The sequence below is a fragment of the Dermacentor variabilis genome, chromosome 1 (genome assembly GCF_050947875.1).
Source record: "Dermacentor variabilis isolate Ectoservices chromosome 1, ASM5094787v1, whole genome shotgun sequence".
NCBI classification, from domain to species: Eukaryota; Metazoa; Arthropoda; class Arachnida; order Ixodida; family Ixodidae; genus Dermacentor; species Dermacentor variabilis.
In genome coordinates, this window is record NC_134568.1 from 20,870,760 (window position 1) to 20,942,848 (window position 72,089).

A 72,089-nucleotide genomic window follows, 5' to 3' on the forward strand; every position below is an offset into this window, starting at 1 on the left:
CTTCACAGGGGTGATACCGCCTTTCTGGTTTTCTACTCGGGTTAAGTACTAACGTGTAGACTCATCGACATATCGGTCCTGCAGTCGCTGTTTTGTCAGCCGTCTGAGCATAATACAATGCTGCAACATCAATGCGTGCGTTGATAATTAGAATGTTTTCTGTTTACTAACTGACAGAAACACGGCGCCGGCCGGTGCTTTTGAAGTCGGCCCTGATATGGTAGCAACGCCTTTTGCGAATGGCCAATAGTTTCCTGCAGCGCAAGAGCTCCTTTATCATGAGATGGCCAGGGTCTCTTTAAAGGGCTGATACGTTCTTTTCGAGCCAAATACTAAATTAGCCTCGCTTTCGTTGATAGCGAGGGGAACTCGATGTGCATAAACACTGCGCACATTGTAACACTGCGTGTTACATTGTCCGCACCATTACTGTGCAATATATATGTTGCGCTATTGTTTGTTCATGGAAGGCGAGAAGGTGACACAGGTTTCCACAGACAATTATATTCAAGAGTGGATGACATTGCACAACAGAGTACAAAGGTAGAGACCGGTATAAATAGCACTTCCAGCCGCTTCGTGCAGGCATTCGTACCTTTGGCGAGCAGAAGTGGCAGAAGGACAGCACAATGCCCAGTGAGCACAACGAGAACACTGAAACACGCGCGGAATCTAGTAAGCGCGACCAGCACTTGTGTTTTCGTCAAATTAACGTACGAACGCTGCGAAATCGATGCCACCGCGACGATCAGGATTCATCACCCGAAGAGAAGAGCTGCCCCGTTCCCTCGTCTTTGCCTTCGTCTTCGCAATACCCAGAGACTGATGGTGCTCGCCACATCCCGTGCTCTGGCTCTGAGCCTTCTCAATCAAGTGTAGTCACCTCCTCGCCACCATGCGTGGGCTCTAGCCTGGAGCGCGAAGAGCACGCATGGCAAACGAACGTCGCCTCACTGTCCAAGGACGTTCAACAGCCGTTCAAAAGTCCCGAAGCTATGAGCGACTCAGTGGATGACTCCGCGCGGGACTGCGTCTCACCCGCTCAGCCAACTGGTTACCTACACGGGGCTGCGAACAGTGGACCCATGTGCCGGATCTGCTATGAAGGCGACCAGGAGTATCCACTTGTGTCCCCCTGCTGCTGCACTGGCACCATGGGCTTCGTGCATGTGTCTTGCCTGGAGCACTGGCTGAACGAGCAGAACGTCGACATCTGCGAGCTCTGCGGTGAGCATTTCCCCATGGCGGCCCAACCCGGAAGCGCGCGCCGGTTCTTCCACTATGTTTGGCAGAGCGAGGGGCGGCTGCGACAAGCGTTGCTGAGCGACCTGTTCTACTTCGCCTTGATGACATCAGCCGCCTTATTCTCCTTCGTGAACTATAGGAGAGCGTTGGAAGCGCTTGCTTGGAGTGGTCTTGTCTGGAAAATCATCGTGGTTTTCGTAACCGGTGCCTTCCACGGTTATTGCATGACTTGTTTGTCCAACAGGCTGCGCAGTCGGTATCATTCTTTCTTGACTTGGCAGTTGGAGAACCCGGTGCGCCGGATAGTGGCGGTGACGTCGGCCAGAGAAGTGACTGTTGGCGGGACATAACCCAGTGACGCACGGGCAGCCGGAGAACCATCGACGTCCTGTGGGCGTTGTACCCGCTAGAATCAATGGGACAGAGGATATGTCTACAACAGACCGTCAACATAGAGGCGGCTAATGAACGCCGTTGGAACAGCCGTCAACACCGCTTTGCCAGAAGACCTGTTATCTAGGCCTGCAGGAGACTAGCTACGTGTTTGAGGCTCCCGCAGACTGTGTAGTGGTAGTGTTGAATGCATGGAGGTGTTGCTCAGGTTTCTTGATCATTTTAATGCTCGAGTTTGTTGAAGACGAGCAATTCATTTTGCAAGTTTTTTTACCTATGCTTGAAAATGATAAGTGCCGTATGGCTATTTCGTTTTATCATTTTTAATAGTCCGGCTTCATGCAAATAAAATCATTCCTTTTATGTATAACACTTGCTGTAATCGCCGGTTCAACTTGCTTAGTTTGAAAATTATTAAGAGTTAATTCAAGTGTACGTCATTTTCAGGTATAGTGAACCGAAGAAAGAGCATTAGCTGGTAGAAATACATTTTCTACGCGCCCTTTTGGCCGATATTTTATTTACTTATTTATACATACTGCAGACCAGTTAACGTGGTCGAATCAGGATGGGCATCTTTTTAACAAATCACATTGCGTAAAAGGGTGAACATACATTGTGTTTTATATCCGGAGACAAATAAATGGCAAAAATGAACACAATGGGTAAATGTACACAATGCTACACGATGGCAAGACGATCGCGCTCTGGTATAGAATTCCATCGAGACACTGTGTGCAGGAAAAAGGAGAATTTAAAAGCATCTGTTTTTGCGAAATATGGCTTTAAAGTTCTTGGTTGTTGATGTCGTGTATGTCTTGTTAATAGGGGAGAATAAATACAATGAAGGGTCAATAGTTAATTTCAGGTTAAGGAGACAATTCAGGAAGCCCAAGGGAAACTGCCTTCTTTTGTGCTGAAGTGGGGGTATTTTATTGGCTGTCATTAGTTCCGACGGAGAGTCCACACGACGAAATGTAGAAAAGGTAAATCGAACAGCCTTTCTTTGGATTCTTTCGAGTTTATCAACGTTACGTTTTGTGTAAGGGTCCCATACTATGCTTGCATATTCTAGCTTTGCTCTGATGTATGATTGATAGCATAGAAGTTTTACATTTGGTGGTGAATTTCGAAGCTTGTGTCTGAAGAAACCGCTTTCTGAAAGCAGAAGCACAAATGTTATCAACGTGTGAATTACAAGAGAGGTTAGCAGTGAACGTTACACCTAAATATTTGTAGCTATCGACATGATTAATTTTAGATGAACCTAGGGAGTAAGCATACTGAAAAGGAGATTTTTTTTAGTTATAGGAAAGGAAACTTTTTTCTGCATTTTTGGCTAGGCCCCGCTGGTTGCACCATTGGTATATCTAATCTAGATTTTTTTTTAGTTCTAGTTGATCATGTATACTGCAAACTTCACGGAATTATATACAGTCGTCTGCGAACAGTCGAATTTGAACAGTTCGAACAATTATATCTACGATATCATTTATATAGCACAAAAATAGCAAGGGCCCTAGCACACTGCCTTGGGGCACACCCGACCTGACTGGTAGAAGGCGCGAATTTAGGTCCTCGACTGTGACAAACTGCACCCGATTTCTCAAATATTCAGCCACCCAAGCGACCAACACCTTTGGAAGACCAATGTTGTTTAGTTTATAGATTAGTTTGTCATGAGGAACTTTATCAAAGGCCTTACAGAAATCTAAAAAAAATTGTGTCTATCTGAATATTATTATGAAGACCTTTGGCAAACTCATGCGTAATGACGAGTTGCGTCACGGTCGAATACTTCTTTCTAAAACCGTGCTGAAAACTTGTTAATATGGAGTGTTTGTCAAGGAATTCTGTAATCTGAGTGGCTATAATATGTTCTATAAGTTTACAACATCAGGAAGTTAGACATATCGGTCTGTAATTAGATAGTAATAATCTGTCGTCGTTCTTGAAGATAGGGATTACTAAGGCCGTCTTCCAGGCACGCGGCAAGGTTGCTGTTCACAAGGAACTATTAAAAATAATAAAAAGGAACTTGTCAATGCATTCGCCATATCGTCGAAGAAACACATTTGGAAGATTGTCAGGACCGCAACATTTTTTCTTGTTTAAGTTTAAAAGCATAGAAACCAAACCAGGATATGAAATAAAATTGACTTCGCATGGTTGAAATGAGATTGCGGTAGGCGTACATGGTCCGGATACTGAAAACGCACTATGAAAATAGGCGTTAAAATGATTTGCTATATCGTCATAATTTGTAACCATGCTACCGCCAACTGATATCTTCGAAACTGCTTTCTTGCTTTCACTAAGATAATTGTGGGCGTAGCCAGTAGGGGGGAGGGGGGCTTATGAGGCTTCAGGCCCCCCCCCCCCCCCTCTCCGACATTTTTTTCGTGCTGTCATGCACCGCGGACCAAAACATGTGCTGTCATGCACCGCGGACCGTCAGAGGGAGCAGAGGGAGGGGGAGGGGGAGGGGCTTAGGATTTTGTGAACCTGCGATTGCGCAGCAGGGTTATTTGCCTTCTTTGACGCATTATACACAGCGACTTTTTCGTAGAAACGTAGATTTATTGGATATTTTTACGTTTATTTAAATATCTTGTTGCGAGGTTTTTTGTATACCTACTGTGAATTTTGTTTCCTTTTGCCCTTTATCAAGCTGAATATTAGCATCTCTAATGTACGACAATGAGTCAAATGAAAGTGAGCCTACCCATCCCGCGCAATAATGGTTCGGTTCATTATTGGCGAGGCATGCGCGTCGCACACACGCATCTCTCATTTGCAAAAGTGACGAACAGGTGTGAGGATAAATGTTCCCTAATGCTCTCATACACTACGTTGAACATGGTTGTGTGACATAATGGACGCTCCAAAAGTTGAACAGCGTGGTGTCGTGAGGTATTTAACAGCTGAAGGTGTTTCCCAAAAAGAAATTAGTCGCCGTTTGGCTTCCGTGTACGTTGAATATTGGATTTCATTGGGCACTGTGAAGCATTGGAGCAAATGGTTCAAAGAAGGACGCGAAAGTTGCAAATACGACCCAAGACTGGGCCAAAGCCCCGCTCAATCACCCCCAACACAATTGCAAAGAATGAGCTGATTAGACAAGAACGGAGGATAAGCATCGATGAACTGGCAGAGTGGGCAAACATCAGCCACTGTTCGGGTCATACCATAATTCATGGAAATCTCGTTTACCAGCTCTTGTGTACACAGTGGATGCCCAAGATTTTGGACCACTTCCAGAAGACGGAAAGGTTCGGCGCTGCCTTGACTCATCTGATTCAGTATCACAATGAGGGTGACGACTTTTTGTCTGCAATTGTGACTGCGGACGAATTATGGTGCCACTACTACGAGCCTGAAACATGGCGGCAAAGGTTACAGTGGAAACATTCGAATTCACCACTCTAAAAAAATCAAAGGCACTCATTTCCACCGGAAATGTGCTGTTGACTTTTTTTACGAGCGTCAAGGTTCACTACTGATCGAATTTGCTAAACCTAGAGAGACTATCAATCGTTTCCGACATTGTGAAACGCCGGATCAGCTGCGTGACCAAATCAAGAACAAACGACTTGGAAATTTGGCGGAGGTGGCCATCTTGCTCCATGGCAATGCCAGTCCCCATGTCACTGATGTGGTTAACACAAAACCGGCAAAGTTCAAGTGGCAAACGCTGCAACGTCCGCCATACAGCCCAGACCTGTCGCCTTGCGACTTCCAAATTTTGGGGCAATTGAAAAATACAGCTCAAGGAAACAAGGTAAGTGTCCGACGATGACGTGAAACAGTGAGTTATAGACTTTTTGAAGCAGCAACTCAAGGAGTTCTATGGGATATCAATCACGCTACTCGTTAGTCAATGGAGCAAATGCCTAAATAGTCATGCAGACTTCTTTTAAATAAAGTGCACCGTTTGTCCTATATTCGCATCGGCTCACTTTCATTTGACTCGCCCTCGTATATCTTGCAGAACTCCTGCTTTTTATATGTACTCTCTGTTCGAACTATAATTTCGGTGCAATTACTTAAAATACACGACCGGTGAAAGCTGCTCCTGTGCAATACATCGGAACGAAGAACAGCGTCGTTGATATGCTTCCCTGACCGTTGCATTTGTACAAAAATGTAAGCAAGGTTCTTGAATGACCAAGTTTCATTAAAATATTTGTGCTCAACTTGTCCATTTGATGGCCTTTACATTTTTCATATCAGTGGCACGCACTGATTTTCTGGTTTCGAACTGATATAGTTCTAAAGTTGGTGTGATATTTTCTTTACTTATTAAATAGACAAAAACGTGGAAGCAATAGTGTCAGTTATTTCGGGTACAATTTTTGGGACATACGATGTATATTCTTTCATGACAAAAGAGATATTTTACTTGTCTTCACAGTGTGTAGCGTTCAAACTCGTTTGCAGCATATTTGGCAATGTCAATGCAGTTCTTCGTGTATTTGACCCCTAGACAAATTACATAACGAGGAGGCCGAGCTGCAACGTTTGCGTTCCCGTAGGGTAAACAAAAAGTCTTGAAAGGACGCGCACCGTAACGTCCCGCATAGGTGATTACGTTTAACATACGTAGGGCGACAAACACTATTCTAAAACTGTCTAATGGATGTCAGTTTTACAGGTGAGTCTGCCCAATTTCTTTCTTTAATTGAAGCGAGTCTTTAGAGGTCGGCTGTGAAAAATAACGCAACGCTGTCTTTTCAGGTGGATTATTTATGAAGAAGCAGGCATTATTTGCAACTTGCACGACGAATTTAATTTGCCATGTAGCTCATGAGGCAAATGCACCAATGAAGCTTTTCAATTTTTGTCTTAGTCAGTTTGTGAAATTAATACTGATAGGCAGCGAAGTCATGTCTGTCTAGTAGAATTCGTGAGAGTAGAATCACTTTCGAGTTTTTTGTCCTCAAATTATGCTAAATTATTCATATCGGCGTTCCAGATATTATCGTTCCGAACTCTTCCACGGAGGCTCTCGTGAAAGTTAACCGCAGCGTGAATATTCTTTGTTACATATTTTGGTTACCCTTATATCGTAACTGCTGCAAATCTTAGTATTTCCGTTGAGCATGGACTGCACAATTTGAACATGTAACCAAAAGGGAAGAATGAAAAAATTAATTATGGAATATTTTCACATATGGCTGCTTGCACGTTGTGATTCACTGTGAGAGTGACGCTAGCGATCTCTGGTAATCAACCTGAGCAGGCCGAATTGCGTTTTGAAGGCCAGTTAAGTATTCTCATAAAGTAAAATAAATAAAATCGCGACATATGGCAAACACGCCGGAATTGAACCTAGGTATAGGATTTCACGCCCGAAAACCAAGGAGGAAAGTGGGGCAATGAAGAGCCTACAGATAAAGGCGGTGTATTGCCCGCTCTAGTCCAGTGGCTGCGCATTTTCTTATTTTCTTTCTTTTTTGAGTCGCGAACACGGCAAATCTATACGTTATGCGTCTATTTGCACGTGAGGCTTTGGGCATTACGTCGCAGCATATATTAGCACTTGACGGAACAAAAGCAAACATTGTCATATAATCGAGAATCGTCATAGAATTGTTACCATGCTCTTGTCACCACACCGTTGTCGTCACACTATCGCCGTCATTCAAGCGTCATCATCCCATTGTTGCTATGCCGTCGTCGCATTCCATCGTCGCCAATGCACGGTTGTCGTATATTGGGTGTCATGCCGTCGTGATCGTTTCATGATCGTCTTGCCGTCGTCGTCATGGCGACTTCATCATTGCTTCGTCGTTGTTGCATTCTTGCCATGCGTTGGATCTGCTTGTTCGAGCGTTAGCCCTGTATCCTTCTTCGGCGTAAGTATAAACATTTCATGATTTTAAAGCTGTAACCTTGGTGTAAACCTAACCTTGGTGTAACCTGTAACAAGCATTGCACGGGATTACACATTGCATAGGATGAAAGTAAACATAATGGTGAGCATATCTGGTGGTAGTATTGTCTTTAATTAACCGCCTACCAAAATGTTCGCTTCACATAGACTGCCACATCTGTTTTAGATGTGCACAACTATTACAGCGAAACTGTGTATAGCTGCAATCTGGCTGTGGTCGATGTCCCTCCGTCTACGCGTCGCGTCGAGAAGAAAAAATTTTCGTCTCCAGTTTCTCGCGTTCGTTCTCTAGCTGTCAATCTAATATAGCTATCTTGGGAAAAAAATCATACTTTAATTGGCCACTAAGACGACTCTATCATTACGCTGATTTTCATTTACTTGTCATAATTAGTCATTCCACCATAAAGTTGTAAACCTCACACAATTCCCATCTGCTGTCAATACATGGCCGTCTACGGGGGGAGTACCATTACAGAAAACGGCTGTAGCTCTTGTTTTATCGGAACTATCTCGAAACAAATTATATGTGAATTAGCGGTTAAATCGATTCAAACAATACGCTGGGTTCCACCTACTTTTCATATTTACATAGTTCACAGTCAAGTTGCAAACTTTGTAGAATTCCCGTTTGCCATGCAGCTGTAAATGCACACGCCACTACTTTATAAAAGAATAAGAATAAATAACTCCACAATCAAAGGATGTATTCAGTGTCTGTGTCCTTCAACAAAAACAACAACAACAACAATAATAATAATAATACCTACATGTACAAAGATGCGTCTAATGAAGCAAAACTGACCACAGCTTCGCTGCTCGTCCTTCACAGATTGGAAGGGCTGATGAATTTCTTATCGTGAAATCTATGGTTTGCCAAAAGCTCTTCTTGCCGGTAATGATCATGGCATAGCTGTCTAATAAACACGGACACCGGCCACGTAAATACTAAATGTTCAAGAGAGCAAAAGATGATCGTGAACAATGATTGCCTGTAGGAGTAGAAACATATTTTGTTGTTGTAATTTTTTAGCATTCTTGTGGTCGGTGTCCATGTTTTTACGCAAATGCCTTCACTCCCTTTTTGCAGCGCGAAGCAGTTGCATAGCCGGTTGTCTTCACTGCGCGTCACCGGAATCCCTGAGTTTCTGCGCCGGTGCTGGCTCTATGTGCTCTAACCGGGTAAGGCCACAGGTGTGACGTCATCTTGGAATGCCCCTTCTAGAAAAGCGCGCGCGTTTTTTTTTTTTTTTGAATTCCCAGGTCTTTTTGCGGCTTCGTCGGTGTAATATTGGTGCAACCGCACTTGCTCGTTCGCAATGCTCGAACCCGGTGTGGGGGCTTTCAGGCTTCACAGCGGTTCTAGCTTCTTGTTGTCTGGTCGGGTTGAATACTGATGCGGGGAACCTTCAGCATCCGCTCATGCAGTCGTGGTTTTTTCGATAGTCTGCACATAATACAACATCAAAACAGCCATGCGTGTGTTGCTGATTATAGTGTTTTATGTTTACCGACTGACAGAAAGATGACACCGGTTTGAAAAGATGGGAGCGCAAAAAAAAAAAACACACACACACACACACGGACGGCGACGAGACAACAAAAGTGAGCACCGGCACTTGCGAACGGGACACGCCATGAAAGCAACGCCATTTGTAAATGGTTTATACTTCCCTGTAGCGCAGCAGATCATATAGACCTGAATTTCCAGCGCCCGTAAGTGACCGCCATATCTTTGTTATGATGATGATGATGAAGGGGACTGCGGGAATAGCGCGGGCGGCAGCGGGCCACAGTGCGCTTGCGCTTGTCAGTCGCCTACGGTGGTTGGTTCCGAAAGCGCTGCAGCCGTCTTGCCGTCTCTGCATCCCGGTGACTGTCTTCTTTAATGAGATGGTCATTCAGATAAGAAAACATAACATGGAGATGATTTATTGATACCACCCTTCTGCATCGTCTTCTTCAACGGAGTTGCAAGCAGCGTTGTCTGCTTCGCTGCAGTTGCATGGTCGTGCAGTTGGCCAAGCTTCTTGCTGCGAGATTTGCCTAACTATACATACCTATACATACTTTTAGGCGCTTGAGGCAATCTATCAAAGATACTACACTACATCTAGTACGCCATACCTTGTTTTATTAAAGACGAGTATCATATCTGTGTCGTGCGCTACCGCCATATATTCTGTCGCATAAAATACTTCGTGATCTCGATCGCCATGTGGTTTTAGCATACCACACTCGATGTGACTAGAATGAAGTTATTTTCTATGTTTGGCAAGCTCCGCGCAGTCAAAGGGGAAAGCTTTACCTCCTAATATTTACGTCTGACCTTTCTTTCTTTTGCCCTTCTACCATCATTAGCGTAGCGTAGCCAACCGGACTCTTGTCTGGTAAACATCCCTGCCTTTATTATACCACCCACCGCTCTCTCTCGAAAAAAGGACGTATGAGTAGCACTTCACAATAACAACGACCTATTTAGACGCATGACCAATTAGTGTGCTAGTGCATTGTGCAATTTCATATTGTACAATTTTATATCACCTGTGCTGACAGTTACAGCGCTTTATTATTTTAACGGGAAAGCGTAAACGACATCACGTCGCAGAAAATCGGGTGTCAGCGTCGGCGTCGGTGTCCGGCGTCAAGGCTCAGACATCCACTCGTAAACAAAAAGATTTTCGAACCACCTTTACCCACCCTCCATGTTGCGCAAGGAAGTAACTGAACTAATTGTATTTCTCAAACTAAAATGCGTAGAAAAATTGCAAAGGACGACTTACACACAACCTATAAACATGATAGCTTCTGATTGTAGTTTTAACATACGAGGAAACATAATTATGTTGCGCGAACACTCTAACAAACCCCTTTCCCAGCGTTTATACCATTCAGAGACCGGAAACTGCGTCCGCCATATGCGCGCGCCGGCGCGTGAATATCTTGGGGTCCACGGAGTCCGCGCCCATTTCCTTGAAACACTTCCAGATGGCGTTTGCCTCCACCGCATCGCGGCCCACGCTAGAGGCCGCGTTTCTGCCGGAAATCTCGCTTTCGTGCATAGTGTTCGCCGCGAGCGTTTCCCGGCAAACATTACGGTTGCTTACGCTGCATTTGCCGGGAAGCATGAGAAGCCGTCTGGGATCTTTGAATGCTATCGCGTTCCACTCTTAAAGGCGAAGCTTAAGCGTACTCAAAATTTTTCTCCCTCACAGCCAACACAGAACGGAGAATAGATCAACTTAATGTTCCTGTACGTGATATCAGAAGGTGGCAGCAGTTCTGTTGGGAACGGCTGAAGATGTTTCTCGCTGGCCCGTAAGTGTGAGCATCGCATAATTCAATCAGTTCAAGCACCCACACATGGCGCATAAGAAAAAAAAGATAATCAATCAAATGAAGCATTCACCTGTGCGCAGCGCTGTTTCTGTGCACGCTAGTCATACGTTGCTTTCTCTTTTTCGTGCTTACCAGTATAAGAATTCGACTCATCGATGTGCATGACACACACAAGACGCGAGAACCGACAATTTACGTGCAGTCTTGTTTATTTGCCGTAACGCAATAATCAGCGCGCAAAATGACGAAGTCGACACGTGCACCCGAAAGCTGTCTGCTCACCTTTCTTTCGTATCCAAAACGCACTTTTGAGTACGGGCTTTCCGTATGGAAAGTCAACCGAGCAGGCCCAAAATAAAGAGGCCGAAAAGTATCACACGGCGCTGTAACGCTTTCTGTCGCAGGCCCGCAGCACGGGAAAGCAAGACGCCCAATGTCTCGTAGTTCACGACGACAAAACGAATACCCACCTGACAAAGCTCACCGAGAACGAAGACTTTTTCTATTCAAAGCGGCTATCCTAGCATATGGTTTTGCAGGCCCCTCAGGAACCTTGTGTGCACAGCGAAGGTACTATACACGAGCACAAAATTCTTGTGTCTCCATGAACGTCGATCAGAGTGCTCTTGCATGAGCAGCTTCCTCTTTCCCTTATGCCGCCAACGACGGCATACTCTCCCTCGGACAAATAAACTGTGCGCATACCGCTAAGAATACGTCTAAAGCAAACACTTCCGCAGATTCGGCAAGAAGACGTCTATAACCACAACAAAAGTTGACAGTTACATTAGCGTACCCTAAAGTGCATGAAAGCCAAATATATTCCTGGTTTTATGTATCATAAAAGGTGTAATGTGCGGACGGAAATTGTTTCAGTTGAAAATTTTCACTTGGTAATACTAATGTATTTCGTGTACATATATAGTGAGCCGAAGAAAGAAGCATTGGCGGGTAGGAATGTCCGTTTTCTACGCGCTCTTTTCGGCACTATCGTATTAGCTGGAGCAAGAGACGCTTAAAAATCATGGCTATGCAGAAACTCCAGTTCATCAACAAATAAATGGTATTCGAGCACTCAGCAAGAAAAACATTCGCTCTGTCGCTTGTTCCTTCGGCTTCTTAAAACACTATGGGGAACCAGCGCCCTGGCCTGGAGGCCCTACGATAGTTTTCATGTGCAACTAAAATATGCTGACAGCGTCGGGCAGGCAGGCTAGCAAGATGGCTCGACATATTTAACGATAAGAAACGCGTGCCTGTATCAAAATTTGCTTAGCCCGATGTGCCCGGCCAAGTTCTGTCAATGGCTATGCGCCTTCTGCTGAGCGCATGCGCTGCTACGTCCTAGCACGTAGGTTCCCCGTCTTGTTAGGAGCCGTGAAAAGTATGTCTCAAGACGATCGGTGACTTCGCTGACACGAAATCACTGCATGTGCTACTGGAAACTGTGTCTACCGCTCACTATGCTGTTTGCGATGGCATGTGTGCTATGCTGTGTGCTGATGGCACGTGAAGCTTTAGCGCTGGTTGCCCATCCGTATTGCAAAAACCAGTGCCACTGGGACCCAGTGCGCCGGATTATGGGCCCAGTGCAGCGCGCTGGACGCTGGGGCGCTGGGAAGGCGCGGCGTACTGGGAGGCACTGGCTACTCGTGCGAAAAACAGCTCTAGCGCGTTAAATATGCGGTGCCTGGACACCGTATATATATATTTTTTAATACAGAAAGCAAGAAAGAGCGCTTTAGTGCAATAAAAAAAAGAAAAAAAACGTTAAAAATAAAACTACTCCGACAAGCATTCGAACGTCCGACCTACAGAACACAGGCCCCTCACTTTACCACTACGCCACGCCACCAGACGGGAATTCGCAGATAATTTTCCATGTCAAAGCCGAGAAGCAGTTTGTTTCGCAGAGCTACGTCTCATGCAGATATGGTTGATGCGCTATCGCCCAGCAACTAAAACTGACGCCTGTACCAGCAAGAAAAATTGCTGTCCGTATTCAGCAGTATGCTTGGCAGTGTCACACCATCGATTTGCACTTGCGATTGCTGTTTTAACTTCGAAAAAAAGTCCTAAATGAACCGCCGACCCGGGATGGTGTATGGCCTGTTACTGCCGATTTCGATAGCCATTTCTTGTTTTTCACGTAAAGGATATGCACCGTTTCCTTAGTGCAGTGATGCCTTTCAGTCAAGACGCCTGGCTAGTCATGAATCTTCGTCAGAGAAGCGCGGGCTAGTGCTGGGAGCCTTCGGCGATAGCACACATACCTGTGTTTATGACGCGTCACATCTGCGGTCATCGCTTCTTATGCTGGCACTGTAGACATGAAAAAAATGTTTATTTAAGAACATCGATGCGAAAGTTGACATAGAGAGTGATTTATCCTTGTTAGATTTCTTGATTCCTGTGCCTAGACACGCCCAGAGGACGGACTCGGCGGATACGCTAGGCCTAAGCTTCGGTGGGGAGCGATCTCGGCGCGGGTAGTTAAAATAGCAATCGCAAGTGAAAATCGATGGTGTGGCACTTCCAAGCATACTGCTGAATACGGACAGCAACTTTTTATTTCTGGTACAGGCGTGAGTTTTAGTTGCTGGGCGATAGCGCATCAACCATATCTGCATGAGACGTAGCTCTGCGAAACAAACTGCTTCTCGGCTTTGACATGGCAAATTATCTGCGAATACCCGTTTGGTGGCGTGGCGTAGTGGTAAAGTGACGGGCTTGTGATCTGTAGGTCGGACGTTCGAATGCTTGTCGGAGCGGTTTTATTTTTACGTTTTTTTTTCTTTTTTTTTATTGCACTAAAGCGCTCTTCCTTGCTTTCTGTATTAAAAAATATATATATGGTGTCCAGGCACCGCATATTTAACGCGCTAGAGCTGTTTTTCGCACGAGTAGCCAGTGGCTCCCAGTACGCCGCGCCTTCCCAGCGCCTTCCCAGCGGCCCAGCGTCCAGCGCGCTGCACTGGGCCCATAATCCGGCGCACTGGGTCCCAGTGGCGCTGGTTTTTGCAATAGGGATGGGCAATCGAAAAGAGGTAAAGAGCGTCTATGGCCGCTACAGGGCGTCATCAGCTCGACATGCGTGGGCGTCTCATGCTGCCACGATTCGCATTGTGTGGCATCACGAATGGATGTCAATTCTACAGGTTAGTCTGTATATTTTGTTTTCTCATTGACACGTATTTCGGGATCGCCTGTGACAAAATAACGCAATTCTGTCTGTTCAGGTAGATTATATATGACGGCGAAGTTGCACACTTTCGTCTATATCATTTATTCCTGCGCTCGACCTTTTTTACGCGCATCTCTTCCTAACATACGCGAATATAAAGAGACAGTCATTCCTTGCAAGTTGCGTGACAAGTTTAACTCACCATGTAGCTGTCAAGCGAAATGCGCCAATAAAGTTCCACAGCGAAATTGTATATGACTAGCCGATTCGTCCGTCGGTCGGTCGCCTGGACGCCGAAAACTCCTCCGGCGCCACCCTGTGCGCATGCGCAACAAAAAAGAGAGAGGCACGTAATTAGCCAAGACCACCTAGGTAGAGCAAAGCCTATTTACTCCCATCCATGAAGTCACGGTACCTGGCCCGAAATTTCCATTGACAAGACTGGCGTGATAGAAGCGGTGACGTCAAAATCGCTGTTGCCTACTTGGGAGCATCCTCATCAGATTATATGGCAGCAAGGCCAGGTAACATGACATAATGGATCGGTGTGGAAAGGGCTTGTGCTATCTAGGTGGTGCTGGGTGCACCACCTAGATAGCTGCGCCAGTAGTGACGTCGTTGCTCTCCGTCGCAGCCGAGCGCGCGCGCGGCACTTTCTCTGCGGCTCCGAAATGGGTAGGCCACGCGTCATACCTCCTCCTTAGGAGCAGGCAGCTTTCAACCAACAACGCCGCGCGCAGAACAGGGAACGAGCTCGTCTACGCGGTACCCGGGCACTAGAAAAGGCTCGAGCACCCGAGCGCAAGCAACAACTGCATACCCAGGATCCCGCAGCCTGCCAAGCCGCCGTTTAAAGAACGTTCGGGACTAAAAAACCCAACCAGAACCGCCAGTATGTTCATTATCACGGACTTTTGCTAACATTGGTACCCTACTGCCTAAGCGCGACCTGGTTTGCTCTTTCCTTGAAGATACCTGTTCTGACTTACTTTTACTAACTGAGACGTGGCTGCGTCTCCATATTACAAACAACGTAATTTGCTGTTGTAAAACTCTGTATATTGTATACGCACATGGCCTCACCAAAAAAAAGAAGGGAGTGGCGTCTTAGTGGGTATCAAAAAGGCTGTTTGTTGTTCATGCCGATTGTGATCTGGAGATTCTCCGGGTCCCCTTCCGTTAAGGCATTACGCTGTATTTGCGACCGCTCATCAGTTCAGGACCACATTTTCTTTCAATAGCTGCGCAACAGTATTGAAAGTGGTATCGAGCAATTTTCCGCGAAAAACATTTGTATTTTCGTATCATAAGAAACCAACAAACACTGACACCAAGGACAACTTCTCCTTGGTGTCAGTGTTTGTTCGTTTGTCCTTGGTGTCTATGTTTGTTGGTTTCTTATGATATGACTAATAAAAATCAGGCCCCTCGGTTAACCCCCTTTCTTCTCACTTATATTTTCGGTGATTTTAGTCTGCCGGATATCGATTGCTCCCAGCTGTCTTCTAACAATCGAACTTCGACCGAGTTCGTTACCTTAGCTTTAGATTTTAATCTCCATCAGGTAGTGTCTCAGCCTACACAAAGCTCGAATGTTCTCCATGTCTTATTTACTAATGGTTCCCAAACAGTTAGCCCCATTTCTTGTCTGGTTACTGCACTCACAGGTTAATATTCTGTTACCGTTTGCAGGCGTAGCTGTCAAATAGATCCGTAATTATAATAAGACTAACTATCTGGATATGAACACTGATCTAACTCAGTTTTGTAGTGATGCATTCCTACTCTCTTTATCCTGTCGTTCAGGTAATGAAAACTGGGTGCTCTTTAAATAAAGTCGTTTATCGTTAGTTTATAAGTACGTTCCCTTCATTACAAGAACTAATAAGTCTAAACCCTCGCATCTTGAATTCGCCCCGTCAATCTGGTCACCTCATCAAGATTACCTAAATTCAACGTTACTTATCAGCAGTACAAAACAGAGCCGCCTGATTCATTTCGTTCAACTACGACCGCTACTCTAGTGTCACTCGAATTAAAGCAGACTTATCCATTTAAGCATTATCCACCCGTAGAACAATCGCACATATCCTATACACAAATACATTCACAACACAACACAACACAATTTGCCCCTTGTAACCCCACTACGTACTTCTAGGCATCTTCATAATCATCTCAGCATCAAGCGAATCTTTGGTACAACCAAAGCTTTTAATTCCTCAGCGTTGCCACAAGCCATTCCACTCTGGAGTGACCTTTCTGATATCCTTGCCTCATCATTAACCGTGAAACATTTCACGAGAATTTGTACACTCACTTGTTGTGAAGTTGTGTGTGAAGTATTGTATAGAATTTTTATAGTCATTAACAACGTTCACTTGTTCCTGTTTATGCTCTATGTATTTTTGTAGTACTTCCTCCCTTATCACTCAATGTTCCTATTGGAAGCTGTGGTATATTTACGAATGAATGAATGAATGAATGAATGAATGAATGAATGAATGAATGAATGAATGAATGAATGAATGAATGAATGAACCCAGTGATAAACACCAGGGCCGCACGTTTCAGCTTCGCTGGTTAACCATCTGTAGAGAATGCTTGGGCCGTGGTATTTTGAATTATTGTCTTAGTCAGTTTGTGAAATTAAAACTGATATGTAGCGAAGGCATGTCTATCTAGCAGAATTCGTGAGAGTAGCATCACTTTCGAGATATCTGTCCCCAATGTGTGCGAAATTATACATATTGGCGTTGCAGTCATTCTAGTTCCGAACTTCTCGAGGGAGGCTCTCGTGAAACTTAACAGCAGCGCTAATATATTTCTTTACACATTTTGTTACCCTTATAACGTAATAATTGCAAATGCTGGTATTTCAGTTGAGCATGGATGACTGCATAGTTTCAACGTGTAACCGAAAGGGAACTTTGAAAGAGTTAATTGCGGAATATTTTCACATGCAGTTGCTTGAACGTTGAGGTTCGCTGTGCAAGTTGCGTCAGCGATCTCTAGGAACCAACCTGAACAGGCCGAATTGCGGCTTGAAGCCAATTAAACATTTTCACGATCTAAACTAAATGAAATAACGGTAAAGTCTAAACACGCCGGAATTCCAGCTAGGTACAAGGTTTCACGCCGGAAAACCAAGCAGGAGTATGGGAGAATGAAGAGCCTACAGGTAAATATGGTGTATTGTACCCTCTTGCTCCGTTTTCCATGCAGTTTTGTTCTTCGCCAACAGGGTAAATCTTTGCGTCATGCTCGTATCTGCACGTAACGCTTTGGACTTTAGGTCGCAGCATATACTAGTATTTCTCAGGACAAAGGCAAACATCGTTGTGCTTCTGCAGACGTTCGGACATGTCTTCCCTATGCAGCTAGAGACTTCGTCGCCCATGGTAACATGCGATAGCCCTCCGCAACGATTGGGTATTTTCTTCTGAATTATTTTTGAAGTCTCATTCTTTATCGTAACTGAGCGGCGAACCACAGTGCGGCCAAGGCTTCCCTGGTGTTGCTAAAGCATTTCTTCTCAGCCCTCTCTCTTACCTCCGACGCGGCCGCCGCGGCACAGCTCCACCCACGTGATCTCCCAAGCCCCGTCACACGGACAGTATTGCGTTGCTCTTTCCAGTGGCGACGCTCGCCCCATCTGGTGTTAGTACGAATAGATTCTGTGACATTTAAAAATAATTGCTCGGAAATAAAATGAAGATTCCTTCGGAGAAATACCGTCAGCGGTGGCGATCGTGAGTATGCGCGGTTGGTTGATAAGAGTTGATCAGTCGCTAATTAACGAAAACATAACAATAAACTTTCAAACGTTATTTAAGTGGGTTCATCGTAATCGGAATATTGAAGCGAGCTCTCCACGAAAGCTGCATGAACTTGGATCTGGAAAAAGACGGCGTACTTCTTCGCCACTTTCCTTCCTTGCGCGTGCGAGATTGAGCCGCCGTCGTCGGCTACCCCTCGCGGGCTTTCACTCACACAAACAGCATACGGCGCGCGGCGACTATGTTATCGGCCTTGTAGATTATGCAGAACATGACGGTGTCGCCGACGGCGGAAATGCGCCTCGGATGTCCATGTCATTGTTATCGCAATGCTATTGCGGCTACCCACCGAACTGTGGCACACCGTCAGCAGTCAGAGTGCGCGAAACCGAAACTGGGAAGTCTCGGCGAGCGCGTAACCGCAACCCTCTAGCGCGCTACGACTCCGTGCTACACGCTGTCGCAGCGTTGTATTATTTCAAAGCGGCGATGTTTAAATATTACGAAGTCTTTGTAGAAACACTGCATAGACTGTCTAGAGTGGTGCCTGTCATTGGAGCTGTCAGTGGATGGCGCGCCGTTTTGGTCACTTGCGGCGACGTGCTTTTATTGTAAGCGTTCGTGTAAAACGAGGAAGCTTCGTGCACAGATGTTTGTTTTGCACTTCCTGACGAGAATACAAAATTTGTTTCTGCCTTGAAGACACAGTTCCCGAGTGCCTATCGGTGAGATTCGTCGTCGACTTCAACAAAATTTTTCTCGCCTACACACTATTTATCCAAATTAAAATTTCGTGATCACAATCTAAAAGGCTGGCACGTATAATAAGCTATCTCAAGTATATTTTAGGTGGAGGGCCTCAAAGCTTAAATTATGCCTGAACGTTGTCAAAAGATTACGTTTTGCCAAATCTGGAAGTAATTTTCTTTAAAAGTACTTGATTTCATAGTTAAACTTTCATTTTAGCATAAACTATGTGGCAATGGGGAAAATAGAAAAAATAAACGTTGTGGCTGAAACCCTAATCATCTCTGTGCAAAAAAAAAAAAAGAAACATCGTTAGAATGTGTTGTTTCTTGCATTTTAACTGAGCCAAATAAAAGCGGAAAATAATAAATAAGTTTACTTATGACGCCACATGAAAAAACCATGCCGGCAGAATATTTTCAAACAAGCGTTTTATTGTACCTAGCGTCACACTTCATTAAAAAAATTAACCTCAAACGAACCTTTACTTCTTCGCAGAAGTTTCAAAGAGTGCTTACGTCACCAAACCTTTTTTTTTTTTTACAAGAAAAATACTTTTGTGAAACCTCATTCACAAAATCACCAATAAACCTACCTTCTTCCACAAGAATCGGCTATGGTCACTTTCAGGGTCCAGGACGTTTCGCGTGGAATGACCCGAAGGCGTTGCGTAGGTAAGAACGCTGCGTTTTGCATAGCGCGCATCTGCATAATGCAACACGAACGGTATGCGGCCGCTGCGTACGCACATATCCGATTCATGCGCACGTAGGGGGGGGGGGGGAGGCTTTGCGCACTGCTCTCATAGTTACCGTTTCACCGGTACAAGGGGAAGGTTCTTCGTTTTCGCAAAATGAGGGCGTCAGAGGGGTCTTTTTCTGTGCGAAGTCAAGGCGAATAACTCATTTCAGGATACTGTGCGGTGGTGATGTTTGCCGGGTGCCGAATTCTACTGAGGCGTTTTAGCGAGCGCACGTTCACAACCTGGCTGCTGTGGCGTAATCTGGCTAAGACTCCGGCTAGCATGTTTCAATTGGCTTGGCTTGGCTGTAGACAACGAGCGAAACAAGCGCGCTGCTCTCATAGTTACCGTTTCATCGGGACAGGGGGAGATTCTTCGTTTTCGCAAAATGAGAGCGTCAGAGGGGACCTCGAGCAAGGCTATTTTTGCATGTCCTACGATTAGGCTTTTTCTGTGCGAAGTCAAGGCGAATAACTCAGTTCAGGATACTGCGCGGTGGCGATGTGTGCCGGGTTCTGAAATCCAGTGAGGCGTTTTAGCGAGCGCACATTCCCAACCCGGCTGCTGTGGCGTAATCTGGCTAGGACTCCGGCAAGCACGTTTTAATTGGCTTGGCTGGGCTGTAGACAGCAAGCGTAACAAGCGCGCTGCTCTCATAGTTACCGTTTCATCGGGACAGGGGGAGATTCTTCGTTTTCGCAAAATGAGGGCGTTAGAGGAGACATCGAGCAAGGCTATTTTTGGATGTCCTACGATTAGGCTTTTTCTGTACGAAGTGAATGCGCAGAAGTCATTGCACGATACTGCGTGGTGGCGATGTTTGCCGGGTGCCGAATTCCAGTGAGGCGTTTTAGCGAGCGCACGTTCACAAACCCGGCTACAGTGGCGTAATCTGATTAGAAGTGCGGCTAGCACGTTTGAATTGGCCTGTCTTGGTTGTAGACAGCAGGCGTTCTTATTTTTACCTTCCAAGTTGCGCAACATGTTTACGTACAATTAAGCACGTGGGCATTTCCCATGTGCTAAAATGTCTGTCGTGACACGCAGTGCCACGTTCCGTAAACTGCTTGTGTTCTGCTAACGTATCTTCATCGAGCAGTGCTAAAACTCTCTAATGTGAGTAATGTTCTACAGAAAACGTATTGAAGCTAAAGAAATTAATACTTATGTGTAATTATTGACAATGTCGTAAGAACGCGCAGCAGGTTGCAGCAGCTGCAGTACGACGTTTATTCGTTGCGTACTCTTCATGCAGTGGCTGGCCTGTTTTGCTCATCGCAACTTCTGGGCCGTCCCATAGACTGGGTTAGCTTCGCTTGACCTTGATCCGTCGTTTCTGGCCGGGCACATGAATCCCACCGAGTGCTTGCACTGGGAATACCCTATCACTGCAATACGTGACAGCTCTGACTTGTCCCTCTTCAATCTTATGGATATCGGTCATCCCGGCAACATGCCTTTTGATCAGCTCATTAACGACGACTGCCAGACTGATACGTCAGCCATCAGGAATATAAATTTCCTGCGCATCGATCCATTCTTCAGAGGGCCAGGTTGCAGCAGCACCAGTAGGATGTTTAACCGTTGCTTGCTCTTAATGCACTTACGCTACTATTCCAACGCTCTATGTATCCGATCAGACAATCGCTTTTTGCTGCTGCTTCCTTGCCCACATAGTCGTGTACCCTGTGTTTGGACGTTTTATATTGCAGAAAGCGGCTTATCAAGAGCGGTGATGTGGAACTCCCTCTGGGTCCCCAGTCCAAGCCAGTGAATGCTAGGAAAAGCAATCAGCCTGGCAATAAACCTAGAGCCCGGAATGCGATTGGTTCCAGCTCCGCTCTCGATGAGGCTCTTGATGCACATTCTCCTTCTGTATGCCATGACACTCATGATCTTCCTGTATCCGAAAGGTTCTCTCAAGTACTTACTGGGCAGAATAGGTTGGGGCAAGACATTGCTGACATAAAGTAATTTCAGCAGGCCATCGCCTGCCGTTTTGATGCTTAAGAGACGCGTGTTGGTGCATTAGAATCCACACCTAATGACTCCAATTCTATTTGTGAATTACGTGCAGAAATCAACTCCTTATCTTATCACATTACCAAGCTGGACTTAAGAAATGATGACCTAGAAAATCGTTCTCGAAGAAAAATGAGACGGTATTTTGAAAAACCCAAATGAAAACGCTGCCATACTATTGTCCCACGTTAGGTACGTATTTTGTGATACCTTGAAGATAAGCTGTCCTCATATTCAACACGTCCACAGGCTTGGTAGAGCGCGCACTGGCCGCACTCGTCCTATTAAGGCTAAACCCCATGAGCGCGATTTTGTGCGCGACAGCGACCAGCGACGGCTTCGAGCGACGGATCGGGCCGTCGCTTGAACAGATCGCTCGTTCTTGTCGCTCCATTGCTCGGTTCTGCAAATCTAGAATTTGTCGCTCGTCGCCCGCAAGCGCCATGAGCGACTAGCCAATATCGTGAAGCCGGAACTGGATGTACGTCACTCAAGTACTACCGATTGTCGCAGGGAACGTGCAAACGATTGAAGGATAAGAAGCTAATGCAAGACCTTCAGAAATATTTTATGCTGCTTTTTACAGGAAAGCACATCAAAACTTGTATTAATAAAGCATGCGTCAAGCCTGATGCGACACGTATTTGCTGCCCTCATACCGGCAACACCGAGGAGACGTCGCCGTCGCTCGAAGTCGTCGTTCGCATGGGGTACAACTTGTAGCCGACGAACGAACGCGACAACCATCTCCATTGGGTCGCTTGTCGCTGTTGCGCGCAGGATGGCTTTCATGGAGTTTATTCTATGGCTTTCTGACTTGAACGACAAAACCATGGCTCTAAAAAAGCAGTTATGAAGTTAAGGGCTCAAATCTCCTCATTACACAACATTTCTCTGCAAGGATTAGATCTATTAGGAAAGTAATGTGGGAAGCATCAATTCTTTTCCGTAACAATGGTTCTGTCGCAAAGTTAAGGTACGACCATGCGTTCATTGACGAGGTTCGTTATACGTGGAATGAAAGTTCAAACACATTAGTAGAGTTACCTAATCAACAATTATCTTGTGTGCCTGTGTCTTCGACTGCCGGCTCATGCACTGACATCGTTTTGGTCATCTCGATAACCTCGTCGCTGTGAACATTAACACTCGCAGTATTGTCAAAAAACTTCCAGACTTACTCCCTCTTACTTATATTTATTCCCCTTATGTTATAGGCATCACTGAGTCATGGCTACATAGTAATATTTATGACTCCGAGTTTACTGCGCCCAGTTTTATCGCCGTGCGCTTAGACAGGATCCCCTGCACTGGCGGCGTCGTCGTACTGCTTATCCGTTCGGATCTTCGTTTCTCAGTTTTGCCCTCGCCCGTGGATAAAAAATCCGTGTGGTGCGAAATTTTCCTGAATAATCAGTGTATTGTAATTAGCGCTATATACCGTCCACCCGGTTCTTCCCTCGATGTCCTTCATGCTATTGCAAATTTTATGTGCCTGGCTAATATTGCTTCATCACGATTTGCCTGATTGGGTGCCTTCAATGCTCCTGGCATCCACTGGCTATCACTAAATACAATAGGTCGTGACGTGAAAATATGTATTTAATGAGTAAATATTTCTTTGTCCTTTGGGCTCACTGAACTTGTTTCTAGTGCTACTGGGTTAAATTCCATCCTCGACTTAGTTTTCTTAACTGTTGATCTAGCGAAATATGGCTACTCTTGCGATGTAATCCAGGCACTCTCAGATCATAAAGGCGTTTTGTTATCACTCTCTTGACCAATCTCCAAATCACCCTATACGTTTACTAGTTTCCCTGACTTCACTTGTGCGGATGACAGTTCCATTAATGGCCTCTTAGCTGATAATTTCGATACCTTTTTCTCTCTGTCAGACAGTCAGAATGTAAATTGTCTTGTTAAATACTTTGAGGGTATTATCACGACATGTATCCAACGATTTGTGCCCTTTATAGCTAAGAAAAGTAAAGCGAGCCTTCCCTGGATAACCCTCGAGATCTTGCATTTATCTCGTCGTGTCCGTAAGCTTAGGCTTTCTAAAAAAAACCAACTACCCACATAACCCTGGACAGGCCTCACAAGGCAAGATATGAACTTAATGTAAAACTGCATAGGCCTTGTCAGGATTGGGGGCTCAATCCCATCGCTCGTGAGCTCGTGAAGATTGGAGTCGGGCATGAATTCGAAGGTAGCTGGCCCATGCCGTCGTCCAACTTATCCACGGTGAGGACGTTGATGAACGGAAGGACTGCTTCTCATCGAGAACGAGGAATATGGGTTTATTTATAGTATTTACATGCAGTTCATCAGTATAGCATGACTGCGAGAGAAAGTACGTCAGTCTAACACGACTGCTTGAGAGAGTGTCTCAGTCTAACATGACTGATTAGCAAAGTGTATCGAGCATCCACACAACAGCCGTTTATAAACACTCGGTCCTCCCCCGATTCGGAGGTGTCGGAAACGTTCGTCCATTCATCGCAAAGACTCCGCCTCTCAGCGGGACGGTTTACACAAACACACGAACACACACAGACACCGGTTCACGGTCCGAAACTGACATCACACGGATTTCGTAGAACTCGTAGCGGACCCTCGCAGTGCGCCTGGGTAGCCATTGTCTTGCGTCTTGGTCGGCGCGTGGGAAGAGGTCTCCACCGACGTTCCCGCGGACACTCCCCCTCTCATAGCAGATCAGGTCCGCGTTGGTGGGTTCGGTAACAATAGCTGGCCCGCCGAACTCATTCAGTTACAACGGCGACGAGGCTAGAGCGTAACAGTGGCGGTTTCAGTACAAAGCCTGCTTCTTCAAACGCATGCTAGCTGAAGCGACGGAGAGTGGAGGACGCGCGTATTGTTGCCGACACAAAGTCGACTTAGTCACGCCGTGGCTAGAGGTTGGCGGCGCTCCAGGAAAGTTGCGGCCACTGTCGCAACTGGCCGGCAAAACTTACACTGCAGCTCGCCGTTCTTAACAGCGCCTCTATGGCCCGATAAATCTCGACTGTCTAGCGCAGATAACCGCTGGGCAGGAAGAGAACGGCTGGTGACCAGGGAGTGATGCCTTGGCTCGCAGCGACCACTTGTGTAATGATGCCACCACCCCAAAACATCCAACAAGGACAAGCAACTGCAAAACGAACCCCACAACACGGCTCTGTACCGAGATGACGTACCTAGGCTCTCACTTTAGACCCGCTAGGCTTCAAAGAAAGAACATAAGTGCAGAAACCAAAAATGCTGCATTTCGCTATGCCTATTTTTGAAGCAATTTCGGGCTGACGAGTTGAGCAATCATGGAGGGAATCCTGCTAAATGAGAGGGGATCTTCATTAACAAAATTAACACTAGCAACCTTAAAATTTAGGCGGGACCCTCAAACGCAGAGTGCAAATTAGCCTGCTCAAACCATCCGCATTGCTATGCAAGTTTCCCTTCTTATATCTAACGGAGAAGTTGTACTCTTGGAGAGTGAGAGTCCATCGGAGCATACGGCCATTTTTGTGGGACATTTGATTGAACCACGTCTGAGGACAGTGGTCGGTCTCGAAGATGAACTTCGCTCCGTACAAGTAACACGACAACTTCTGGGTGGCCCAAACTAAACAAGCGCATTCCTTCTCTGAAGCGCTGTAGGCTTCCTCTCTTACATTTAGTTTACGGCTGGCATAGAAGATAGGACGCTCCTCGTTATCGTCGCCGACCTGACTAAGTACTACGCCCATACCTCTGCTGCTTGCGTCTCATTGAACTATGAATTCCTTTGTGTAGTCTGGCGCGCGAAGCACAGGACGAGAAACCAATAGCGTTTTCAAACTTTCGAAAGCGTTCTCTTTGTCTTTATCCCACTGTACGCTACTCGGTGCTCCCTTACGGAGGGACTTGCCACTGCCACTTTCGGAGGGACTTGCCATTTGCGAATAATTCGGAATGTACCGTTGATAGTACCCCACAAGTCCCAAAAATGAGCGAAGGTCCGTTTTCGTGCGCGGCTAAGAAAATTCTACAATCGTGGCTATTTTCAGTTCGGCCGGCCGTCTCGTGCCCTGGCCGACAACATGGCCCAGAGAAGTAGCATGTGAACAACCAAATCTACACTTTTCCACTTTCATCGTTAAGACGGCTTCCCTCAACCGTGAGAACACCTGTTTGAGGTGCGATACGTGTTGTTCCCAGCTGTCCGAAAAAATTGCTGCATCATCAAGATATGGCAAGGCGAACTCGTGCAAGTCATTTAGGAATATATTCATTACCTTGGAGAAGCTAAACGGCGCGTTCTTCAGCCCGAAGCTGAGTGCGTGATGGCGAAAATTGCCTACAGGTGAGATGAATGCGGCATAGCTGCTGGCACTTTCTGAAAGGGGAACTTGCCAATACCCCCGCACTAGATCTATAGTTGAAATGTATTTAGGAGCGCTAACCGTTTTAATTCGTTCCTCAATTTTGGGTATCAGGTACAGCTGATCCCTAGTGATGGCATTTAACTTCCTGTAGTCAACACACGGACGAGGGTCCTTGTTAGGAATTTCTACCAGTATTAGCGGTGACGTATAGTCACTCTCAGCGGGCTCAATAACTCCCAACTCTAGCATGCGCTGTATCTCTGCCTCCATAATTTCTCTCCGTCTTGGAGACACCCTGTAAGGCTTCGATCTTACGGGTTCAGTTGATGTCAGCTCCATTTCATGCGTTATTAGTTCGGTTCTGCCCAGCCGATCGCTGAATCTGTCGAGATATTCCCCTAGCACCTCTTTTAGCTAATCTAGCTTCTCGGGCCTTACAGCGTGCGAGCTTACCGAATGTTTTACTACTTCACCTAGGCCGATTTCAGAGTTGGAGGTCGCCCTGTACTCCTTTAACTTGGTACTTGTGCCATCCTGCTCTTTGATGGTATAGTTAATGAATCCGCTCCGCTCTACATACGGCTTCATCAAACTGCAGTGATATATCCTCACCTCCTTCCTGCGACTGGGCATTTTCAAAGCATAGTTAGTATCTGAAAGTCTGTGCAACACTTTAACGGGCCCGTCCCGTTACTTCAAGCTTGTTCTTTCTTGAAAGTTTGAGGATCATTACCTGGTCTCCGGCGTTAAACGTACGAAGCCTCGCATTCTTGTCGTAATAGAATTTGGCGTTCTTTTGAGCTACTCCCATGTTCTTTCCGACTAGTTCTTGGGTTGCGCTTAGCCGTTCCAGCAGATTTAGCACGTATTCAACCACTGTAGGACTGTCTCCCCTTTCCTCCCACATCTCTCTTAACATTCTCAGTCGAGAACGGAGTGTCCTCCCATACACTAGTTCTGCTGGCGAGAACCCTGTCGCTTCATGTGGAACCGTTCGCAAAGCAAACAAAGTTGCCGGCAGACAGTTCTCCCCGTCCTCCTTGTGCTCGTAACAGAGCGCACGCAAAACTCGCTTAAGCACCGAATGCCACCTCTCTACACTGTTTGACTGAGCGTAATAGACGGAACTGTGTATTAGCTTTACCCCGCTATTTTGCAAGAATGTGGAAGTCAGTGCGCTGGTGAATACTGACCCTTGATCCGCCTGAATTTCGGTTGGAAACCCAACTCGTACAAACACTGTCAAAAGCGCGTCTACTACTTCGGTGGAGCTGAGCTCTTTCAGAGCGATTGCTTCTGGAAACTTTGTAGCCGGACACAGCATGGTAAAAAAGTACCTGTAACCCGATTTTTTTTTTGGTAGAGGCCCTACCGCGTCTATTACAAGTCATCTGAAAGGCTCTGCTATTAAGGGCACTACCTTTAGTGAAGCTTTCCATGTCTCTCCTGGTTTACCCGAGCGCTGGCAGGCGTCGCATGATCTTAAAGTTTTCTACGTCTTTGAAACAGCCAGGTCAGTAGCATTCCATAAGCAATCTTTCCTTTGATTTGTTTATGCCTAGGTGGCCGGACCAGCCATTTCCATGACAGAGACTGAAAAGGTCCTCCCTGTACCTAGTAGGTACGACTAATTGATCTATAATCCTACCCTTTCGATCTCTGTAGTGCCGATACAACAATACTCTCTCATGTATCGTCACGTTGCGCCTAGTAATGCCATCTTTAGCTGTGTGATGTAATTTAGCTAAGCTGTCATTCTCCTTTTGCTCCGCTGCCAGTGACTCTCTGTCCACACGTAAGAGCTTATCAAAGTTCTTTGAGGCCGGTGATAACCATGACCCTTTCTCGCTTGCGAGTGCATCAGCTTGCTCTTCCTGTAGGCTTGAACTTTGACACTCTAGCGCTACGCTTTTATCGAGCTGGTCAGCTGGCAGGCTCTCCTGAACTGTTTTTTTTTTTTGTCCCTCGGGCCTAGCTCGGGTTCGGGTATTGAAGTTATCCGCTTTTCTGCTTCCGCTGGAGTAGCTTGTGGATTTTCAGCCGAAAGTGACGCGATTTTACGAGCTTGGCCTCGGGTCAATGCCTGTACTATGCCCTCTCCCAGTTTAAGCCCTTTGCCACGCAGTAACTGATTTGAACGATTCGAAAAGATGTAAGGGTACTGCAGTGACAAAAATTTGGAAACTGCAGCCTCAGTCTCTAGCTCCCCGAATGGTCCACTGATTTTGACTTTGGCCATCGGCAGACACACGCTGTGCTCTTCTACAACCTGTTTGATCCATGCTACTTCTCCGATGAAGTCATCTACCGTCACGTAAGACGGATGGACAATGTCCATCGTGGCGGCACTGTCTCTTAACACTCGGCATGGTTTGCCATTAACTTGCAGGTCGTGAAGATATGGGTTTAAATGTTCCATATTCTCGTCTTTTTCCTCTGCGTAGGAAAAAACTACACTAGGTATCCCGCAGTTTACAGCTATTTGTCCCAGTTTGTGGCATTTATAACAGCGGATTTGTCGAAAAGACTTGAATTTTCTTTTCTGTTCCGTTTTTGCGTTTTCACCGTAAAGTTTTTCCTCGCTCATTTCTGCGGGCTTTTCCTCCACTTCCACAGTGTTTACATTCCCTCTGTCTTGCACCCACAGTTTCACAGCTTGAGGGATGCTTTTGTAAAACTGCTCTAGACACATGCATTCAATGATCATGTCTCTGCTGTCGTACGCTTCCGCGCTTTTCAGCCACTCGACTAGGTTGGCCTTCATGCCGTATGCAAACTCCGGATACCCCTCGCTATCTTTCTTGTCTGTGTCGCCTCTCCGCGTGACGGTTTACACACACACACGCACACACACACACCGGTTCACGGTCCGAAACCGACATCACACGTATTTCGTAGAACTCAGAGCGTACCTTCGCAGTGCGCCCGGGTAGCCATTGTCTTGCGTCTTGGTCGGCGTGTGGGAAGAGGTCTCCGACGACGTTCCCGCGGCAACTCCGCTACTCATAGCAGATCAGGTCCGCGTTGGTGGGTTCGGTAACAATAGTTGGCCCGCCGAACTGATTCAGTCACAACGGTGACGAGGCTAGAGCGTAACGGCGATTTCAGCACAAAGCCTGCTTCGTCAAACGCATCCTAGCTGAAGTGACGGAGAGTGGAGGACGCGCGTATTGTTCCCGACGCAAAGTCGACTTAGTCACGTCGTAGCTAGAGGTTGGCGGCGGCGCTCCAGGAAAGTTGCGGCCACTGTCGGAACTGGCCGGCAAAACTTGCAATGCAGCTGGCCGTTCATAACAGCCTACATATGTCTTTTTTCACGTTCATCGGCCTGAGCTGCTGTGAATTAACCCTTGTAAATTTTGTTCTTCTATTTTACCTCACAATGCTTCACCTACTTCATTCAAAATTGATAATGACGTCATCAGTGATCCGTCAGCAATATGGGATGCTTTCAGCGAGTATATTCAGCCCGTATATCTACCCGATAACAACTTCATTCCTTATCTCACCAATATCGTTTTTTCTGAAGCGATGATTGACATTGAAATAAAGAATGAAGGCATTCTTAACATTATATTTAAATTGGGTACCAAGAAATGCACCGGACCGCACGAGATACACAATGCATTCTTGGTTCGTTAATCCTTGTGGTCATCAATGTATCTGACGGTCATATTCAACAAATCTTTATCATCTTCCACTGTTCTTTCCTCGAGGAAAATAGCTAAAGTGCTTTCTCTTTATAAATCCGGTGATAAACAGTATTTGCCGAACTATAAACAGACTTCAATACCATCACAGTCTTTTCAAATCTTGGAATATATCATTCATAAACACATTGCGCTTTTCCTGGCATCACATAATCTGCTAATATACATCATGGGTTTAGGCACGGGTTTAGTATGACAACCCAGTTAGTTCAGTCTACGCATGACATTTTTCTTAGGCTTGATATTGGTATCCAAGTTGATGCGATCTCTATAGACTTCCCTAAAGCATTTGACGCAGTATTGCATTCTAAACTCCTTGCTACACTTAACGCTGTACTAAATAATCATCAACTGGTTAACTGGATTTCAAGCTTTCTATTACTTCGCAAAAAGCTGGTGAGGCTTGCATTGCTGAATAACGGCGCTGTCCTCTGCTATTGATTTGTCCCAGATATAAAGCTATACGGGGTAGGATTTCTAATCCATGTGGCCATAGCGAGCAAGATTGACGAATTCTACAGTATTAATGAGAGTGTAGCAGTAGTGGTAATCAAACTTAGCAAGAGGTATATATTAAAAGTTGTACAAAGCTACGCTCCAACATCCAGTCACGATGATGATGAAGTAGGTCAGTTTTATGAAGATGTTGAATTAGCGATGAGAAAAGTGTAAACTCAGTATACTGTAGTAATGGGCGACTGTGGAAAAATCAGGCTGGTGAACAGGCAGTTGGCAACTACGGCATCGATTCTACGAACGCTAGAGAATAGATGCTGGTAGAATCCGCGGAAAGGAATAAGCTTCGAATAATGAAAACCTTTTTCGCGAAGCGTAGCAACAGAAAGTAAAAGCACTAATGGTGAAACAAGAAACGAAATTGATTTCATACTTTCTGTAGATCCCTGCATAGTACAGGATGTAGAAGTGGTATGTAAGCAAAAGTGCAGTGATCATAGGTTAGTGATGGCTAGGATTCGAATCAATTTGATGAGAGAAAGAGTAAAATTCGTCAAGAGGAAACAGGTCAACCTACTGGCAGTGAGGGTAAAAGCAGACAAATTGAGGCTGGTACTTCCAAAGAAATATACAGCCTTAGAACAGAGAGATGAAGATGACATAGAGGTAATGAATGAAACCGTAACTAGGCTGTCTTCAGAGGCAGCAATTTAAGTGGGAGGCAAGGCACCAAGGCAACCAATAGGCAAGCTCTCCCAGGTAACAAAGAACCTAATAAAGAAACGACAATGAATGAAAGTGTCCAACTCAAGATATAAGATTGAATTCGCAGAACAGTTAAAACTGATCAACAAGGCGAAACTATAACGTGAGAAAGACTGAAGAAGCCATAAAAAATGGACGCAGCCTGAAATCAATGAGAACGAAACTTGGAATAGGACAAACAAAGATGTATGCACTGAAAGATAAGCTGGGTAATATCATCATCAATCTCTAAGGTATAGTAAAAGCAGCATAAGAAATCTATACTGAACTGTACAGTACCCAGAGGAGTCAGGATACCTCCATTAGAAACATTAATGAACAGGATACAAAAACTCGTCGTATAACTAGTGATGAGGTCAGAAGGGCCTTGCAAGGCATGAACCGAGGAAGAGAGGCAGGAGAAGATTGAATAACGGTCTAGTTAATCAAAGATGGAGGAAACATGCTGCTTGAAAAACTGTTGGCTCTATATGCGAAGTGCCTATCGACTACAAGGGCTTCAGAAAACTGGAAGAATACAAACAATATACTAATATGTGAGACGTTAAAAAATTCGAAAATTATTGGCCCACTAGCTTACCTCCAGTATGAAATAAAATATTTGCCAAAATAACTCAAATAGAATAGGGGCAACACTGGACCTTAGACAACCAAGGGAACAAGCTGGCTTCAGAAAGGAATACTCCACAATGGATCACATCCATGTCATCAGTCAGGTAAACGAAAAATCCGCAGAGCACAATCAGCCTCTATATATGGCTTTTATAGATTGCGAAAAGGTATTTGAGTCAGTAGAGACAGCAGCACTCATAGAGACATTACTTAATCAAGGATTACAGGCCGCTTACGTTAATATCTTGCGCAACTACCTTAATTCTACCCAAAAAGGTAGGAAGATACCTGTAAAGAAAAGCGTCAGACGAGGAGACCTAATCTCTCCAGCGCTGTTCACTGCGTGCTTGGAAGAAGTATTCAAGGTAATAAATTGGAACGGCTTAGGAGTAAGGATCAACGGCGAATATCCTAGCAACCTTCGGTTTGCAGATGACATTGTCCTGTTCAGCAACAGTGCAGACGAGTTACAACAAATGATTGAGGACCCCAACAGAGAGAGTGTAACAGTGTGGTTGAAGATTGTTTAACAAGCAGAATACAAAGGTAATGATTAATAGATTGGCAAGGGAACAAGAGTTCAAGATCGCACTCAGCCTCTAGGGTCTGTGAAGGAGTACGTTTACCCCGGTCAACTAGTCACAGGGAACCCTGATCATGAAAAGGAAATTTATAGAAGAATAAAAATGGGTTGGATCGCATACGACAGACGTTGTCAGCTCCTCACTCGAAGCTTAAAATTATCATCAAAAGGAAGGTGTACAATCAGTGTATTTAGCCGGTGTTCACATATGGGGCAGAGACTTGGAGATTCACAAAGAAGCTTGAGACCAGGTTAAGGACCGCGCAAAGAACAATGGAACGAAGAATTCTAGGCTTAACGTTAAGAGACAGAAAGAGGGCGGTTTGTATCAAAGTGCAAACGGGTATAGCCGATATTCTATATGGCATTAAGAGAAAAAAATGGAGCTGGGCCGGTCATGTAATGCGCCGGTTAGATAACCGTTGGGCCATTAGGGTTACAGGATGGGTACCAAGACAAGGGAAATGCAGTCGAGGCCGGCAGAAAAATAGAGGAGCGATGAACTTAGGAAATTCGCGTGCGCTAGTTGGAATTGGTTGGCGCAGGACAGAGGTAATTGGAGATCGCAGGGAGAGGCCTTTCTCCTGCAGTGGACATAACTTAGGCTGATTATGATGACGAACTGCTTTAATGATCATTTGCGCCTCCACGTGTAATTTTCTAGCTTTTGCACTCGGTGCAACACCTGGCAAATGAGCATTGACTGTAACAAAGCCGTCCTTATGTCCTTCTGTAAAAAATTTTCTCGTTCTCTTTTTTATTATTTCTTTAATGACTGTGTGTAGGGTATCTGATGATGATGTATGGGGTTTTATGGCGCAAGGGCCAGGAATGGCCAAAGAGCGCCATGTCTGTGGTAGTGGGTGTGCAGTGTAACTAAGATTACTATGAAATTGGTGTGACGTGGCTGTAAAGGGGCCTTAAAATATACGCTCTACAGTGCGTAAAATCTGTGTAATAAAATTATGGCGATGACATATGACCTGTACTATGAACATTTCGATGCACTTAAAGAGAATGATACAATAGGTAAAATATATCAGATTATAATAAATGCTAGAGCACTACTGCCTCCTTAGAGCCCTTGAAACACAAGGGTCTGGAGGCATGTGCTATACCGTACAACTATCCCAGCGGCATCCTCTATAGAGAGGAAGCGCTAGGAATGCATGGGGCTAATAACATGTAGGACCACATCTCTCAGAAAACCTAGGACTGTGTCTGTGTTAAAAAGCGGTTCTGGGCCGAGGAACATTACTGGATGAAGAGGGATGTGCTGTCTGTAAGCTAAGGAAAAATGTTTCATTCTTTCAGATTCGGCTTCCCGACACTCCAGGAGGACGTGGAGTACGGTCAGCCTCTCCCCGCATCTACCACAAGTTGGAGGCTCACTTCCGGTGAGTAGAAAATTATGGGTGCCAAACGTGTGTCCTATTCTGAGACGACAGAATAGGACATCTGTTCGGCGCGATTTTGTAGTAGAGGGCCAGAATCCTAACTGCGGTTTTATCAGGTGCAGCTTATTATTTGTTTCCGCGTCCCATATGTGTTGCCAGTGGGCTCGCAGCTTCCTTCGCAAGAAAGGCCTCAGATCTGTGACAGGCACCTCAGCGGTAGGATTACCGGCTCGCGATGCGATGGACGTGGCCATCTCGTCCGCCAGAACGTTACCCTCAATGCTCTTGTGGCCAGGCACCCAGCATATAATGATACGCTGGTTAGATATGTACGCTTTACACAAGACGGTGTAGAGTTCACTAAGTACAGGATTTTTGTGTGTATAGACTGACATCAAGGCCTTCACGACGCTTAGAGAGTCTGTATAGATCGCTGCTTTTGGAAGTTTTGATTTTCTTATATGCTTCACAGCAGAAAGTAATGCGTAGGCCTCAGCCGTAAATATGCTTGTTTCCGGATGCAGTACGTCGGATTCCGAGAAGGATGGGCCGACGGCTGCATAGGATACCCCGGCATTTGACTTCGAAGCGTCTGTGTAGAACTCTGCACAGGAATGCTTGTGCTGGAGTTCTAGGAAATGCATTCTGATTTCGGCCTCAGGAGCGTGCTTTGTAACTTGAATGAAAGATGTGTCGCATTGTATCAGCTGCCACTCCCAAGGAGGTAGCAGCTTGGCTGGATGCATTAGGCGAAGCTCGGGGAGTGGGACATGTATCTCATCACTAAGCTCCCTCACTCGAAGCGAGAAAGGCTTTCTTACAGGAGGACGATTATGGAATAGTGTAGTGCAGGTCATATCGTTAACAGTGTTAAAACATGGATGTTGAGGATTTGAGTGGACTTTCAGAAAATATGTTTGGCTGATGTAAGTTCTCTGTAGATGGAGCGACCATTCATTTGATTCCGCGTATAAGCTTTCAATCGGGCTTGTTCTGAAAGCACCAGTGGCTAAGCGGATACCTAGATGGTGGATAGGATCTAGGATCTTTAGTGCGCTCGGAGCGGCAGAGTTATATACGACGGCACCATAGTCCAATCGTGATCGAATTAGGCTCTTATAAACATTCATCAGACACTTCCTGTCGCTACCCCATGTTGAGTGGGATAGAACTTTAAGCAAGTTCATTGTCCTTAGACATTTTTCTTTAAGATATTTAATGTGCTCTATAAAAGTGAGCTTGGAGTCAAGTGTAATACCTAAAAATTTGTGTTCTTTGTTGATAGGTATTTGATGTCCACTCAGTTGAACACAAGGATCTGGAACCAGGCCTCTCTTTCTAGTAAAAAGAACACAAGTGCTTTTGTGGGGGTTGATCTTAAATCCGTTTTCGTCAGCCCACTTGCAAACCTTGTTCAGGCCCTGCTGTACCTGTCTCTCGCATACTGCGAGGTTGCAGGAATTAAAGCCTATTTGTATATCATCGACGTATACGGAATAAAAAATGGCCGGTGGCAGTGAAGCACGTAGTGTGTTCATCTTAACAATGAAAAGAGTGCAGCTGAGCACACCTCCCTGGGGTATACCAGTTTCCTGCGTAAAAGGACGTGACAGTGCATTACCGACTTTTACTCGGAAGGTACGGTTGGACAAATAGCTTTCTATTAGGGCGAGCATATTGCCACGGATGCCCATTCCCGACAAGTCTCTCAAGATTCCGTAGCGCCACGCTGTGTCGTACGCCTTCTCCATATCGAGGAACACGGATAGGAAATATTGCTTATGTAGAAAGGCGTCGCGAATGTTTCCCTCAATGCGCACAAGGTGATCAATTGTAGCCCGCCCTTCCCTGAAGCCACACTGAAAGGGGTCAAGCATTTGGTTTAATTCCAGGAAATGTATCAGTCGCCGATTAACCATTTTCTCAAACAGCTTACAAATGCAACTTGTGAGGGCTATCGGGCGGTAACTTGACGCCAACGAAGGATCTTTACCTTGCTTCAGAATGGGAATCACAATCGCTTCTCTCCATGCAAGTGGAAGATATCCAGCAGCCCAAATAGTGTTAAAAAGTGCAAGTAAAGTCAATTGTGTATCAGTGTGTACGTTCTTAATTATGTCGTACATAATTCTGTCAGGTCCTGGTGCAGAGCTCTTGCATGTGATCAAGGCAGCTCTTAGCTCGGCAATGCTAAAGGGACGGTTGTAAGGCTCATTCTCTCGACCTTTTCTTGGTAATGGCTTACGTTCTTCTGTTTCTTTGTGTTTGAGAAAGGATTGTGTGTAATTTGTTGGACTTGACACGCTCTCAAAATATTCCCCAAGTGAGTCGGCCTGGTCTTGCAGTGTATCTCCCTGTGTGTTTACCAGGGGGAGTGAATGTGTTTGCCGCCCTCTAATCCTATTTACTCTGTTCCAGGCTTTGGCCTCATCCCTAAACGAGTTAATACTTGATAAAAACTTGTGCCAGCTTTCTCTTCTGGCCTGTCGGCGGGTTCGCCTGCCTTGGGACTTTATTTTTTTAAAGTTCATAAGATTCTCTGCAGTGGGAGAAGCGCGTAGCAACCCCCACGCCTTGTTCTGATTCTTACGGGCGATCCTACATTCGCTGTTCCACCACGGCACACGTCGTTTGCATGCCAGACCACTCACTTCGGATATGCATTTAGATGTGACATCTATTATTAATGCTGTAAAGAACTCGACTGCAGCATCAATTCCTAACGGAGACAAGTCAGCCCATGAGATACTAGACAGAGATCGAAATTTCTCCCAATAAGCTGTCTCAACCTTCCATCTAGGAGCGTGTGGTGGATATTCATTTTCTTTCGGTGATCTTAGCAGTATAGGGAAGTGGTCGCTGCCGTAAGGGTTGTCGGTAACTTCCCATTCAAGTTCAGGCAGTACAGACGGGGAGACTATGCTTAGGTCTATGGAAGAATAGGTTCTACTTGCAAGAGAGTAATATGTGTGTTCCTTTTTATTCAACAGACAAGCACCAGAAGAAAAGAGGAACTGTTCGAGAAGACGTCCTCGCGCATCTATACGAGGGTCGCCCCACAGGTAGTTATGTGCATTGAAATCGCCAAGAACAACGTAGGGTTCTGGCAATTCATCAATAAAGGACTGAAATTCATGTTTGCTTAGTTTATAATGTGGGGGTATATAAAGTGAGCAAATAGTGATAAGCTTGTTTAGCAGAATGACTCGAACCGCCACTGCCTCAAGGGCCGTTCGTAGCTGCAAACGTTTACAGGCTATGCTTTTTTGAATTATAATTGCAACACCGCCCGATGATGCGAGAGCATCATCGCGATCTTTGCGAATAGTAACGTGTTGTCGAAGAAAATTTGTGTGTTTTGGTTTTAAGTGTGTTTCCTGTAAACACAGCACTTTCGGATTGTGTTTATGGATAAGTTCTTGCACATCATCGAGATTCCTAAGAAGACCTCTGACATTCCATTGAATGATTTGTGTATCCATATTTAAAGAAAAAATTGTGCTGTGTTTACGGAAATTGAGGTGATGCCGCTTAGGTTACAGAGCTCTTTCGAGGCCCTGTAACGGGGGTTCTGGCCTTTCTGGAGCGTTCGAGGGAGCCTCGCCGCTCCTTAGGCGCTTGGTGCGCCTTGAGAATAGGTGTAGTGTCCATTGCCTCTTGTGAGGCGCCGGACACCTGCTCTTGCGAGCGAGAAGTTTCCCGAGAGGGTCCCGCCTTGGAGGGCAAGACCCCTGCGCCCACCAGCCCGGAGGTCGATGGGGCACCCTGCGGGATTTGGCTGCGCCGGCTGTTGCCAGCGCTGGGAGGGGCCGGGGAGATTGGGGCACCCTCTGCTGCGCCCACCTTCGGGGTCGATGGTCCCCCCTGCTCTGTTGACGGAGCAGCGCTAGCTGCGACCGCCGCGGGGGCAGATGGCGTAACTGCCGACTCACTGCTTGTGGGTCGGACAGCCGCCGGAGGCCGTTGTGACGCTGCCCCCTTACGCGCCACATCGGCAAAGCTGCTCTTAGACAGGTATGACACCCGCCTCCGTGCCTCTTTGAAAGTGATATTTTCTTTTACTTTTATGGTCACAATTTCTTCTTCTTTTTTCCAGGACGGGCAGGCGCGCGAGTATGCGGCATGCTCGCCATCACAGTTGACACAGTGTGGGGTGTTCTGGCACGTTTCGGAGGAATGTTCATTGTCACTGCACTTGGCACAAGTCAGCCGGCCTCGACAGTTCTGTGAGCTGTGGCCGAAACGTTGGCACTTAAAGCATCTGAGAGGATTGGGAACGTATGGTCGAACACGAAGTTTGATATAACCAGCCTCGATGGACTCGGGAAGGACACTTGAGCCGAAAGTGAGTATCAGGTGTTTCGTTTTGATCTCTTTTCCATCTCGCCTCATCTTAATTCGTTTAACATTTATAACATTCTGGTCACTGAAGCCCTCCAAGAGTTCAGCCTCAGTGAGCTCCATCAAGTCATCGTCAGAGACAACACCACGGGTGGTGTTCATCGTGCGGTGCGGGGTTATAATTATCTGGGTTTCCCCAAATGACACTAGTGTAGACAATTTTTCATATTGTTTTTGATCGCGGAGCTCCAAGAGGAGATCCCCGCTTGCCATCCTCGACGCCTTATATCCAGAACCAAAGGCTTCAGTCAATGACTTCGAAACAAGGAAGGGTGAGATAGTTCTTACTGGTTTATCTGGTTTTGCAGAATGGATAACATGGAAACGCGGGAACGATTCTTTTTGGCGGCCAAAAAATTGAAAGACTTCATCGGTGCGCCCTCTTTTCTGAGGGCGATCAGGTAGTGAAGGGAAGGAAGTAGCCATGTGTGGACGTGTAGTTTTCGGCAGCAACGCCAGCCACCCACCATGGAGTCCAACAAGGGGACGCTGCAGGGCCTGAAAAACAGGGCCTGCAAACGCCAGCTGTACGTTGCCACTATAACCCATTATGACATAACCAAGGTTGGCTACTCACACAAGGTTAACCCTTGCTGCCAGGAAGGTCGGAAGTAATAAAGAAATGAGAAGGAGACAGGAAAGGCGGAAAGTAAGGGAAAGACGAAGGTAATAGGGAGAGAGAGACAGGAAAAGGCAACTACCGATTTCCCCCGGGTGGGTCAGTCCGGGGGTGCCGTCTACGTGAAGCAGAGGCCAAAGGGGTGTGTTGCCTCCGCCGGGGGGCCTTAAAGGTCCGAACACCCAGCATCGGCTCAACCCCCAGGATCCCCTTTTCCCCGGACACGGCTGAGCCGCGCACGGCTACACGCGGGAGGGTCCAACCCTCGTGTGCTCGGGTACGTGGTGTCGCAACACACCAAACGCCTGCTGACGCAGACGCCCCTGCGGGGTATCTGTGTATAAGTAGCTCGGTGTAATTTTTACGCATAACATGTCATGGTCTAATCACATTGATTACACTTGCAACAAACCAATACAAAAATAGGTTACCTAGCCATCGTACACTATTCAACTCTCCAAAAGCTATTCAGCTACTATTACATAAATCGATAATCTCTCCTGTTCCTAACTACGCATGTATCGTTTGCAACCCTTATAAGCAGTGGGAGATGAACAGGCTAGAATCAATTCAGAAAAAAGCTTTAAGATTTATGTCACCGTTATGATCGTGACTCTTCACCTTCTTTTGCACTTCGTTCCTTCAATTTATTTTCGCTCCATTCACGTCACTGCATAGCATCATTAGATTTCTTGCACAGCATCGTCAATTCTTCGATTAGACTTTCAAAATATAACTCTACTATCCTCGCGCCAGAGGGATCGACGAGACGACATCACGAATTAAACTTGATGCCCTACTTTCCACGTGCTAATATGTTTAAATTGATCTCTTTCCCTCGTTTCATAGAAGACTGGAATTCCTTACCTGGGTCCGTTCGAACATGCGCATCCCAAAATGTTGTGTCTGTGATCCAAGATGTATGGCCTTACCATATCACTCTCATCGTTGTATCGTTTTTTCACTGTACAATATTCCATTGTTAACTCCCCCCCCCTGCTATAGCGCGTATTGCGCTGAAGTATGTACAAATAAATAAATAAATAAAGTGTTCAAAGAATAGACATTGCAATAAAACACGCCGAGCGTCTCAACGCTCTCGCTTGCCTGCGAGAAATTCATAAGGGCGTTCTATGGCGCTTGCCGGTGCATTCCTCCCTGGCGTAAAGGTTTCAATATCGGGCTTCTGTTTTATGGGGCCTGTGTTGGGGTCCCGCATTTGGACGATTTTAGTGATGTTTATTTATTTATTTGTTACACAGTACTTTGGTCGAAAATGACTAGTTCATAATGTCGCGAAGCCGTTATTTAAAGCTCGAAGAACGATATCAAGGCACATATATATATATGTACTATCCTTAATCCCGTGCTGGCTGAACTGCCCCGCTTGCATCTCCCGTAGACACTAGTGTCGGAATTTTCTCCAGTAATTACTCTGTGAAACTCTGCGGCCCAACCAATAGCTGATTCAATTCGTGTCAGCCTACATCGCCGCTTGCAGCGCTATGAGTTTCCGAGCCGCTGGCTCTGCACTCGGTCAAATGGAGCATGGTTCGCTGCACCAGCTATATAATCGATTCCGGCTTGCACAAATTTGTCAGCCTGACTTAGCGATGACGCCGACCACGATTATGACGCCTACGAAATTGTGCAACAGATTGGCGACTTGCCGGCGCATTCTGCAACTGCAAATACCACAGGTGCGACCCTCAACGTCTCTAGTTGGTCAGCCCGTGCATGTGATCCCTAATCAGGTCGGTTGCGACCGCCACGGTGCGGTGCATGGCTACCTACGTTTTTGACGTATGTATTAAAGAGGCGCCTGGGATGATCCTTATTAAGGACCTTACCATTAACTCCTTGTCATGCACGCGGTAGAATTTACGGTGTCATTCGACTAGTATTGGACACGTATCAACTAAAACCACAAAAGTCAAGGAGAACAATTTTACTGCCAGTGTACCTTTATTACAGCAGAGCATGAATGGAGGGGCGATAGGTACTAGTCTTGTTTATAACTTCTGGGCACACTTGCTGCTTGCTTTGCTGTTTATACGGATTTAAATTGCCTTGCCATTCACTTAAATTGGGACCAAATCTCCATACAATAACCTTGCTTTGCGTCAGATAGAAATGTTCATTTCGAAAATTGTCGTTCATTCCGATCAGATCGACCTTCGAGTTCGGAGAGGCGGTGGTTACCTCACATTGATATCAACCAGAACTCTCCATAAGGCAAACATACGTTTAAAGCTGCATTCTTCCGAGTTTGAAATACTATGTTAAACGTAAGACTTCCGACCTCTCCGAAAAATTTTATAGCCAATGCATGTTTTCCTGCACGGTTTGATCACAATCGCCCTTTGGATACTGTAATTGCTACTTGCCGAAAGTATATTTTACTAGCGGGGGACATTAACCCCTGTCGTAATACATGGGGGTTTAAAAACAAATCCAAGTAGCACTCGCTTGTGGGAGTGGTCCCACTAAAACAATCTTACATGTGCAAATTCAGGACGACCTACTTTCGTCAGAGGTCAGGCTGCTTCTGCCCTTAACTTGACATTTACAATCTCATTGCAAGCCTCTCCCTTTCCGCCTGTCAGCTGTTCATTATGCAACAAATAAGTACCATATGCCAGCCATTTTCGATATTACATGTCCAGTAACTTGCTCAGTTTTTTTTTATTTTGGCCTGAACTTTCATAATATACAATACATTTCGAAATGCCTTGCGATACTCATTGCCTTCTCTGACTGACGCAAGTCTCAAATCGGAAAGATTGAGCATTTGTTCTGTTTTAAAAGATTCCCGTGAAGAATGACATTGTGATAGAATCGGTTGAAACGAATACTTCTCCTAGGTGGAATGATTGTTCGTGGGACCACAGGCGAAGGAAGGCAGCTTGGCAGAAACTGTTAAATAGTGAATGCCCTCAAAACTGGATGGATTTTAAATTGGGCGCAGGTGCTTTTAGACGCACAGTGTTGAAGGCAAAGGATGATACGACATTCAGTATTTTTAATTTCCTTCCAAATCAAATCATAGACGCGCAGTGTACAGCTTTCTGCGCGCCAAGAAAATAGTTACGCACACAAAAATGCAGAATCCGCTCTTATGTCTGCTGAAGAAATAGAGCATTCATTGGAGGTGACAGCTTGAAGGTTAGAGGCCTTTCCAACGTCAATAAATTCCGTTGAAATCACCAGTTGAGGAAAATTTTATAGAAATCACCAAGTCTGAATTACCAGATGTTTCACTAAGCCTACCATAATCGGCACCGTGTCCCGATGGATTCACTTCCCCCATGTTGAAAATTCTATATAAAGAATCACAAGATTATTTACTAGACATCATCAATTATTCAGTCAGAAGGGTATGGCTTCTATTTGAGTGGAACACTACCAAGGTCATACCTTTGTTTAAAAATTCGGGTGATGATTATCTGTTGGAATATATTTGGCCCATCGCGTTAACTTCAAATTTTGTAAAATTGATTAAAATTGTTGTAAATATTTCTGTGAAAAGTTTTCTGAAAGAACGAGCGATCCTGAGTCCGAAAAATTGATTTCAAGTCAGAGTGCTCAATATGGCAGGCTCCATATTGACCTTGAGAGCCGTATTAAATGCGGATCGCAAAGGCAGTATGCCCCTTGACCTAGTCACCCTTGACATCTCCGAAGCATATGCTAGTGGTAACCATATCATGTTGACGTGAAAGCATCAAATGACCCACAGAGCGAAAAAGGCGGCGTCTGTCACCTGGATAAGGGAAAAACGCCACCTAAATTCCCATTGGCTGCGACGCCACGCCACGAGTGAGCTTCCACGGAGCACAGTGGGCGAAAGGGAGCGCCTGCTGCCGCACAACTCCAGATTGACAACTTCAGAATCGTTTAGTTGTGCTGGCCACACTGTCCAAATAAAGAAAGATGTAGAAGAATTGACATTTGAGCAAGTCGGCGCTGTTTGAACATCATGAAGGGGCAGCGCAAGATAAAAAGTAGGAAAGACAGACGACAGCGCTGAACTCGCAACTAGCTTTATCAGAAAGCAAGCAAATACTTCAGTTCTACCGCCTATACCCACGTGCGCTCTCCCATCGATGGCGTCATTATCAATGCACATGTAAACAGCAAAACCCTGTAATCTGATGCTATACTTTGAAGCGGTTGAAAATGCAAATTCAGGGTCATGCAAAGTTGAAGATACCACGATTCTTTCCGCTCAAAGCAATCAAACTATGAGGGAGGTTATTGAGGCCTACCATATCACGAAATACAGAACGCGTTTTGTAAGCATGCTTTCATGTTGCATGACAGTGAATTTGATATTTTAGACCGCTTCATAGTATGCGTTAGATTACAGGGTTTTACTGTTTGCATGTGCCATTATAAGGAGACCATCGATGGGAGAGCACGTTCGTATAGGTGATAGTACTTATATGCATGCTTTCTAATAAAGTTAGTTGCGAGTTGAGCGCTGTCCTGTGTATTACCTGCCGCTTTCTGTCTTAGTCGTCTTGCGGTAGCCCTTCAAGATGTTAAAAAGAGATGGCTACGGGCACCCAGGTTCACGGCGGCTCTTTCGCGTGTTGCTGCACTCACGCGGTCCTCGTTCGTGGCGTCAAGTCGAGGTGTTTGTTGAAGCCGAACGGGCCAGTGCTGCCGATTACGTTGTTTTGAAAGATTTAAGGATTTCAGCCAAAAACCACCCGCCGTGGTGGCTTACTGGCTATGGTGTTAGGCTGCTAAGCACGAGGCCGCGGGATCGACTGCCTGACCATGGAGGCCGCGTCGCCATGGGGGCGAAATGCGAAAACACACCTGTACTTAGATTTAGGTGCACGTTAAAGAACCACAGGTTGTCTAAATTTCTTGAGTCCCCAGCTACGGTGTGCCTCATAATCGGAAAGTGATTTTGGGCCGCAAAACCCCATAATTTATTTTTTTCAGCCAAAAAAACTGCAGAAGTCGTTTCGCTGTGCGTGCAAACGTCCGACCGGCTCAGGAAGCCGCATCAGCTTGTTTTTTTTTAACACAAGGAACCTTTCAAACGAGCCCGAGAATAAAAAAAAATGGAGGTGTTTGTGCGTAGCGGGCCTCCGAAATGTGTAAGCACTTGTTTGCGGCGTTGGTCCACTGGTGCAGGTACCGCATTAGAATGTTGAAAACATCTATAGGCAACACCGCACTGCGCCTCGTGTTGTAGTACAACGCATAAAACATCTCACAATGTACAGGGTGTTTCACGTTACTTGAACCAAACTTTAAAATTGTGCAAATGCCACGTTGCAGGACCAAACCAAGATAGTATTGTTTGGCGTCGCTTGGAGATACTCAGATTATATTTTGCATTCCGTTTTTCGGTAAATAATCAACTTCTCAATTATTGTAGTTAGATTAAAAGTGTCAATGCGAAAATTGTAGGGCAGCATGAGAAAGCGCCGAAACAGCTGTCTTTTGATCAATAGTTGCTCAATATTTTTTTTTTCCAAGCGGCATAGAAGCCCTCGAATACACGCTAACTGCCTAGACATGCCAGTCGCGCGGCAATTTTAGGCAGTATCGTCTCTGTTGGTTTCAGAAGCTAAATACGGATGCTCTGAACTGCGGCTAAAAGCTGAAACGTTATACCTGCGGGTCAGTGTGTCTCGAGATCAAGATAAATGAGAGCGCCGTTTATAAGTCGGGGCCGCACCTTCGTTTTTATAATTAGCTGATACGTATGAAAAGGTCGTTTGCGTCCGATGACTAGTGCTTCTTCATGCTGGCAGTACGCAGTTTTCGAGGTAGGGTTCGGGGGGGCGAACACGGCAGACACCCGCTGCCCGTAGGAATTCTGCAACCCTAGTGTAACGCGAGTAGTGAATAACAACAAATCGGGCCAAGCTGGAGTTTCTGCAAACAGGTTTCCAGAATTTAACGAGGGTTTCCCTTTGAGCAAAGCCACTTGTATTAGGGTAAATTCATCACTTGGAAACAAAATAAACCAGTTGTAATAGAATCTGGGTGTGTTTACAGTGTCGGAAAGCGAACAGGCTGTGCTGGCCTAGGTGGGACGCTCCATAGCTGGAACGAGCGCTGTTTGCAGTTGCCGCTAAATTTCTTGCGAGGAAATAAGCTGAGAACTCAACGCGTTTAAAGTTTCAACAGCATATTCTTCTTGCACCACGAAACTAAAGTATGCTATGAAAATGATATGTCGCCTCACGGCATAACATGTATCATGATCAACTTCACATATTACGAGACAGTTGTCACTCCAGCTACCGTGCCTCCAGACAAAAGTACATTAGCGAGTATATTCTCGTTGCTTAAAGCGTTAGTAACACTTATACCCGGGTACTCTAAAAACAGACTTCCAGAAACTCTCTCCGAGGGAGTAGTTGCTTGTCCCATATTCCCTCCCTTTTCGAGAATAGATCGACTCCCTTTGAGAGAGACTAGGACTCCCTCTGGCAGAGTTTTTTTTAACTCCAACGCAAGCGAGTGCTAGTAGTCTTCAAAGAATACTAATACTCTCCCCAAAAGGGCAATAGTACTCCCCCAGACAGAGTGCTTCTCCGCCAAACCGAGTACACCTACTCCTCAAAACCGAGTGTTTCTACTCCCCCCAGAGTGCTTCTAGTCCTGAGCGAGAGTTGCACTCCCTCAGAACAGAGTGCTAGTACTCTTCCCCATAGTGTGAAATCGCTCACGACGTAGAGCCATGGTCATGTTAGAAGGGATTCGCAATACTTACATTTGGGGAATATTTGATTCCTTCATAAGGAGCTCCTGCACTTTTGCTTGGTGAATTGGATGTAATCTGTAGTCGCTGAGCTACTTAAACGAGACATTTTTTATCTTAAAAGGTCAAAATCGTTATTGATCATTCACAAGACGAACTGCATAATGATTTGATAAACATACCCGCACACACATAAAATGAGATAACAGTGACGCCCATGAACTTTACAACACATCCTGTTATAAAACATACGTATATTCTGTAAAGTTTCATCAGTATTACATTGTAGAAATATCCTTTATATCTACCTGCCTCCACTTTTTCAAAAATAAAGTACACAATGGAAAGTTAAATATAGAACAAACGTTCGCAAAGTCACAAAGTATTTACATTACGATCGAAGAAAAATATGCACTAAATTACTCGCCAGCAAGCGCATTTCTGGCAAAAACCGCATGCACTTACATGGTAGCGGTTCGCAGATTAGCTGCTAAGCATGGGGCTGGTAACATAAATTGGGCAGGAACGTTTTTTGCGCCATATTCTAAGATAGCAGCTCATTTGATAATGTCTTGCACAACATATGTATGTTCCTGGCTCAGTAGAGTTAACTTAGAAATATCTCCTATATTCTCGTCTGAGGCCGCAGGTCTAGCCTTGGTTATGAATATTTCACATAAGGTTATTCATTTATGTGCAGCACCCCACTGTTTCTAAGTGTTCCTTGTCGCAGTTCTGCAGCAATGTTCCGCACAGTCTCAAAGCGGTACAGAGGCGTATCATATTGTTACGCGAATGAAGTATTAAGGACTGGAGACTATTTACAAACTATATTTACAAAGGTTAATGCAGCGCTGGCCAGTTCAGCTGACAGCTCGAGAACCAGAGAGCGACCGTCATCTTCGCCGGGGCGGCCGCGTGCATCGTCCACAAGAAACACGCAATATGCATGTATCATTATCCCCGGTGGCGCAAGCACCGTCCCGGAGCGTCTAAATATCGGTGATAACAGGAGAGTAGTAAGGTGCAGAACGTCAGTAGAATTCGAGGCAGATGAGGCACTGTTACTGACTGGGGCGATTTCGTACGTAGCTGGAGTCACGGCACGCAGCACTCGATATGGGCCTCTGTACCGAGACAGGAGTTTTTCTGACAGGCCAACATGCCGAGTCAGGGACCACAGGAGTACCAGAGATCCAGGCGAAAAGCGGACGTCTCTGTGTTGGCCATCGTACAAACGCCGTTGCTTCTCTTGCGAGGCCATGAGGCGAGCGCGGGCAATGTCGCGTGCTTGGGCTGCACTGGTGATGGCGTCATGTGCATACTCGCTGGTCTCTGCTCCGGCGAACGGAAGGGATGCGTCCAGTGGCAATGCGGGTTCTCGGCCGAACAACAGACATAACGGGGGACAACCGGCAGTGAGGTGACGCGAAGAATTATACGCAAAAGTGACATAGGGTTGGGCAAGATCCCAACCATAATGGTCGGATGACACATACTTTGCAAGCATGTCTGTTAGGGTGCGATTCAGACGCTCCGTGAGCCAATTAGTCTGTGGATGGTAAGACGTAGTCAGCTTGTGCTTGGTTGAGCAGGACTGCAGGATGTCGGTGATGACTTTAGAAAGAAATGTACTACCACGGTCAGTCAGCAGTTGGTGTGGAGCGCCTATTCGGCTGGCGTCCTCGCGAAAGTAGATTCCTGGTGCTATTGGGTATTATACTTGGTGCTCGGGTATTATTCCCAAGAAAATGGATAGGGAACGGCGGCGCGGCAGTCGATCGATTGCTCAGAGCATCGCACGCGTAATGCAAAGATGTGGGATCGTTCGCCACCTGTGACAAATGCTTTTTTCATCCACTTTCATGGCCATTAATTTATCATTTGTTTAACTCAATTAGTAACGACAAGTAATTTTTCCTATGTTGTCCTTGGTGTCTTTCTTTGTTGGCTTCTCATAATATGATTAATAGAAAAGGGCCTCTCGGTTAACCCCTTTTCTTGTAATTCTTACATAACGAGGGTATCGAATCCGGTACCATTGATGCCTTCAGGTAGCATGTTCGGGTTTATTGAGCAGTTGCCTTCACCCAGAAAGATCAAGTACTCGTGACGCCTGCGGAAGAAAGGATGTTCCACAACTACCGCCAAGGTTTGTGAGTGGTCGCAATAAGTAACACTCCCAAGGTTAGTTCTAGTAGTAACACATAAATACCCTAGATAGTGGATGGGGAAACGGCGTCGCGGTTGATCAATTGCTTGGAGTCGCACGCGAAATGCGAAGATATGGGATCGCTCCCCATCTGCGCCAAGTTGTTTTTTCTTCCACTTTCATTGCCATTAATTTATCATTTCTTCTATTCACTAAGTAGGTACAAGTAATTTCCACTATGTTGTCATTGGTATCTTTCTTTGTTGGCTTGACATGACATGACATAGTTGTGTAATCAGCACAGACACCGACAACAAAAATGCTAAATGTTTAGGAGAGCAAGAAATCACAGCGAACTCTGCTTCCCTGCAGGAACCGCAACGTCTTCAGAGCCTGTTTTCCTCACTGCATTTCACGGTAACCCCGGAGTTTTCACACCGACGCTGGTTATATGGGATCTGACAGGATGACGCCACACGTGTGACGTCATCTCCAGTCTTTTTCGGAGTGGTCCCTTCAATAAGGGTGCGCAGAATTTTCATTGAATTCTCACGTTTTCTAGCGAATTCATCCGTCTAAAGGTGTTTATTTGGCAGAGCTCGGGAGCAGCGCAACGTCGACGGGCAGGGCAGTCACAGCTTCCAAGCACGAGAGCCGTTGCTGAGCAGGAGCGCTCGACCCACTAGCGTTTAGAGCCAGTAGCGCTGAACCCGCTAGCGTCTCTTCTACAATCTCTTCGCTACAACCACCCCCCGGGAGCGAGAAGGGAGCCGTCCGGCGACCTAAGAGCTCGTCACTATGAGCGGGTCGTAGTAAGGCTTTAAACGGTCGACATGGACAATGTCTCGTCCACGGCGGCGCATGTCTTCAGATGGCTCAACTGGTTCGATGACATAGTTTACAGGAGATGCGCGTTCGAGAACACGATAAGGGCCTTCATACTTAGGGACCAGTTTTGATGAGAGGCCAGGGGCAGTTAAAGGGACTGAGAGCCACACGAGCGCTCCCGGATCGAAGGTGACCGTGGCAGTGGCGTCACCGCGAGTGCTCCTCCGGCGCTCTTGATCATCGGAAGTAAAGGCCCGTGCGAGGTCGCGGCACTCTTCTGCATGTCGGACCGTGTCAGAAATAGGGACGTACTCGGATACATCCGGCCGGTACGGAAGAATGGTGTCGATGGTGTGCGAAGGGTGTCGACCATACAGCAAGAAATAGGGGGAAAATCCAGTGGTGCTCTGCGTAGCGGTATTATACGCGTAGGTGACGAATGGCAGAATGGCGTCCCAGTTCGTGTGGTCGGAGGCAACGTACATTGAAAGCATGTCGCCGAGCGTACGGTTGAAGCGTTCTGTGAGGCCATTCGTTTGAGGGTGGTACGCCGTAGTCGTACGATGAACAACGTGGCACTCTTTGAGAATCGCTTCAACTACCTCCGACAGGAAGACGCGTCCGCGATCGCTGAGCAATTCTTGGGGTGGACCATGCCGCAGGATGAATCGGCGAAGCAGGAATGATGCAACATCGCGCGCTGTAGCTGCTGGGAGAGCGGCGGTTTCAGCGTATCGGGTAAGGTGATCTACTGCTACAATGGCCCAGCGGTTACCAGCCGACGTCAGGGGAAGTGGTCCATACAAATCGATGCCAACGCGCCCGAACGGTTGGGTAGGGCAGGGTAGAGGCTGCAGGCCAGCTGGCGAGAGGTGGGGTGGAGATTTTCGGCGCTGGCAGTCGGGGCATGAACGAACAAACTTTTGAATGTAGTTGTACATTCCTCGCCAGTAGTAGCGTCGTCGGAGGCGCTGGTAGGTTTTGAAAAGTCCCGAATGCGCACACTGTGGATCAGAGTGGAACGATGCGCAGATTTCAGAACGCAGGGTTCGAGGTGCAACTAATAACCACTGGCGGCCGTCAGAGGTGTAATTGCGTCGATGAAGCAGGTCGTCGCGAATGGCGAAATGGCGAGCTTGACGGCGCAGTGCACGAGTGGGTGGCTGCGATGACGGATCAGCAAGGCAGTCTATGATGGAGGCAATCCAGGGGTCCTTGCGCTGCTCAGAAGCGATGGTCCCAATGTCAACGGAAGAGACGTCAAGCTGGGATATTGCGCAGCAGGCATTGTCGTCTGGCAAGGGAGAACGTGAGAGGGCGTCAGCATCAGCATGCTGGCGTCCGTTGCGGTACAGTACGCGGATATCGTAATCCTGTAAGCGAAGCGCCCAGCGGGCGAGACGGCCTGAGGGATCCTTCAATGACGACAGCCAGCATAGTGCATGGTGGTCCGTGACGACATCAAATTGGCGACCATACAAATAGGGCCGGAACTTGGTAAGCGCCCAGATGATCGCCAGACATTCTTTTTCCGTGACGGTGTAATTGGTCTCGGCTTTAGTAAGCATACGGCTGGCATATGCCACAACATATTCAGGAAACCCTTCTTTGCGCTGTGCTAAGACAGCGCCGAGGCCAACACCGCTGGCATCTGTGTGTACCTCAATAGGTGCCGTTGGATCGTAGTGGCGCAAAATGGGAGGAGAAGTCAGCAAACGACGGAGCTTAGTGAACGCCTCGTCGCACTCGGCCGACCACGAATGGAGAGGTCCGTTGCTGCCAAGGAGCTTCGTCAGGGGTGATATGACGGCGGCGAAATTGCGAATGAAGCGCCTGAAGTAGGAACACAAACCTACAAAACTGCGCAGTTCTTTGACGGACGTCGGTTTAGGAAATTCAGCTACGGCACGAAGTTTGGCTGGATCGGGGAGGATTCCATCCTTCGAGACGACATAACCTAGTATCATGAGCTGCCGCGCTGCAAATCGGCACTTCTTTAGGTTCAGTTGAAGGCCAGCGTTCGCTAAGCAAGTCAAAACATGCCGTAGGCGTTGAAGGTGCGTGGTGAAGTCAGAGGCAAAAACAACAACGTCGTCGAGATAACATAAGCACGTGTGCCACTTCAAACCGCGGAGGACTGTGTCCATCATGCGTTCAAAAGTTGCTGGCGCATTACAAAGTCCAAACGGCATGACGTTAAATTCGTATAAGCCGTCGGGTGTGACAAAGGCTGTCTTCGGCCTATCGACGTCAGCCATGGGTACTTGCCAATAGCCGGAGCGTAAATCTAGAGATGAAAAGAATTCTGCTCCTTGTAGGCTATCGATGGCGTCATCAATTCGCGGCAGCGGGTATACATCTTTGCGAGTGATCTTGTTCAGGCGGCGATAGTCTACACAGAACCGTACCGAGCCGTCTTTTTTCGTAACAAGGACGACAGGGGATGCCCATGGACTGTTCGAGGGTCGGATCACTTCGCGGCGAAGCATATCGTCCACTTGCTCATTAATCACACGACGTTCCGTGGCCGAGACGCGATATGGTCGTTGCCGCAATGGCGGTTGGGAGCCAGTGTCAATATGGTGCGTGACAGCAGACGCCCGGCCCAAGGAAGGTTGCTCGACATCAAAAGAAGAACGAAATTCTTCTAAGATGCGCAGAAGCTGCGAACGCTGAGGTGGGGTGAGGCCATCGGCAATAGATGAATCGAACACACCTGTGGGCAAAGGGTCGGACGTCGCGAGAGAACCGAGCGTGTTGTAACAGGCGCAGGACGTGTCTTCGGGAACATCCGTAATTTGTACGGCGTCGATCACTTCCACGTGGCCAAGACATTCGCCTTGAAGCAGCATCACAGGGTATGAGAAGGGGTTATAGACAAAAATAGCTGTGGAGCCCTGTTTGACGTTCACAGTCGCAAAAGGCAGCAGCAGACGTTTTCGAGTGTAAAAGCGGCCTGATGGAGAAAGTAGTGCGATGGCGTCAGAGAGGCTGCTGCAATGCATTGATACAATCACTGACGAGTTGGGAGGAACGTTGGTGTCGTGTCTGACGAGTAGTTTGTTTGCAAAAGAAGCATTATCGGCAAGCGTCACATCTGAGATCGGCGACAGTTCTAGTTCGGCCCGTGCGCAATGAATGACGGCATCGTGGCGGGCGAGAAAGTCCCACCCCAGGATAACTTCGTGGGAGCACGAGGAAATCACAATAAATTCGACGGCGTATACAACGTCCTCGATGAGAACACGAGCGGTGCACGCCGCAATCGGGTGAATACGCTGTGCGCCTGCTGTGCGGATGGCGAATCCAGCAATGGGCGTCGTAACCTTTCGAAGGAAGCGACAAAGCTTTGCGTCCATAACTGATACAGCGGCTCCGGTATCCACGAGGGCATATGTGCGCACACCGTCAACTAACACGTCTATCACATTGGTCGGGCTACGTTGAGGACTTCCGCGTTTCGACGGCGTCGCAGCCCTTGCCTCATGGACTGCGACAATTAGTTTTCCTCATCCCGAGCTTCGGGACGAGGCCGCATCGGTGATGGGGAGCGTCGGCGTGGAGAAGTTGAGCGGCGGATGTTGGCGGACCGGCGGAATGGTGGTGACGCAGCCCGAGGTTCGTCGTCGTAATAAGGGCGCGGAGAACCCGCCATAGAACTTGGCCCATAAGGTGTAGCGCTAGGTGACTGCACGCGACTACAGTAGCGTGCGACGTGGCCTGCATAGCCGCACGCAAAACATATTGGTCGATTGTCCGCTGTACGCCACCGAGTCGTTGCGGCAGGTCCCATCCATGTGGAAGGACGCGTTGGACGTGGCGCCTGGTGAAGTGATTGCATAGCAGGCTGTTGTCGGGGCATAGCGAGGACTTCGGCGTACGTGAGAGGTCCCCGTTGAGGGAGTTGTTGAGGCTGGGTGACGACTTCCGCGTAGCTGAGTGGCACAGCCGTCGGGATCTGTTGGGGCCTGGCCATGACTTCGGCGTAGCTGTGAGGCGCAGCCGAAGGAACACGCTGGTGGTGCTCAGGCAAAACCTCGTGCAGTTCTTGCGCTATGACGTGGCGAAGCGGAGGCGCAAAACTTGGCGTAGGCGCGTGTACCGACTGCGGCTGTGCAAAATCCATCAACGAGAGTTGCCGGGCAACTTCCTCGCGGACGAACGCCTTCATTTCTGCGAGCAACGCTGTCTGAGTGGACATGGCAGCCAAACCAGCGAGGTGTTCGTCACGCGGTAGAGATCGACGGGTCAGTGACCGCTGCCTGCGGAGTTCTTCATAGCTCTGGCACAGTGTGACAATTTCAGCCACAGAGCGTGGACTTTTGGCCAGCAACATGTTAAAGGCGTCGTCTTCTATGCCCTTCAGTATGTTTCGGATTCGATCAGACTCCGCCATGGTCGAATCGACTTTCCTGCATAGATCCAGGACATCTTCGATATAACTGGTGAATGTTTCGCCTGGCTGTTGAGCTCGTTCTCGCAAACGTTGCTCGGCACGCAGCTTGCGAACAGCAGGGCGACCAAATACATCGGCGAGGGAAGTCTTAAATTCCGACCATGTCTGGAACTCTGCTTGATGGTTGTTATACCACAGGCTGGCCACTCCAGCGAAATAGAACAGAACATGGCTCAATTTGGCTGCTTCATCCCACTTGTTATGGTCGCCTACCCTGTCGTACGCCGTGAGCCATTCGTCCACGTCGGTGTCGTCCGCTCCAGTGTAGATAGGAGGGTCGCGATGACGAGGCACCCCGGGACACGCAGTGGGTGCAGGAGGAGGCGTTTGCTGGGAGGCGTCTTGGGGCATGGTAGATGGTAGGATACGGGACCGGAGTTCCAGGATGATCGTCTGAGGTTACCCCGCACACTCCACCAATTCTAAAGGTGTTTGTTTGGCAGAGCTCGGGAGCAGCGCAACGTCGACGGGCAGGGCAGTCACAGCTTCCAAGCACGAGAGCCGTTGCTGAGCAGGAGCGCTCGACCCACTAGCGTTTAGAGCCAGTAGCGCTGAACCCGCTAGCGTCTCTTCTACAATCTCTTCGCTACATCCGTGTAATATTTTGCAGACACAATAGTTACCGCGCTATCTAGGCACCACAGTTGCTCTTTTGCAAGGCTCAAACCTGGTGGGGAACCCTAGAGGCTTCACAGTGGCGGTACCGTCTTTCTTGTTCTTTGGTCTGGTTATATACTAGCGTGTAGAACTTTCGACTTATCGGTCATGCAGTTGCGGTTTTGTCAAGCTTCTGCGCATAATACAACGCTAGAACATCCATGCGTGCCTTGCTGATTAGAATCTTTTCTGTTTAACGTATAATTGTAAGATGGCGCCAGCCCTTTGAAGAGTACACTGATATGGTAGTAACGCCTCTTGAGAATTACCCACAGTGCCCGGTAGCACAACAGCCTTTATCACCAGATAGTCAGTATCGCCTTAAAGTGTCGAAACCTTCCTTTGTGGTTAAATGTAACATCAACCTTGCATTCGGTGATGGTGGGCGGTCACTCGATGTGGAAAAACACTGCGAAAAATTTAACACTGCGTGTCGCTGGCCTCACCATTACTATACAATATATATGTTGCGGCATTGCTTGATAACGGAAGGCGAGAAGGTGACACAGGTTTCTACAGACTTGTACTCACGTGTGGATGACATTTCACTCTGGAGTACAAAGGAAGAGACCAGTATAAAGAGCGCTGCCAGCCACATTGCTCAGCCAGTCGTAACGTTTGCTAGCAGGAGGGGCAGAAGAACAGCACAATGGCCAGCAACCACTACATGAACGAGGATACCCGCGCGGAATCTGGTAAGCACGACCACCACTCCTGTTTTCGTTGAGTTAACGTACGAACACTGCGGAATCGGTACTGCGGCGAAAAAGAGGACAATGATGCAGTACCAGAAGAAAAGAGCTGCCGCTTTCCCTCATCTTTGCCTTCTTCTCAATACCCAGAGACTTATGGCGCTCGCCACATCCCGGCGTCTGACTCCGAGCCTTCACAATCAAGTGCAATCCCACCCCAGCTTGCATACGTGGACTCGAGCCTGGAGGGTGAAGACCACGAGGACGCTCGACTGCCGTTGCTGTCAAGTCCTGAAGCCATAAGTGACTCTGAGGATCACCCCGGGCGGAACTGCGTCTCTTCCGATAAGCCCACTAGTTACATTAACGTGGCTGCGAGCAGTGGACCCATGTGCCGGATCTGCCATGAAGGTGACCAAGAGGATCCACTGGTGTCCCCCTGCAACTGCTCTGGCACCATGGGCTTCGTGCATGTGTCCTGCCTGGAGCACTGGCTGAATGAGCGGAACGTCGACATCTGCGAGCTCTGCGGTCAGCGTTTCCCGATGGCAGCCCAACCCGGAAGCATGCGCCGGTTCTTCCACTATGTTTCGCGGAACGAGGTACGGCTGCGACGAGCGTTGTTGAGCGACCTGTTCTACGTCGCCATGGTGACATCAGCAGCAGTATTCTCCTTGGTCATGCAGGCAACGGCGTTGAAAGCGCTTGAGCGCAAGTGTTTCGTCTGGAAACTCATCGTGCTTTTCGTAACCGGCGCCTTCCACAGTTGTTGCGTGACTCGTGTGTCCAACAGGCTGCGCAGGCGGTACCATTTGTTCATGACGTGGCAGTTGGAGAACCCGGTGCGCCGGATCGTGGCGGTGACTTCGGTAAGCGAAGTGCCTGATGGCCGAACATAACGCAACGACGAACGGGCAGCCGGAGAGCCATCGACGCCCTGTGGGCGTTGTCCCCGCTAGCATCGACAGGACAGAGCAAATGGCTGCAAGAGAGCGCGAAGATAGAGGCGGCTAATGAATGCCGTTGGAACCGCCGCCATAACAGCTTTGCCAAAAGAACGGCCATCTAGGCCTGCAGAAAACCAACTACGTGTTAGAGGCTCTCGCAGACTGTGGAGTGGTAGTGTTGAATGCATGGAGGTGTTGCGTGATCATTTTAATGCATGAGTTTGTTGGAGACGAGCAATTCATTTTGCAATTTTTTTCTTCAAATGTGCTTGAAAATCATTAGCAGCGAATGCCAATTTCGTTTTAGGGTTTTTAAAACTTCATTGTCAAAACAAAATCCTCACTTTTATCTATAATAAAAGGTGTAATATCCGCAAATTGTTACATTTATTTGGAGTTTTTTCGAGAGTTCTTACTAGTGTTTTTCATTTTTAGGTGCAGTGAACCGAAGAAACAGCATTGGCTGGCAGACATGTTTTCTACGCGCCCTTCTGGCCGCTATTATGTTACCTGCAGCGAGAGATGCGCACCAACTCGTGGCTACGCAGGCGCTCCAGATCATCAGAGAACAAATCCTATTCGAGTGCTCGGCAAGGAATACATTCGCTTTTGCGCTCGTAAATTCGGCGTCTTAAAACACTATAGGCCATCGAAAAAGCAAGAAAGCGCGCATATGGCCGCTGCAGGGCCCCATCAGCTCGACGTGCGTGGGCGTGTCATGCTGCAGCGATTCGCTCGTGGCGTCGCATTGGGAATGGATGTCAGTTTTGTAGGAGAGTCTGCCCAATTTCTTTTAATTGAAACGAGTCCTTCGAGGTCGCCTGCGAAAAATAACGCGATTCGGTCTGTTCAGGTGGATTGCATATGACGAGGCAGGCATTACCTACAACTTCCATGGCAAATTTGATTTACCATGTAGCTCATAAGAAAAATGCACCAACAGAATTTTTCAATTTTTGTCTTATTCATTTTCTTGTGAAATTAAAGCTGATATGCAACGAGCCCATGTCTATATAGTACAATTCATGAGTGTAGACTCACTTTCGAGTTATCCGTCGCCAAAGTATGCTAAACTATACATATGGTCGTTGCAGACATTACCGTTTCCAACCTTTCGAGATAGGCTCTTATAAAACTTAACAGCAGCGTCAATATATTTCTTAGCACATTTTGGTGAAGCTTATGTCGTAATTGCTCTGAATCTTATTTCCGTTGGGCATGGATGACTGCACAATTTCAACATGTGACCGCAAGGGAAGAATGAAAAAGCTATTTGCAGAATATTTTCAGTTATGGTTGCTGGCACGTTGATGTTCGCGGTGGAAGTTACGTCAGCGGTCTATGGGAACGAACCTCAATGGTGTGAATGGCGGTTTGAAGGCAATTAAGAATTCTCGCGAACTAAAGTAAATACAATAGCTGTATATTGCAAGCTCGCCGAAATTGAAGCTAGGTATATTTCCCGCCATAACACGATGGAGCACAGCGGAGCCGTGAACTGCCTAAGGATAAAGGCTGTGTATTGACCGCTCTTGTCCAGATTTCTGCGCAGTTTCTTTTTTTATCGTTTTAGCCACGAGCATGGTAAATCTATACGTAATGAATCTACTTGCACGTAACGCTTTGGCCGGTTAGGTGGCAGCATATATTAGCATTCCATGGAACAAACGCAAACATCGTTGTGCGATCGCTTCTGGAGTCGCTACAACATACCTTCGCTATGCAGCTAGAGAGTTCCTCGCCCACGGTTACATGGGATAGCCCTCCGCAACGATCGAGTATTTTCTGCTGAATTCTTTTTGAGGTCTCGTTGTTTATTAGAACAGTGCGGCGAACCACAGAGTGGCATGACCTTCCCTGCTCAAGCTTTTCTTCACAGGCCACTCTTCAGAAGCGGCTTACGCGGCACAGCTCCACCCACGTGATCTGATCCCCCGTCACGCCGGCAGTAGCGTTAGTGTTTCCAGTGGTGGCGCTCGCGTGAATTGGGCGTTTGTACGAAGACGTTCACTGATATTAAGGTATGGCTGTTTTGAAATAAAAGGACGGTTCATTCGTAGACGTGCTGTTTAGCGGCGGCGATCATGAGGTGATGGCTAAACCGGGGTAATTAGTCGCTAAATAATGAAAATCTAACAGTAAACCTTTAACTTAATCTCAGTGGATTCAGCGTTATTGGGATATTGAAGCGAGCTTTCCGCGAAAGCTATACATCATCGTTTGGATCTGGAATAATGCGATTACCCAACAAATTTCTGTTGCCTGAGCGCGCGAAGCCGAAGCTGGTTGGTTGCAGCACGCGCGTTGCGGCGCCCCTCGAGGCGAGTCGACTTCACCCAGCGGGGGGCAGCCAGCGTCCTGTGGCTCCGCTATATTCGACGTTGCCGCAGCGTAGTGTGAATTGAGAACGGCCACTTTCAAACGTTGCTAAATGTCTTCTTGTACAAAAACACCCGGTATACTGACTCGAATGCGGAGTCGCCAGTGGTCGGCGGACCTTGTGAAGTCTTCATCGTACCCGCCGTGGTCGCTCAGTGGCTATGGTGTTGGGCTGCTGACCAGGAGGTCGCGGGATCGAATCCCGGCCGCGGCGGCGGCATTTTGATGGGGGCAAAATGCGAAAACACGTGTGTATTTAGGTGCAGTTAAAGGTCCTCCACTACGGCGTGCCTCATAATGAGATAATGGGCTTGGCACGGAAAACTCCATAATTTTAAGTCTTTATCGGACGCGGGGACGCGCTCTCATTCACAACGTTCGCGTGAAACGAAGCAATGCCGCGCACAGATGTTTGTTTTGTACTTCCAGACGAAAGTACGAAATCTTCTCAGCGTACTATTGACCTCGGATGTGAGCTACCAATCGCGACCGCTTTACTACGGGCTTTCGCGTTGTACGGCTTATACTGACCGCGATAATCGATGCAGGGTCTCCTGATCCGGGTGGGGCCTACGTGGCGCTCACTAACTCGCGCATACCCGCCAATGTGTCCCAAGTCGTCGTGTGTGACAAGCGATACGGGCATGCGGCAGGGGGGGGGGGCGGCAAATGGTATCAGGTTTTCCTGTATGACTCGTCGCACTCCTACGCCCCATTAGTAAAAAGAGGGGGGGGGGGAAATGGAAAGAAAAGAAAAATGAATGCCAAGAAAATTGCTGGAAAACGATTTAACTTCCACTTGAAATCGATCAAACACAAAACCTTGCTGAGCAAGTTGGGGGTGAGATAGGGAGGCAGTCACTGCGTACCGTCCTCGAACACGTCACCACTCAGAGATGGGCGTAGGAGGAGTGTCGCATTGTAAACTTTGTTTCGACTGCACGGTCTTCGAGACCAGCCAACAATGTTAACTGCACTATGTTCGGCATGGGGGCTTACATTTACAGAGTGCACTATTTTCCGGATCCGCCCTCATTTTGATGTTTCATGGTGCGGTAGTTAATTTAAATAATTTCTCGAGCTTTAAATGCCAAAACGGCGATGTATTTATCAGGTTCGCCGTTGTGGGAGATTAGGGCCAATGGCGCAATGGTTACGTAATGGCTTCCGTGCTAGGGGTTCTCTATTCAAATCTGGCCACAGGGCAATTTTATTTATTGATAATTTTGATTAAAAAACAGTTCAACCGTAACGCGAAGCAATGAATGCGATATCAACACGTTAGGCTAATACACGAACTACAAGGCTCGTAGCTGCACTGACAGGTATGAATTGTGGTGCACGTAAGCTAAGTAACCACGCTTGGTGCGGCGTGGTAGACCCACGAACAGAGGGATCTCGATAACCGTAGAGCAGTATGGTTATGAGTACAATGTCTTGCCGGCGTTGTAGCCTTGGGTGCTCCTCACGTTCCCGTACTACGGCATGCTCACGATGTGGGCATACGCTTCGCGCTATTGAAGTGCAGCGTTTCATGGACGTTGTCGCTTATCCTCCGCCTCCTGTTTCTGCAGCGTCACGCCTATACACCTCGGGCTTTGAGCTTAATTGTGCGCCGCACACGCACATGCATCTGCACCAACTCATGCAGTGGTCTAGGCGCGCATGCGGTACCGCCTTGCTTCAGTGCGATTAGCGTTTCGCTGGAGCTTCTCGGCCGGCATTCTGACAACTCACGGGGTCATGTTTGCGCGATATGAGGGACGCGGTGTTTGCTGCGGAAGCCACGCACCAGCAGGTGCTACTCTAGCCACCGTACCATGGCTGCTATGTGTGGGAAAACCCTGGCACAACTCAACAGGATCTGCATGGTCTGCATGTGCTTGTTGGAATTAGTTCGTCTGTCTAGCATGAGGTCTTTGAATCCTGCTTGTTCTGTGCACCAGTCTGCGATTGCAACACGAACACGCCTGGACGTCTTTCCCTACCTGGCGTTCAAGTGCTGAAGCAAAGGGAAATCTTGCAGTTAATGTGAGTAGTGTTCTTCAGACATCATAATAAAACTAAGGAAATCAATATTTTATGTGTAATTATTGACGACGGCGGAAAGTCACGCTGAATGTTCAAATAATTGATATTGATATAAAACCTGCTATGCGTGTCAACGCGCTGGCTTGCATGCGGGAAATTCTTCAGTATGTTCTATCCGGCCTCCTGAGGATCGTGGCTGTGGTCTAATGTTTATAGTAGTGGGCCGATGTGCTAAAGGCGTCCTGTTATTTACTATATGTATGCCTATTATATATATAATATAGAGATCAGGAACATCACGATGACCGGTGGTCCCTGCGGGACATACACAGTAGCACATATCGGCCCGCGAAAGTGGCTAGAAACATGGCCAATAAGGAAAAGGGGTGGCAACTCGCTAAGAAAGTCTTCATGTTTAAAAATGCAACTTTGTGTACAAATACATATTCACACGTTCCAATGAAATGCTATTTATTTTAAAAACAAAACAGTGAGGTGCTTCTGGCGCCCCCGTATTATCATGCCACCGATACCATGACATCGTGTCATACCGTGGTCTTCATTCCATCGTCGTCATACTAGCTGCCTCGTCCCACTGTCATCGTACCTTCATTGTCGCGCCGTGGTCTTCATTCCATCGTCGTCATACTAGCTGCCTCGTCCCACTGTCATCGTACCTTCATTGTCGAGCCGTGGTCGTCATATACTGCCGTCATCGTTCCGGACTCGTCATAGAATTGTTGTCATACCCTCGTCATCACGCATTCCTCGCCATACCATCGTCGTCACTCAAGTGTCATCATCCCATTGTCGCTATGCTTCGTTTCATTCCATCGTCGCCAATGCATGGTTGTCGGACATTGCGAGTCATGCCGTCGTTTTCATGATTTTCTTGCCATCGTCATCACTGCAGTGTCGTCATCCCACGCCGTTGTCGTCACGGCGACTTCATCGTTACTTCGTCGTCGTTGCGTTCTTGCCGTGCGTGTGATCTCCTTGATCGAGCGTTAGCCTTGTCTCATTCTTCGGCGCAAGTATAAACATTTCATGATTGTAAGGCTGTGATTTTTGTGGGGAGAAAAAGAAACATTGCACGGGAATACAAATAATAGAATATATTATGCTAGTGTTACCTTTGATTAGCTGCATACTTAAAGCTTCGCTTCATCCGCTGTGGTTACTCAGGGGCTATGCTATTGGGCTGCTGAGCGCTAGGTCGCGGGATCGAATCCCGGCCACGGCGGTGTCATTTCGATGGAGGCGAAATGCGAAAACACCTGTGTACTTAGATTTAGGTGCACGTTAAAGAACCCCAGGTGATCGAAATTTCCGGAGTCCTCCACTACGGCGTGCCTCATAATCTGAAAGTGGTTTTGGCACGTAAAAGCCCATAATTTAATTTAAAGCTTCGCTTCACATAGACCGCAACATGTGTTTTGTATCTGCACAACTTTTACAGCGAAGTTGTATATAGCTACTATGTCCGTCCGTCTACACCTCGCGTCGACACGAAAAAAGTTTCGTCTCTAGTTTCTAGCGAATGCTTTGCAGATCTCAATCTAATATAGGTATCTTCGGGAAAAAAGTGATACGGAAATTCGCCGCTAAGGGTGCTCTATCATTGTGCCGAGTTTCCTTTAATTCTGATAATTTGTTCACAGCGAAGTCGTAAGCGTTACAGAATTCCCATCTTCTGTCAACACATGGCTGTCTACGCGGGGAGTATGGTTACAGAAAACGACTGTTGCAACTCTTGTTTTATCGAAACTATATCAAAATAAATTATATTACAATTAGTTGCTAAGAAGGCTCTGAGATTACGCTAAGTTTCATCTGCTTTTCATATTTACATAGTTCACAGTGAATTTGTAAATATTGTGCAATTCCCGTCTGCCATGCAGTGGTGCTTGCACACGTCACTACTTACTGAAAGAATAAATCACTTCTCAATCAAAAGATGTATTCGTTGTCTGTGTTTTTCAACAGCAATAATAATAATAATAATAATAATAATAATAATATACCTATATATACATAGATGCGTTGAATGAGTCAAAACACACCACAGCTTCGCTGCTCGTCCTTCTCAGCAGAGGGAAAGGGCTGATGATTTTTTTTCTTGAAGACTGTGGCTTGCCGAAACCTCGTCTTGTCGGTAATGATCATTACATAGTTGTCTAGTGAACACGGACACTGGCCCCGTGAATACTAAAAGTTGAAGAGAGCAAAAGATGATCGTGAACGAGGATTCCCTGTAGGAGCCGAAACGTCTTTTGTTCTTTTAATTTTTCTATCATTTTTGTGGTTGGTGTCCACGTCCTTACACTCTTAATCAAAGAGAGTTCTGGGCACTCTCTTTGAGGGAGTATCTGCTTGTCCCAAGTCTCACTCTTTTCGATAGTAGATCGACCCTCTTTAAAAGAGAGTAGGACAACTCCTCCCCACAGGGTTTTGTTACTCCACCGCAAGGGAGTGCTAGTACTCTTCCGCAGAGGGCTAATCCTCTCCCAACAAGGGCAATAGTACTCAAACAGACCGAGTGCTTCTACTCCTCCAAGCCTAGCGTTTATACTCCCCCAAACAGAGTGCTAGTACTCTTGCCAATAGTATGAACGAGCGATGCAGATCCATGGTCCCGTTAGAAGAGATTCCCAATACTTACATGTGGGGAATATTTGATTCCTTCATGAGCAGCTCCTGTACCTATGCTTGGTGAATGCGATATAATCTGTAATCACCTGGTTACTCAAATCAAACATTTTCTCTTGACCTGACAGCACAACTCTGGGCCGTCCAGTGAGCCGAGGAAGCCGCTTCGAGACAAGGTCTCGGAACCGCGTCCGCGGCGGGTGCCCAGACCCACTAAAAAGACGCCGGACTCAAATCTTGTTGATTTGAAATAAAAGGTTACGCTCTCTCTCTCTCTTAAAAGGTCAAAATCTTTGTTGATCAGTCAAAAGACAAACTGAATAATTTGAGAAACATACTGACAAACATAAAATCACATTACAATGATGCCCATGAACTAAAACACATCTTGTAATAGAAAATAAGCATATTCTCAAACGTTTCTTCAGTATTACAGTGTACAAATATCGTTTAATTTCAATTGGCTCGTTCTTTTCAAAAATAAATTACAGAATGGAAAGTTAAACACAGAACAAGCGTGTGCAAACTCACAAAGTATTGACACTATGATCGCAGCGAAATATGCACCACATTACTGGCCAGCAGTCGCGTTTCTGGCACAAAACGCGTGCACTTACATGGCAGAGGTTACCAGATGAGCTGCTAAGCATGGGGCTGGTAATGTAGATAAATTGTGCAAGAAACCTTTTTGTGTGCCATATTCTAAGACAGCAGCTCATTGGATAACGTCCTGTACAGCGTATGGATGTTCCTGACTGAGAGTACAGTACATTTAGAAAATCTCATGTAAGGCCGCAGGTCCAGCTAGCTTTGCTTACATTTCACATAAAGTTATTCATGTATAGGCTGCACCCCACTCTAAGTGGGGCTTGTTGTGGTTCTGCAGCAATATCCTGCCCGTTCTCGTTGCAGTAAAGAGGCGTATCATATTTCCTATTCGGTTGGCCTTCTCACGAAAGTAGTTTCCTGGTGCTGTTCTGATTGATCCGTCACTTTCTCACCAATAAATAAAATTAAATTTACAATATTATCTGGTGTGTAGCAAATGAGTGTAACACTGCAAGGAGCATTGGTATTAAAATTTTGTCCATCAAATTTCTTGTCATATATGGTAGCGTTTCATTCCCATTACAGTAAGGATGCTATACTTCTGAGGAGCAGCTTGCATAATTACATGAGCAATTATTGCGACTCGTTGAATACGCAATCTAACTAAAGTATGGCATGGCTTCAGATGGTGAATCAAACATCAGATGGGATGAATATGATGCATCAAAGGCGACATAAGCATAAGTACAGGCAAGGAAGTGCACTAAAAGACGCAAAGAAGCAAAACATAAATTGAGAATGGCACCATCCTGTTTCACATATCCCTACCATGCACGTGTATTTCGCATGCGACTATCTATATACTTGCACAGTGAACCAACAACCTGAAACCAAAGCTTCTTTCCTACTGAAGGGGTTAAGATGCGCTAAAGTAAGAAAAACTATCGCACTTCACAGAATCTTCGTCTCAAAACAAGAACATATGTGTCTGGGCAGACCAATACATCGCCTCACTGCGCATTCAATCTTAAGTCCAGAAATTTACCATGTGCAAAAATGCTTTAATTTTATCTCGCCTTATAGAAATTGTCTACAGAAGCCATGAAACTAAGGGCCTTTTGCTTAACACTATATGTTCCCATGTGCCAATTGATGAACAAGTGTTCTACTGAGATGCTCTCAGTTCTTTGCATTCAACGCGTCTCTACCTCCACTAGCATACTTGGTTGGCAAGTAGATTGAGTCACCCTAATCAAAATATCAAATACCTGCCAGAAGCTATCATGTGACTATTTCACAGGAGAAACCATAATTTTACATTTTAAAATTAATTTTCAATTGGTCACTTGTGTGCAACAACATGGCAACATGGAGTTCATTTTTGACAGCCTCACTTTGTTCCACCACCGTGTGCACAGTCAAAAGCCTTAATTACTCCTTGCTTTCGCTTCGGGACGCAGGAGCGGTTCTAATGAGCTGGTTTCGTGAGCATGCACTTAAACGATAATGACTTCTTAAAGATGGATTTCTAGCTCTTCCCCCAATGCTCCCCCTTTCTCGAACCTAAAAGGAAGCCATACTTCTAAAATTGCGTGTAAAAATAGATAAAAGGGAAGACATGAAAATCTGTCTGCTTCATGTCAGCATTTAAAATACAGAATCACAGTGGTTTGTATTTGCACCCTTACGTTTACGGTCTGCTAAATGTAAGCTATTAAAGCTGTTATGTATGTAAGCACCTAACCAAACATGAGCTGTTGCTTTTTATAGTGAACACAGGCACCGTGCTCATTGCAAGTATTATCATGTCACTTAGCAAATATGCAATTTCATTGTGCCACTATATTTTTTGTCACATGGATATGTCTGTTGAGAGGCAAGACACAAAGCAGTCACTTCCTACAAAACTAATACGCTTTTTTTACACATTTCTAACTTTTCAATAACACTTGCTCCTATGTGTTTGTCTCCAGAGAGCATACTTGATTTTGACTTTCCCATCAGAGGCATTACATAAATATACCTTGTTAAGATGACTGCCTAGAGCACGTGAGAATTTTCACCTTGGTGTGACATACTGTATATTCATTTTGCTGCCATTTAGTCAAATGGTACACCCGATATACCCACATTCTAGTTTTCTCGTCCAAATTGCATGCCAATGTATTTTGATTTTTTGGCATGCGCTCCTCTGCACTACGTGGAGTCACGCTGGATTGGCTTTTTGACATCCTTGTGTCCTCGCAGCTGCCTTCTTTCGTTATATAAAGCGGGTGCCTGAAAAATATCGCGTGCAAATGTCACCACGAGGACATGGTGTACAACAACATCAAGGCAGTCAAGGTCATGGCACTAAAAAATTTTAGCTCTGTCTTCCTACTGAAATGCATGCGAAACATCGAAATGACTGCAACAGTCAACTGCTAAAACGACTTCAATTTTTAGATTTAAACAAAAAAGAAATAACCGACAGTTCATCCTCGTTCAGCAGCAATGTTAGGATACTCCTGTTACTAAATAGAACATTGGTCATTGTCAGATGTCATAAGGGTGTCATTAGTCTGGTGTGTCGCAAACACCACTTGTGGCACATCCTAAGCACGTGCCCAGTTTGGCCCCCGCACCATCGCTGGTTGTGCCACTGCTCAAGCCATAATTTGAGGATCATATCTGCAAATATGATGCTCAGTAGGAATGAAAATATGGTCCTCCAGTTCAATAGATATGTCTGGATGTGCATAAAAGAAAGGGCAACAAGGCTGGTTATGGCAAGTTTACCCACAAAGAAAGAAAGAAAAGAACATTTCAATAATAACACGAATGTTCACTGCCGCCTGCATCTTGCTTACTAAAAGGCGTGAACTTATTTTCATTTATGAGGTGCGCAATGGAGTTCATTTTTGACAGCCTCGACTGTTGCTGCAGTTTGAAATCTAGCATTTTACATTCTTGAAGGCATGTAAAAGTTGTAGTTAGACCGTAGTTATTAGTTTATTAGACCAACTCTTTGTTTTGTGTACGACAGACGACTGGTAGCACGGAATTGAGCAACGTTTTATTTTGATACTTTATTTCTCCAATAAAAATATTATAGAGATAAACAGATTTTCATATGCCATGCAGTAGCAAGATGCACACATTACGCATGTAACACCCAAAGGAAGGGTGATTTAGCTGTTCATATGACATAACTCTGAAACACCAACTCAAATAAGCAAATGCGCAGGCATGTTCAAAACAATAAGCGTATGCAAAGCAACGCTGCAATTCTAATTCCACACAGCAGCCGTTATATTCGGTGCCGATGCATAACTCGCTGCTTGACAATTCACCGAGTTTGTAGACATAAGCACCCGTTCAGATTCTCATCGTGCTCTAAAACCGCAATAAGAGATAAAATCAGACATATAATCACACCATTTCAATATATGAGCAAAAACAGTTCAGTCTAAGGGCTAAAACCCCATGAGAGTAATTTAGTACGCGACGGCGACGTGCGACGGCTTCGAGCGACAAAACGGGCCGTCGCTTGAACAGATCGCTCGGTTCTAGAAATCCAAAATTCGTCGCTCGTCTCCCGGAAGTGCTATGAGCGACTAGCCAATAGCGCAAAGCCGCAACTGGATGTACACCACTCAAATAGTACCGATTGTCGCGCGGAACGAGCAAACGATTAAATTTTTATACGTGGACGGATAAGAACGTACTGTAAGACCTTCGCAAATATTTTATGCTACTTTTTACAGTAAAATACAGTAAAATCCGGACAGGCCGCCATTGGAATCTGAACCTGGCAACGTTTAACGTTAGAACGTTATCTAGTGAGGCGAGTCTAGCAGTGTTATTGGAGGAATTAGAGGGTAGTAAATGGGATATAATAGGGCTCAGTGAGGTTAGGAGGACAAAAGAAGCATATACAGTGCTGAAAAGCGGGCATGTACTGTGTTACTGGGGCTTAGCGGAGAGACGAGAACTAGGAGTCGGATTCCTGATTAATAAGGAAATAGCTGGTAACATACAGGAATTCTATAACATTAACGAGAGGGTGGCAGGTCTTGTTGTGAAACTTAATAAGAGGTACAAATTGAAGGTGGTACAAATCTATGCCCCTACATGCAGTCATGATGACCAGGAAGTCGAAAGCTTTTATGAAGACGTGGAATCGGCGATGGGTAAAGTCAAAACAAAATACACTATACTGATGGGCGACTTCAATGCCAGGGTAGGCAAAAAGCAGGCTGGAGACAAGTCAGTGGGGGAATATGGCATAGGCTCTAGGAATAGCAGAGGAGATATATTAGTAGAGTTTGCAGAACAGAATAATATGCGGATGATGAATACCTTTTTCCGCAAGCGGGTTAGCCGAAAGTGGACGTGGAGGAGCCCGAATGGTGAGACTAGAAATGAAATCGACTTCACACTCTGCGCGAACCCTGGCATCCTACAAGATGTAGACGTGCTCGGCAAGGTACGCTGCAGTGACCATAGGATGGTAAGAACTCGAATTAGCCTAGACTTGAGGAGAGAACGGAAGAAACTGGTACACAAGAAGCCAATCAATGAGTTAGCGGTAAGAGGGAAACTAGAGGAATTCCTGATCAAGCTACAGAACAGGTATTCGGCTTTACCTCAGGAAGAGGACCTTAGTGTTTAAGCAATGAAGGACAATCTTATGGGCATCTTTAAGGAGTGCGCAATAGAAGTCGGTGGTAACGCCGTTAGACAGGAAAGCAGTAAGCTATCGCAGGAGACGGAAGATCTGATCAAGAAACGCCAATGTATGAAAGGCTCTAACCCTACAGCTAGAATAGAACTGGCAGAACTTTCTAAGCTAATCAACAAGCGTAAGACTGCGGACATCAGGAACTATAATATGGATAGAAATGAACAGGCTCTCAGGAACGGAGGAAGCCTAAAAACAGTGAAGAAGAAACTAGGAATAGGCAAGAACCAGATGCGTGCGTTAAGAGACAAAGCCGGCAATATCGTTACTAATATGGATGAGATAGTTCAAGTGGCTGAGGAGTTCTATAGAGATTTATACAGGACAAGTGGCACCCACGACTCTAGTGGAAGAGAGAATAGCCTAGAGTAATTCGAAATCCCACAGGTAACGCCAGAAGAAGTAAAGAAAGCCTTAGGAGCTATGCAAAGGGGGAAGGCAGCTGGGGAGGATCAGGTAACAGCAGATTTGTTGAAGGATGGTGGTCAGATTGTTCTAGAGAAACTGGCCACCCTGTATACGCAATGCCTCATAACCTCGAACGTACCGGAATCTTGGAAGAACGCTAACATAATCCTAATCCTTAAGAAAGGGGACGCGAAAGACTTGAAAAATTATAGACCGATCAGCTTACTGTCCGTTGCCTACAACGTATTTACTAAGGTAATCGCAAATAGAATCAGGAACACCTTAGATTTCTGTCAACCAAAGGACCAGGCAGGATTCCGTAAAGGCTACTCAACAATAGACCATATTCACACTATCAATCAAGTGATTGAGAAATGTGCAGAATATAACCAACCCTTATATATAGCTTTCATTGATTACGAGAAAGCGTTTGATTCAGTCGAAACCTCAGCAGTCATGGAGGCATTTCGGGATCAGGGTGTAGACGAGCCGTATGTAAAAATACTGAAAGATATCTATAGCGGCTCCACAGCCACCGTAGTCCTCCACAAAGAAAGCAACAAAATCCCAATAAAGAAAGGCGTCAGACAGGGAGATACGATCTCTCCAATGCTATTCACAGCATGTTTACAGGAGGTATTCAGAGAACTGGAGTGGGAAGAATTGGGGATAAAAATTGATGGAGAATACCTTAGCAACTTGCGATTCGCTGATGATATTGCCTTGCTTAGTAATTCAGGAGACCAATTGCAATGCATGCTCACTGACCTGGAGAGGCAAAGCAGAAGGGTGGGTCTGAAAATTAATCTGCAGAAAACTAAAGTAATGTTTAACAGTCTCGGAAGAGAACAGCAGTTTACGATAGGTAGCGAGGCGCTGGAAGTGGTGAGGGAATACATCTACTTAGGGCAGGTAGTGACCACGGATCCGGATCATGAGACTGAAATAACCAGAAGAATAAGATTAGGCTGGGGGGCGTTTGGCAGGCATTCTCAAATCATGAACAGCAGGTTGCCACTATCCCTCGAAAGGAAAGTGTATAACAGCTGTGTGTTACCAGTACTCCCATATGGGGCAGAAACCTGGAGGCTTACGAAAAGGGTTCTGCTGAAATTGAGGACGACGCAACGAGCTATGGAAAGAAGAATGATGGGTGTAACGTTGAGGGATAAGAAAAGAGCAGATTGGGTGAGGCAACAAACGCGGGTAAATGACATCTTAGTTGAAATCGAGAAAAATAAATGGGCATGGGCCGGACATGTAATGAGGAGGGAAGATAACCGATGGTCATTAAGGGTTACGGACTGGATTCCAAGGGAAGGGAAGCGTAGCAGGGTGCGGCAGAAAGTTAGGTGGGCGGATGACATTAAGACGTTTGCAGGGACAACATGGCCACAATTAGTACATGACCGGGGTAGTTGGAGAAGTATGGGAGAGGCCTTTGCCCTGCAGTGGGCGTAACTAGGCTGATGATGATGATGATGATGAGATCAACTTAAACAACTAAAGCACGTGTCACGCTAGTTTCGCCGCGTATTTGCGGCCCTCATACCGGCAACACCGGGGAGAGGTCGCTCAAAATCGTCGCTCGCACTGAGTACGACTTGTACGCGACGAGCGAACGCGACAGCCATATTCGTCGCATCGCTTGTAGCTGTCGCGCGCAAGATCGCTTATATGGGGCTTAAGTATAAACCCCATGCAAGCGATCTTGCGCGCGACAGCGACAAGCGACGGGATGGAGATGGCTGTCGCTTTCGCTCGTCGCCTACAAGTCGTACCCCATGCGGGCGATGACTTCGTGTGACGTCTCCTTAGTGTTACCTGTATGAGGGCAGCAATATAAATGGCGAAACTAGCGTGACGGGTGCTTTATTAACTTAAGTTGATGGTGTTTTACTGTAAAAAGCAGCGTGAAATATTTCTGAAGGTGTTCCAGTAGGTTGTTATCCTTTCACTATAAGAATTCAATCGTTTGCTCGTTCCATGCCACAATCAGTAGTACTTGAGTGATGTTCATCCGGTTCCGTCTTCGCGCAATTTGCTTGTCGCTCGTAGCACTTCCCGGCGACGAGCGACGACTTCTAGATTTTCAGAACCGAGCGATCGCGCGACAAGACCGAACGATCTCTTCAAGCGACGGCCAAATCCGCCGCTCGTCGCGCACAAGATCGAGCTCATGGGGTTTAGCCTTTATACTTTATTCAGGATAAAACATGAATTCCTCATGAGTTTTCAGTAAGTTCAAGATAACGCGCCCAAGTGACCTCTTGCAGCAGGCCACTGAATGACTGCTGAAAGTTTCTAACCAGCACTGGCGCTGCACGTAATTTCAGTGGTCGCAGAATACCCATGGACGAGACACCGTCTAGCGCGCGGCTTATATATAACAATAGCATGCCGCCAGCAATGACACGTTCTGTTATGTGACTCCTTATTTGAACAGCGTTCCGTACGCATAGACTGCCAAACTGAATAAACTCAAACACACAAAACGCACGCCAAGCTCGCTCCGCATAGGCTCGGAATCATGGTCTAATGAACAAACCATATTAAGCGCCCTCTCGCCTCACGTCTCCTTGAACATACCATGGTTCTGGCAGCGTTTTCGATTTTTAAAGCACTTATGGATAGTGACAAGTGAAATAATCACATGCAGTTATCGCGACGACTGGCTTTTTTCGAGAGACAAAGCGAGCTGGCCTCGTCCGTTGTCAATGCGGTCGACAAAGCACCGCGACGACTTCCTTGCGATATCATGTCATATACGCAGAATGTGCACCTAAGTTAGAATTCACTTACCATGGAGGATTTGTTGTTATCTCCTACGAACGACGAACGGCTGTCGTGTTTTCGCGGCGGCGCTAGATGGCTGACACATGATCTCCCTCGGATGGCATTCGTTGCTGCTCGCTGGACGAATCACCCTTCTCCAGTGCAGTGCTGTTCCGCGATGTTGAGCGCGCGCGCGGTGGAGCAACTCCGAGTGAAAAAGTATAGCGCTCGCTCCGCGTTCCTTTGACCTGTCGCTGTGTGTTCTCTTGGAAGTAAAACAGTGTGTTCTTTGCTCAGCGCGCGTGAGTGATTCATCGCCATGTTCGGGACCAGTCTCCTACAATTGAAGCAGAAGTTTAGGCTACGTTTTGTTCTCTACTGCCGCAAGAGTAGAACGGGCGTTCTACTCTCTCACAGAAGGGCAGAGTGAAAAGCACATTTCACACTCTCCTTGGTGAAGGAGTGAGCAATGCATTTCACTCCACTCGACATTTTGCGAGAGTAAAACAATGCCCTGAAGAGTAAATCAGCCGCTTCACTCATGCGATACCCTCCGTAGTTTTTAGAGTGTACGCAAATGTCTTGTCGACCTTATTACAGCGCGAAGCAGTTGCACAGCCGGTTTTCTTCTCTGTGGGTCTCCGGGATCCCTGAGTTTTTGCGCCGGTGCTGCCTATATGTGCTCTAACCGGGGTATGGCACAGGTGTGACGTCATCTCCGGTGGTTGTTGGAGTGGCCCCGTCGAGAAGAGCGCGCGGGTATTTCTTTGAATTCCCAGATGTTTTTTGCGGCTTCGTCGGCGTAATATTGGTGCAACCGCACTTGCTTGTTTCCAATGCTCAAACGCGATGTGGGGCCCTTCAGGCTTCACAGCACTTCCAGCTTCTCGTTGTCTGGTCGCGTTGAATACTGATGCGCCGAACCTGCGATATCCGCTTATGCAGTCGTGGTTTTATCATAATACAACGGCGAAACAGCCATATGTGGGTTGCTGATTAGAATGTTTTATGCTTACCGACTGACAGAAAGATGACACCGGCTTGAAAAGACTGCAGCTCAAAAAAAGAACAAGAAACAAAACACGCACAGGGGTGGGGGGGCAGCGAGGCAATCAAGACGACCACCGGTACTTTCGAAGTGCGCACCGATATGAAAGCAACGTCATTTGGAAATGGTTTATAAATCCCTGTAGCTCAGCAGCTCTTATAGACCAGAATTTTCAGCGCCTGTAGGCGGCCGCCATGTTTTTGTTAATGATGATGACGATGACGATGGTGAGAGGAACTGCGGGAATAGCGCGGGCGACCACGGGCCACAGTGCGTTTGCGGTTGTCAGTCGCCTGCGGTGACTGTTTCGGTGACTGTTTTGCAGCCGTCTTGTCGCATTTGCATTCAGGTAACTGTCTTCCTTAGTGGGATGATAAATCAGATCACAAGAATATACCATGCAAATAATTTATCGAGAGGACCCTTCGGTACCGTCTCCATCAAATGAGTTGCAAGCAGCCTCGTCTGCTTCACTGTGTTGCAACGTCGTGCAGTTGGCCAAGGTTTTTTCTGCAAGATTTGCCTAACTATAGATGCTTTTAGGCGCTTGAGGCACTGTATGAAATGTACTACACCACATCTAGTACATTATACCTTGTTTTCTTAAAGACAACTATTTTATTTGTGCCTCGCGCTAGAGCCACATGTTGTGTCACATAGAATATTTGCATGTGATCTTGAACCCCGCGTTATTTTAGTATACCACAATCGATAATAGTACAATAGATATTTTCTATGTTGGGAAAGCTGCACAAAGTCACAGGGCAAATGTTGAGCTCCTAGTAATTATGTAAGTGATTTATTTCAC

At 46.5% G+C, this 72,089-nt stretch overlaps 1 protein-coding gene across 1 annotated transcript; it reads left to right on the forward strand.

The window, feature by feature from the left end:
• The first annotated feature begins 629 nt into the window (after nucleotides 1–629).
• Nucleotides 630–55,036, forward strand: LOC142560224 (uncharacterized). The gene is made up of 2 exons (XM_075672570.1): nucleotides 630–1,227; nucleotides 53,923–55,036. Exons 1-2 carry the CDS (start codon nucleotides 630–632, stop codon nucleotides 54,669–54,671), a joined length of 1,347 nt encoding a protein of 448 aa, XP_075528685.1. The 3' UTR covers nucleotides 54,672–55,036.
• Nucleotides 55,037–72,089: the final 17,053 nt, after the last annotated feature.

Coding starts and splice junctions, on each gene's coding strand:
- LOC142560224 (XM_075672570.1), top strand. CDS start 630: ATGCCCAGTGAGCACAACGAGAACACTGAAACACGCGCGGAATCTAGT. Junction 1,228..53,922: donor CGACATCTGCGAGCTCTGCG/GTGAGCATTTCC, acceptor CTCAATACCCAG/AGACTTATGGCGCTCGCCAC.